General features: G+C 38.5%; 1 long non-coding RNA gene across 1 annotated transcript; it reads right to left on the bottom strand.

Annotated features, from left to right (window-relative positions):
• Positions 1–38986: 38986 nt before the first annotated feature.
• Positions 38987–51392, bottom strand: LOC132022668 (uncharacterized). Its single transcript, XR_009405665.1, has 5 exons — positions 51312–51392; positions 46924–47115; positions 46322–46457; positions 45771–45836; positions 38987–39251 (listed from the first exon to the last, which is right to left on the bottom strand). It is a non-coding gene; the product is annotated as an uncharacterized LOC132022668 (long non-coding RNA).
• Positions 51393–72089: the final 20697 nt, after the last annotated feature.

Raw genomic sequence — 72089 nt, 5'->3', positions numbered from 1 at the left:
AATATGGGCGGTGACTCAAGTAAGACAAGCCTATGTCAGGGACATATGGGAGCCACAGATATTCATGCAAGCAACATAGAATGATGGTGAACTTCTGGTGGTGGCAGTGGATCATCTATAGACTAGGAAGAGATGACTACCAAAGGTTTAGGAGGTATCAGGGACAAACCCTTTACCTCACCTTTGCTTAAGGCAGAACCTGACATTCCACAGCATACTGGGTATCTTCATGTGCCTCTTAGATCCATTGCCCTATTATCCACCTTACTCTGATCCCTGTGGACCTCCTCTGACTAGGTGGGTCTAGTTGGGTTGGTCAGTGGAAGAAATGAGGAAGAAGTGGGAGGACTGGAGGATAATGATGGGATATTTTTTCTCCTGGCTTTCTCCCTGTCCTCAAATCACGGATTTGTTAATCCTACCATGGAAGGCAATGGCCCTTGTCAGGCAGCCCTCTCCTATAGAAATCCTTCAGTATTCCAGTAACTGTCTCCAACTCTTGCCCTTTCTGGTTTAGGAGCCAAAAAACAGGCTCCCTCTTGCCATTTCTTGTTGATCTTCTAAACATCACCCACTTACTGTAAACAGTCCCTTCCTTAAACTCTCCTCAGTTTGTGTATGCCATCTTTTCCTTCTAGGATCCAGTGATAAGCACACCATCAGTAAATTTAACTAAATTTTTGGAATATTCCTATGCCTATAAGGAGATGGTTTCCTGCTAACACTCACTTTTTCCACCTTGGATTGTGAAGTTGAATGTATACAGTGCTCTTCTTAAAGACTGTTCAGATCCAGTAACCTTATCTGAGTTCTCCCTCCATACCACAGACCTGAGCTGTATATGAAAAGATATTTGGAAATGATAATTTATTATATTTTCTCATTTTAAGAAAACTATCTCCTGAGGGTGTAAACAATAGATTTGCTCTGCTAAAATACAGTTAAATCTGATCTATTTTTAATCTCAAAATGACAGAAATGCCTTTGAACTTGGGAATATGGTGCAATGACTCTTTCCCCTTATTATTAGAAATACTTGACTTGAAATTAGACACTTAGACCCATTGAACCTTCTCAATTTTGTCTATGAAAAGGATCAAAGTAGTGGGTATAAGCCTGAGACAGGACACTGAGTATCTCATAAAGGAAAGAGAAAGGAGGCTGGATACTAATTATCCTAGAATTCAGTGGTTTCAAGTTCAAACAGGATAAGGACTGAAAGTTTTTTTTAATTGAACAATTATCATATTCCAACAAAAGATTAGGTAGGATGAACCTGAATTTGAAGACAAAAAGACATGGATATTTCTTTAAAAGGAATAACACTAAGCTAGTCACGTATTATTCTGGTACATCTTTATTAATAGGGAAGAGTTCACTCTGTTTTTGATGACTCAAATTTTCTTCAGCCAGGGTAGGCTTAAAGACTGTCAACAGGGACATTTCAACCAGAAAATTTAATGACAGTTGTTCTCTGTGGTAACTAGATGAAATAGTGTGAACAGATGATCATAAACTCCTTTGTATAGAAATATGAAACAGTCTAGGTTTGTATCAATAACTTCTCTTTGAAAGACTTGTCTTTCTAATCAGAACAATGACTATTTTTCATTTATTGAGTGTAAAATTCGAGTGAATATGGCAATGACTGATGTTATGGGAAATGCAGGTAATTCCTAGACAACCCAATAAATAACAGATTTTGTAACAGTTTTCTCCTTTCAATAATTCCTCAGGTCTTTAGATTATATTAAGGAGTCAGTCTCATTTTGTTGATAACCATGTTACATTGATTGATACTAATACTATTCTTATTCATAAAAGATATATAGATAGATAGTAATATTATATTATTCCTAAGAATATGGGGCACTTGGGTGGCTCAATTGGTTAGGCATCTGCCTTCGGTTTAGATCATGATGTCAGGGTCCTGGGATTGAGCCCCACTTTGGGCTACCCACTTAGCAGAGAGTCTGTTTCTTTTTCTTCCACTGCCCCCCTCCCTGTTTGTGTGCACTCTCTCTCTCACCTTCAAATACCTAAATAAATAATCTTAGGAAAAAAGAATAGACTGGAACTAACCTAATTGTCCTATGGAAGGAAGATGGTTAAATTATTGTGTATTCATATAATCGATGTTCATGCAGTGTTTAAACACAATATAATGGTCTGGGGAGATGCATAGGACAAAATGTTGGTATCAAAAAGAGGATACAAAAACAAATATATTAAAAATAAAATGAAAAATTTTAAAGTGCTTTATAAGTTATACGGGTGAGATACTACTACTAAAACACAAACAATGATAACAAGTGTTACTTCCCATTATAATCTATAAAGCAGGTTCATCTATGTTTTCCCATTTAATTTGCTCATTGAAACTTTTTTTTAAGATTTTATTTATTTATTTGACAGACAGAGATCACAAGTAGGCAGAGAGGCAGGCAGAGAGAGAGGAGGAAGCAGGCTCCCTGCTGAGCAGAGAGCCCGACGTGGGGCTCGATCCCAGGACCCTGGGATCATGACCTGAGCTGAAGGCAGAGGCTTTAACCCACTGAGCCACCCAGGCGCTCCTCATTGAAACTTTTTAAGGTGCCTTATATGCTACCAGTAACTGACCCTCAACCTTGGAGATTTGCTGAACATTTACGATAGTTGTTGTCAGATGTCTCTTCACAGTGATGTATGAGTTCATGTCCAGGTCTGTGGCAAGGGGAAAGGAGCACCTGCAGGGCCAGTTGTCAGAATGCCTTGTTTCTCATTCTAGCTCTGGCCCTGAGGTGCTTGGCCACTGGTCACCTTTGGTTGGAGACAAGTCATTTTGAGTCTGTGGTAAACTGGGCCAGAAAAAGAGGTGAATACACCGTAAGTCTATAGATAAGCGAACCTGACACCATTCAACTTAGGAATCTAGAAATTCCATCCCTTAGTTCAAAAGTCTGGATTGCTTTCTAACTACTCTTCTGCTTCAACTCTCACATCTATCTACTGGGTCACCACTGGTGGTCTCTTCCCCTGTCTCTCATGTCTGTGTTCTCTTCCCCATTGCTACCATTTTAGGACAGGTCTTCATCAACTCACACAGGAAAACTGACAATTCACCTTACCTCCTTCAGACTACTGAAGATATCATCATCCTTAGACTCTGTTCTCAGCGATTTATTTACTTTTCCTGCTTGATTTTTTTTCTGGTAATAGTTTATCAAATCTCAGTGACTATGACTCATATTTTCAAGGCCACCACCCCTCATCACCATAGTAATGGCTCATCACCCTACTCACTCCATTTCCATGAAGTCCCTCTCTTTTTTACCTTAATGGTTGTCCTATGTATTTCCCCACCTTTGGCTTTCTCTCATCTAGAATGTTTTCTCCTCTGTCTGCCACAAGTCCCATCATATACATTCTCCAAATCTATAGAAGCATCAGAATCTTCACTGTCTCCCAGTGCCTTGAGCAAATAAATTCAGCTCTCCCCTAGCTACTTTTCTGTAATAGATAATATTATTTGTGTTTATTTAGTTTAGCCAGAAATAAGTCGTTTTCCTTCTCTGGGTCAAGATCCCTTATTTGCTCTGAATAGATAATAATACTTCCTGTTGTGTCTATCACACAGTGTTACATTGAGGATCAGATGCTGAATGTGTGAGAGAATGTCCTTTGAAAAGTCAAAGCGCTCGATGTTTTATTCCTCAGTGTTGGTTCATAAAAGCACAACAGCTTACAGACTACTAGTAGTGGACTTTGCCAAGGCCCTGAGCAGATCCCCTTGGATCACTTTTGGTGGTTTTATGTGCCATCCCCAGATTCTGTGTGCTTTGATTTTGCACCTCGATCTTCAGAGTCTTGCCCTCTTTCATCTCTCAGTGCAGCCCATACCCCATAACTGATGGGGAAGGGAGGTTGAAAGTTCAGCTCCTTTCTCTGATCTATGCTCAAGTCCCTACAGGATCAGGCTGAGGCCGTATGTCACCTGACATCACACTCCTTCTTGGCGTGTCCTCTTCCTTGCCTGCCGCTCTCATTCAGTGAGCAGTTTCTCTTTGAACTTTAAGGACTTTTGTAATAAATCACTTATAAATACCCTCTCCTCAGAGCTTCTCTTGAGGACTCAACCTAAGATACCAGTCCTCAAAACTTGTTCCAGGATGTGATTTCCAGAGAAAAAATATGTTGACTCATTCCTTCAGGCTCATATTTATATTCACATACTTAAGGAGTATCTATTCACATGGCAGGCACTATCCTAGGCATTGAGCATCAGATGAATGGTGGACGTTTCTCCCTTTGTGGATATGTAGGCACACAATGAAAAAGCAACAGAGGCAGGGTTTGAATAGAGTATCTTGGCTCTGAATCTAGTGGTCTTTACTTTCTACTTTCTGTCCATGGAAGCAAGATGCTTTTGTACACTTCTTTGATGAGTTTAAAGGTGTAGGTCATTTATTGATTGTAAAGATCTTCCCAAGTATTATTAAAGTGAGATAATATTGGTTTTTGTATCTCATAAGCAAAGATGCATTAAAAAAATATTGTATATTTTTAGTTTGATTTTCAGCCCTGCTTCAGTTTTCTGGGAGAAACATGGTGGTTTCATTAGTCAAAACTGCATGTAATCTGTGAGTTGATTTAGAAGCTAGACAAAGGCTTTAGAAAAGCCAGGGCTGGCCTCCTAGCAGCCAGAAGTTCCATTCTACTGATGGTTGAGGCCATATCCATGGACACTGTGATGAACCCTTGACATCAAAGATGATACCTGTGAAGGCGGCCTAGCAAGAGGTATAAGACATATCTTTTAAAATTTGATCCACTAATCACTAAGCCAGATAGTATATTTGCTGGTATTTTGAAGTCCAAGGGCAGGGTGGAGCTGCAGATGGAATGCTAAGGCATTTTCCCATGATGTCAGCTTTGTCACTGTGATTCCTTCTTCAATAAGATAGGCAGACGGTTTGGCCACCTGCGGGACCACCATTGGGATATTGAGTGTCTTCTTGCCCAGTTAATCCAGATTTTTAGTTTCTTGATGCATAGTCAGAAAAGTAGTTCAGTGTTTGGAAAAGTCTAGGAAAAGCATAGGGGAAACATCAAGACTTCTACATTGATCTTAAAATGCTCATGCTTAGTGTAATTTATATTTACCCTGACCAACTTAGCACTCCTCTGGGATGGATCACTTAATTAGAAAGAATAAAAAAAAGCTGTTTGATGTATGTGTCTTCATTATTTCCAAGTGGCAGAATTGATTCCCCCCATTATGAATTTGCTTCCATTTGTAAGACTAATGAAGCACCATTAAAGGGAGTGGAAGGTCAGAGATCACCCTTTCTTTACATTTAATGTCCTCAAGCTGATAGATTATTTATGAGGGTTATTATGCCTTGGGTAGTGTTCCCAGTTTTTTCAGAAGAACTATATCAATATGTAATGATGAGATGGCACCTATTGTGACTTCACTTGAGCTCCAGATGTCACCTGGAAAGAAGTAGACTGGAAATAGGGTTTATTGCCATGAATATGGTAACAATCAGTATGACTTTCATAATTTTGGAAATAGTGATTTGGCCACTGTGGGCTCTAAAAATTTGTTCTTAACCAGGATTGTAGACAGTTTGTTGTATCCTGAATAGAAAAATAGTACTTATTTATCAAGAAAGCTCATAAACTGAATTATGAGGCTGTTTTTTCATTTGACACAAAATGTCAACAAAAACCATGAATCCTCCCAAGAAAATGAGAGCATAGAACATACCTGTACAGAAGGATTGTGAGTTTGTATTCCTAAACTAGACTTCCTAGGTTCAAATGCCAATTTGGTCACTGAGTAATTTCTGTGCTCTTGGACCAGTTATTTAACAACCCTGTGACTCAGTTTTTTCATCTGTAAAATGGACATGAGACAATGTTGAGAGTTAAAGGAATAATTTCATGCAAAATTGCCTAGAATAGTTTCTGACATACACTAAGCACTCAATAAATGTTAGCGGTTATTATTATAAAGATTTTAAAATGACCTTGGGGTTAGATTCTTCATTTGTGCCCTATTTCTGCTCCATGGCTTAATTCTTGGGCCTGTCAGGTAGGTTGGCCTTTTTGGTAGATTACTTGTTTGACTCTGGTTTGTTATACTTTTCCTTCAATTCCATACTCTGTGGGGTTCTTGCCCTGTGCCCAGCTAGGATTCCCATTTTCTCTTTGGGAGAAGGCTGATTTGCCTATCAGTTCACATCAGGAAAGAAATGGAAAGTCCCTGTGTGTGTATTTGTATATGTACAAGGGGCTATGGTTGGTGCAGTGATTAGTCCATAGATTCTGGAGTCAGATAGATCAGGTCTGTAGTTTATAACTAGAGCTTTCTAGCTGTATGACCTGGAACAAATTATTGCCCCTCTGTGAACCTCAAATCCTCACCTATAAAATGTGTATAATTCATAAAGTGGTTATGGGAATTAAATGCAACAAAGTGCTTGGTATAATTCTTGGTACATGGGAGGTCTTTAATACTTGTTAGCTATTCTACATATATATATATTGTGTATATATATATATTGTGTATATATATATATATTGTGTATATATATATATACAAAATACATAGTCACCAACTAATACCAAAGTTCCTACATTGTGGAGAGGTTGTTACGTTTTAGAGACTGATAATTTAAAATTTAAAAATCTGCCATCTAGTTTCCAATCGACACTCTGTTTCATTTCCCCTTGTCAGCTTTTAAATGAGGAATCTCACTGAATTATGCAGATGCATAGTGATAAATTTTACTTCTGCCAGTGTGCTGGGGATCCAGACAGTTCTACTCTTCATTTGATCTTCTGTCTTTTGCAGAACACCCATGGGCTCACTCTCATTTGTTCAGGTGGTTGGTGAAATGGTATTCATCATGACCCATAAAGGGCCTGACAAAGTCCTCAGACAGATGGCAAGGGCTGGGCCCTCATGAATTTGTTATTGCTGTAATTGAAATTACATTTGGGCCTTGTTCTCCATCGCTGGAGGAGAAACATGGGCCTTCACTTTGAAAACATGGAGCTGGGAAAATCCTCCAGAAGGTAAAATTGTGCATAGGGGGCAGGACCAGAATTCCACAGTCATGTGCCTGATGCACAGTCCACAGCTGACCCTGGGTCAGCCACAGACAGGCAAGCGATAGGGAGGAAGAGAAGCAGGGAAGCCTAGCAGACCCCTAGGTTTGATTCCTTTAAAAATCTGAGCACATCTGCAGGGACACCAACTCCCTGTCTTCTGTTCCATGGCACCTAAGGCAAGTTTGACCGTCCTGTTTGACCTTCGAGTTCCTGGTGGCCAATCTTTGAGGGACACCATCATGTGTATCATATTTGTTGCTGAATGTTCTTGTCTGGTATTGTGGGAGCTGTGATGAAATGATTTCTGGGCATTTATTTCAGCGTTTTTTATTTCTGGGCATTTATTTCAGTATTTACCCGAAGTATCTTAAGATGGATGGAGTGATTTGTACTGATGCTCGTTCAACCCCATATGATAAATTTCTTCTCATATGACAGAACTTTAAATAATAATAGTTAAAATTTATCCAGTGTTTACTGTGGAGCAGGTTAAACATTTGAAATCTGTTATCAAACTTAATCCTCATAGCAGTCTTGAGAGGTAGCTGTTAACTATTGTTCTTACTCTACAGATGAGATTTAGAGTTTAGAGGGAGAGAGTTTCATGTAACTCTCTTAGCTGGAAAAGAACAGAGTCATACCTATACCTAGAATGACCTACACCTAGAGTGACTATAGAGTTTATTCTCCAATAAGGAACATTTTTTCCTCTTCTTCAACTTTCTTTCTTTTTTTTTTTTTTTTTAATTGAGGTATCATTGACATATTAGCTTCAGGTGTACAGAATAATGATTCAATATTTATATATTTTTTGAAAAATCATCATCACAATAAGTCTAATTAACATCCATACTACATATTGAAAATTTTTCTTGTGATAAGAACTTTTAAGATGTACTTTCTTAGCAACTTTCAACTATGCAATAGAGTATTATTAGCCACAGTCCCCATGCTGTACATTGTATCCCCATGACTTTTTGGCATGGCAATTTGTATCTTTTCATTTCCTTCACATATTTTACTCACCCCCACCCTGACGACCTCTAATCTGTGCTCTGTAATAATGAGCTTGTTTTGTTTTGTTCAGATTCCACATTTAAGTGAGACTGGATGGTATTTGAAATAAGTTTCACTTATTTTACTTAGCATCATCTTTCAAGATCCATCCATGTCATCATAAATGGCAAGATTTCATTTTTTTATGGTTGAATAATATATGTGTGTGCATGCTCGCATTTTCTTTATCCATGTATTTGTTTGTAGATGCTTAGGTTGTTTCTGTGTCTTGGCGATTGTAAATAATGCTGCAGTGAACATGGGGATACAGCTATATTTTCAAATTAGCATTTTCATTTTCTTTGGAAAAATGCCAAGCTGGGATGTTTTTGAGAGTGAAAAGAGGCACTATTGTTTATGACACCAGGGCAATAAGTTTAATAGGTATTCTCCAGGACATCCATGCAAACTGGGACCCAAGCTCTTAACCACTCAACCACCAACTATGTTAACCACCAACTACACACACACACACACACACACACACACAGCCCTAGTCAGCTGATTAAAGATGAGTCTTCCAGGCACATTTTGCTAAGGTAGAAGATGAATTACTTGGGGGCAGGAAAACTTTTGATGAACATTCTTCAATGGGTGCATAAAACTAGGCATATGGTTTCTAGATCTGATTGGATGTTATCTTTCTTTTTCCTTTTTCTTTTTTAAAAAATATTCTTGCATTCACCACCATTAAATCTAAATTTCAACTCCCAAAGATCTTTCCCACAATCACCACGCACTTCAACTTATAGGTAAGTTGAGCTACTTTACTTGATAGTGAATACCTATTAAAAACACCTTTGTCACTGGTGGTTCTATCATAAGATATATCAGATAAACTTCTCAAGTCCTCACAAGTAAGGATACTTTGAATTTAGTTCTCAGGAAAAAAGATGTGAGGGAATCACCTGAATTCAAAACTGCTTAACAGAATGTTTCAGGCTATGAAGACAAAGTCAGAAACATTCTGATCATCTTCTTTGTAGGGCATGTTCCAGAACACAGAATGATAGGATCAGTCCAAGTTGTGCCAAATACTGATAAGCAAAGCATTTAGTTAAATATTCATGGAAAGGATGTTTGCTTTTGCCAAGCGGCACAATGGTATGCTCTGTTTGGGGTAGGTGATGCCATTCACGCTTTTTTGGAATAAACACAGATGACCCCTAAATGGATATCTGGGACTGGTGTATTGATAATTCAATTGGGCAATGCTGCTCACAAGAAAATTATTAGGACTTCCTTGAAGGGCTTCTTTGTTCAAGGGATACCAACAGATGGGCCTTTGTAGGGACCGACCTGTCACAGAGCTTGGATGTTCTGGTCTGTGAGAGGGGCCTGGATGATTCCATGTCGGTGTATGGTCTAGTCTGTACAATATTTCAATTAGTAAATTATGACCACGACTGGCCTTATAATAGCCTGAATCTCTTGAAGCCTTCATTTTGGAAGGCCAGAGACCATGCCTGATCTCCAAGGAGGAATGAAACCTGTAATTATGTGTTGTTTGACCTATACAGTGCTATCTTATATATTTCAAAAATTTGAACTAGTTAACATGTAATAATTAGAAGATTTTATATAAGTGTTTAGGTTTTTGATTTCTTAGAATTATTCAAATTCTAATTACAGGTGTCTAACCATTATAAGTAGATCCTGTTCACTTGGATGGAAAGTGGCCTCTCTAGTGGAAATTTGAGGCCACCCAATTTAGTAAGTTTTTGAGTCATTTTTGTGGATTTGTTTGTGTTTTCCATTTTCTTCCAATTCCTATGTAGTTCTTTTGACTGAACGTATTTTAGGTATTTTGGATTCAAAATATAGGAAAAAAAAGCACAAGTTTATAAAATCTTGGGTCTTTTGTTTTCAGTGGTGTTTTCTTTTTTCTTTTAAATTATTTTTATTAACATATAATGTATTATTTGCCCCAGGGATACAGGTCTGTGAATCACCAGGCTTACACATTTCACAGCACTCTCAGTGGTGTTTTCTATTATGAATATCTGGAAATAAATTGGCTTCTGTTATCTTATGTGTTACATATCTATAACCATATATCTCCCAATGGTTATATACATATATGTATCATTATCTCTCCCCTCCCCCCCCATAAAACTTCATTTTTCTATTTAGCTTTGGAAGTAAATCAGTGATATTTATTTACATTTCATTCACTGGTATATTTCCCACCCTCTCTGTCTACACACACACACACACACACACACACACAAACCAACCATACCTTACTATTGAACATGATTTTTCACAGAAATTAAGAGCACATAACCAGCTTTCTTCTCATCATATTACAAATTTGGCATTTTAGAGAAGTAAGTAGTGGGTTTTCAGATTCCTTGAGCTGTATCTAAGTTGCTAATTATATGGTTCTTGGGGGAAATGGGGTGGAGGGAACTTGTGATAATATCTCCTATAATGATGAGAGGTAGCCAGTATTTATAAAGAAGTTTAAAGGTAGAAGATTTTGCGTTTGAGAGTTCCAGGGAATATTGAGTCTTTACCCCCCAACTCAAGCTTCTTTTAAGACATAGAAATGTGAAATTTTTGTTCTGTTGGACAGAAAGTAATCTGGTAGGTATTGGTTACATTGATAAGATATATCAAGTCCATCTTACCAACAGACAAATTCTGGTCCCAGAAAGAGGAGAGTCAAATACTCACAAATTCATGCTGCATAATTTTATGAAATATTCATTGTGGACCTAGTATGCTCAAGCACTGTGCTAGGTGCTAGCTCTCCATAGCTTTTCCTACTTCCTAAATTTACCTAAAGGTAAAGGCTTTGAACATCTGCTTCCTGTCTCTTCTTTTCTTTGCCTCCAGGTGGACAAGCATGTACACTCTCGTTAATCATTGGCTTGGGCCTTGAACTCTTAAGAGAAACATTCTAAGCATGGAAAGAATTCTGCTAAGAATTGCCTATTGATCATCTACTCTTTAAAAATTTTAAAAGGCCAGCTTTCTTTGCCCATGTAATCCTCCAAGAAATACAGATATTCTCATCTAAAGTATGAAAGCAGTAGAAGGCTCTGTGGTTCATTTTTGTACTGAAGTAGCAGAGGAGGTTCAGTTCTAGTAAAATGGTGGCGTTGAAGGGTAAGGGCTCCTAGGTATCTGGAGTCAAATTCTGACTCATTCATTTCTTAGCTATGGAGCAATTCCATTCTGTGTTGGGCTCCTGAGGCCCCCACAGTAGGCCCTATCCTCCAGCAAGCCACATCTTGATTCTCCTTGATTGCATTTCTCTCCATGAGCAAGAAGTCCATAGGTCTCAGGTACATGTATACCTGCAACCTACACTTTCCCTTTGAGGTCATGCTCCAAATAACCAGGATTAGAATTCCCTGACAAACTGCTCTGAGCAAGTCCTTTCCAGGACCTCCAGGGGCCTGTTTTCCAAGTTTATCCTCCTGAGGGTGAATGGCTGCTGGTGCATGCAATCGTAGGCCTGAGGAGTGGCAGCTATTTGTAGTGATAGAATGTGCATGAAGCTTGGGCGGGTGGCCTGGGTTTTTCTACATGTTGCATGCTTAGCCCTTTGTGAGGAAGAACAGCCCTTTTGCTGTACAGAGAATATGACAGGTGTTATTAGTGTTCTTGCCCTGGCCCCACAGATATTTGGAACAAACCCGAATCTAACAGTACACGAGTTATACAATATCTCCAAGCTTCAGTATCTCCAACTATGTAAGAGGACTAACAATAGTAATACCAATGCTCTAAAGATGAATGATCACGCATATAAAAGGTACAGTTAGCTTTTATTAAAAGTTCTCATTTTAGCATGATAATTTATTTCAAAGCATAGACTAACTACAGAAATACCATAGTATACTACTAATCAGAGAGAATTTTTAAAGAAAGATTTTCCTTCAAAGATGAGATTATATGAGAGAAGATTAGTATGGCATAGGATATAATGTTTTCTCATCTGCAAAAAGGGTATAAAAAATTGTACCTGGCTCATAAGGTAGTTGTGCTATTTGCATGAGATCATAGATGTAAAGCATTTAGAAGAGTTTTGGCACATAGCAAGTGTTCAGCGAACTTTAGATAGGAGAAGTATGATTGTTACAGTAAAAAATGAGTCAGCCTCCAGGTCATGATCTCAGGGTGGTGAGATTGATCCCCGTGTTGGGCTCCACTTTCAGTAGGGAATCTGCTTCTTTCCTTCTCTATCTCCCTCTGTCTCCCCCTGCCCCGCTTATGTTGTGCTCTCTCTTTCAAATAAATAAATCAATCTTTTAAAAAATGAGCAAAAATCCATAAAAATCTAATTTGTTCATTTCTACATCTGATGAAAAGAGAGAAAAAAGTTCACATGAAATTGAGCCATGGTTGTTGGCTGTTGGTTGTGGTTGTTATTGCACACATGTATTGAATTCCAAGAGACAGACATTCTTCTTAATAGAAGTTTAGCTGTGGCTATCCAGTATGGGCATAATTACTTAGACTTTTCATTTTATTTTATTTTATTTAAAGTTTTTCCATTCCCAGTGTGTCTAAGAGGACTACACCTCCATACAAAGGTAGAAAATAGTATGGCGAAGGAGAAGAAAAGAGTACTGAATGTGCTCTGAAAGCATACGGGGGAAAATGATAAGAGAATATTTGATATATTATGTCCTTCAGGGATAACTTATGAAAAACTGGGTTAGCTTCATCAGTTTCATAAAATGGTCTTGTTATGGGGAAGTTTTCCAGGGCCAGGCAATCCTGTGACAGTTGTCTGTGGATTTCAAGTTTAGGAAAGATTACTGTCTGTTTCTAAAGCATCATTTTTAAAGATTTTATTTTTTCCTGGGAGGGAATAAGTAATTCAATCTCTACATTGTTTTAAAGAGGGAAAATGGACTTTGAGTTTCTATACTAATGTGTCAGGCCCCTCAAACAAAAGGAACTTTTAGCCTATGTGAGTGATGGCTGAGGTGGAGAGAGGAGAGGAAATCTTATCAAGCATGTAGTCAATAGCAAATGCTTTCAAAGTGAAAATATGCAGTGGTAAGTTACTTTCAAAGTTAAAAGTAGGGATAGAACAAGCATCTACTTCAGGGTTCTAGTTTCTGAAAACATTCAAGATCAATGTAATCAAGTACTGAGGTGTCATCTGATGTTGGTTTCCCTAGAAGCAGAGCCTGAGACAGGGATTCAGTGCACCTGACTTACAGAAGAAATGCTCTTAGGAGAAAGGGAGTGAAGGAAGTAGCATGGGCCAGGAAATACATTGAACAAGTGGGTAGTCTCATCTGCAGGTGGGCTGCAGCCTCATCCTGTGGGGGAGCTCTGAAGCATGTACTGCAATACAGTTGGTCTTACCACCCTGAGGCAAGGATATCAATCTTTCTTTTCTTTTTCTTTTTTGAACTCACTGTCAAAAATTGGCTGTCTCTCCATAGTCATCAGGAGCAGGGAGTATAAATTTCCAGGCAAGGTGGATCTGGTTTGCCAGGGGTAATTACCGAAATCAGGGATAATTGTAAAATACCCACACAAGTTGGTAGATGGGTACACCAGTCTGTTAAAGGTAACTGGACTGGGGAGTGCTCCCTAGAATTATGGTGATATATGATTATGTACATGTAAATGTATATGAATACATTGGGATTATGCTTACATAAATGTGTTTCTAAGAATCACAAATATCTAATGCAGATATAATTACATCTTTTTTACATGTGGATATTTTGAGTCCAATTCTAATGAAAAGATTTACTGAAGAACTTAGGTCTTTCAAGAGTATCAAATTCCTACTCTATACAAAACAGGGTATCTTGGTTCAGCATTTGGCCCTTGTTCTGTAAAGTTTATTTTTAATCCATAGGATTTTGCTTTATCTTTATACCAGGGGATGAGTTGAGAGCAATGAGTGTCTTTGGAGTGGACAATGGGAGAAGGTCTGCATTGAATCTTTGGAGGCAGACTGTAGAAGTGGAAATTCCTCCACTGACTTCGTCAGAATTAGATGGAAAGAGGGAAAGAATCCTTTCTCTGATTTTTCTTTTACTTGGTAAGGTGGGATCAGGATGCAGGGAGCTTGGATCCATTCCACTTCTTCCCTTCATATGAGTTTCAGGAGTTTCACTCCCAGGAGTTCTAGTAGCCTATATTTGAGTTTGTGATGATGGATAAGGCCAAAGTAAATAGGATCCTATGTTTCCAGTTTGCCATGATTTCTAATTCTATAGGGAATGAGGTGTTCCTTTGATACTGATACACTGTCTACATCCTTATAGTTTTTAAATCAGCTACTACTGTATTTGTACATCAGATTGAGGCAAATTAGCCGTAGTCTTTCCAATGTACATGACAAGCTCCATGGAATGGATAAACTAAACTGGCAAAATATACATATTGCATTTCGATTCCATTTCGATGCACATCTAACACAATGAAATGATTGTGGAGATTTTTAAAGAGGAAAAACCAAACTTACCTAACAGGTTGTCTTTTACTTTACTTCCAGAAGTAAATTCAATGAAAGAAAATGGGCATGTAATTTTCTATTCCTTGGAACTATTTTGTATCCCCAGAGAAATTTTCTATTTGTCATCTGGGAAGAAAACCCCACAACAATAAAAGAGAACATTTGAGCAATAGTGTGGGAAAATATTAAAAAAAAATCTTTCAGGTATTTGAAAAGTTCTCTATCACAAGACTACCTGAAAAATAGGCCAAAAAGAGACATAGAAGCCACAGAACTTGGTAAAGCAGTGCAACTTTATTTAAATTTATGTAAATTTAAAGTTAATGTAACCACAGTTACATTAACATTCTGCTTTAAAACACACACAGCCTACTTTTATTCTTCCATTATAGACTTCTTAATTTACTGAAGTTATTTAAGCCTTTTTATTATATATTTTTAATAAGCTTAAGGCTTTGGGGGTACCTTGATGGCTCAATTGGTTAAGTGTTTGCCTTCAGCTCAGGTCATGATCCCAGGGACCTGGGATCGAGCCCCCTATTAGGCTCTCTGTTCACTGGGGAGTCTGCTTCTCCCTTCCCTCTGTGTTCTCTCCCTCTTTCTCAAGTAAATAAGTAAAAACTTTAAAAACTAAGGTTAAGTTTTTAAATTCTGTTATGTGTTCTATTATTAATTCTGTTCTTACTTAAGACATGGGTTTGTGGGATGTTTTTGACATGTTCAATTTTTTTAAAAAATTGAAGATGTAAGTAAGGTGTAATTTATCTATTGTTGTCTCCATCCGAGGATACCCTCTCCACCATCATGCAGTGGAGCACTACTTTGCTTACTAATAGTATTGAACAACCTATGCTATTCAAATATCTAGAAGACAAGGACATAGAGGAGACTGCTGGGCAGGACTTGTAGTCTTATAGAACCACCTCTGGCTCTAAGAAGCTGTGTCACTTGCTCTGGCCAATGGGACAATAACAAGTATGATGCAAGCAGAGACTTGAAAAGTGCTTGGCTTTTCCTTACTGCTCTTTGGGGCATTGAGACCACTAAGTGAAGAACCCTGGGCTTGTCTGCTGGAGGAAGAGAGACACGTGGCTCAATCATCTCTGTTGGTCCAGTCAACAGTCAGCCAAATGCCAGATATGTGGTAGCCTTGTGGCTATCCCAGATCAACTATCTACCTGCCAGCTGACTACAGGAACAAGCACATGAGAACCCAAAACATCAGCTAAGCTGGCCCAGACCAGAACTACCAGTCGACCTACAGAATAATGAACAAAATACATGATTGTTGTTGATTACCAGAGGGGACGGGGAAGGTGATGGATGGTAACTAGACTTTTTTTTTTTTTTTTTTAAAGATTTTATTTATTTATTTGACAGAGAGAGAGATCACAAGTAGGTGGAGAGTCAGGCAGAGAGAGAGAGAGAGAGAGAGAAGCAGGCTCCTGCTGAGCAAAGAGCCCGATGCGGGGCTCGATCCCAGGACACTGAGATCATGACCTGAGCCAAAGGCAGCGGCTTAATCCACTGAGCTACCCAGGTGCCCCGGTAACTAGACTTTTAGTGATGATCATTCTGTAAAGCATACAAATGTCAACAGAATGTTGTACACCTGAAACGTACATAATGTTATATATTAATTTCACCTTAGTTTTTTAAAAAAGGCTGTTATTTTAAGCCTGTAAGTTTTGGGCTGGTTTAGAGAAAACTAATTGAGTCTTGAGACAGCAATAGCACAAATTATTTCTAAAGTTATTTTGTGCCCCCAAATTTTCATTTATCCTTAGGTTACTAGAAAGGTGGATGAATTTTTATCTTACAGTGCAATAAATGGGAGGCTCTAGAGCTTTTCATTTAGGTAGTTTTTTCCATAGGACTTAGCAAACCTCCCACCCACTAGAGGTGAGAGCTACTACAAAAGGCTAAGGTACCTGCTATGTATGGTTCTGTGCTCAGCCAGGCTCCTACCCTTCCATTTTCTCACCCTGAAGGGCATCTTAGTGAAGAAAGAGCCTCCCTTGCCAGCATCTTCTGGTACCCACCTTGGAATAAAGGTCATGTAAGGGATTCATGTCAGACTTACTCTGCTCATCAATGTCTGTCACAGAACATTGGGCTCACTTAGCAGTGATGTGACCTCATGAACAGCAAGGTCACTGCAAAGAAGGTACTGATGGGTGGAGCCCAGAGCTCTAGCCTGAGAGTTGGGCCTGGTACAAAGGAAACAGATTACTTAATGAAAGATTCCAGGTTGTTGATCCATCGGATGTGGGCCTTTACCTGCCTCACACGAGTGTTGACTTGTTAGCTTAATACATTCCACCTGGAGGAGTCAGCAGGGAAACCCCAACCCTGGTCTGGCTCTGCCTTGAGAATTCCTGACACACACCAACTGGCGAACAATGGAGCGAAGCTTGCAGATAGAGGTATTTTGATCCTAAGCCATTGGATCTAGATTTTCTTTGTAGGTTATGCAGTGCATAAAGAGGAAAATCCGGACACCGGAGTTCTTCCTTGAGTTCTGCCAACCATGGCTGTGTGACAGTAGCCAAGGTACTTTTGGGGGGCCTCTATTGTAACATTGACAAAATGAAGAAGCTAAATTCTATCATCTCTTGGGCCCTTTAGAGGTTGACAGTATACAATTCAGTGGCCTTCAGTACTGTTGAAGAGTAGTTTTTCAGGGGCGTCCTTGAATAGAGTTGAGCAAGATATCTGAAATCTGAAGCAGCCATAAAAAAATTTTAAGAAGTTTTTAATACTGGCCTAAGGTGACAGCTAGTAGCAATCTTGTGGGCTAGCACACATAGGAATAGAACATATTGGATCATGCAGACTGCTCTTTCCATTTTGAAAAGTTCTATCTTGGCTTTCTGACAGCGCACACTCCTTGTTTTCTACCTACCTCACTGGCCATGTCTTCTCCAACTTTTTCCTCCTCTATCTAACCCTTGAAAACAAGGGGGGGATGCCTGGGTGGCTCCGTTGGTTGGAGGACTGCCTTCGGCTCAGGTCATGATCCCGGAGTTCGGGGATCGAGTCCCACATCGGGCTCCCAGCTCCACAGGGAATCTGTTTCTCTCTCTGACCTTCTCCTCGCTCATGCTCTCTCTCACTGTCTCTCTGTCTCAACTAAATAAAGAAAATATTTATTAAAAAAAAGAAAAGAAAAGAAAAGAAAACAAGGGGCCCAGTCCTGGCTTTTTTGTTTTTCTGTCTACACTATTTTCCTAGATAAGTGGCATCAACCTTGGCTGCACAGTAGAATCACATAAGAAAACTTTAAAAATCCCAGTATCTGGCTCATGCCTAAGATAAATTGCATCAGCACCTCTAGGGATAGGACCCATGCCTCAGTATTTTTAAAAATTCACACTTGATTTCAGTACGCAGCCAAGTCTGAGGACCAATGTCCTGGATCAGTGGTTCTTAAAGTGTGGTCTTTGGATCTGTGGCATCAGCATCATCTGGAAACTTGTTAGAAATACAAATTCTCATGTCCCTCTTCAGACCTACTGAACCAGCAACTCTGGGGTGGGATCCATCAATCTGTAGTTTAACAAGGCTTCCAGGTGATTATGATGTACATTCAAGTTTAAGAACCACCATACATAATATAAGCCGGGGTTTCTCAATCTTGGAAGTCTTGACATTTTTGGCTAGATGCTTCCTTGTTGTAGGGGTAAGTCCTGTACCTTGTCTCCCTGGCCTCTACCTCTGGACACTAGTATCACCCCTTCCCCACTCTCCCCCAACCACCTCCAGGGACGATCTAAAATATCTTCAGATATTGCCAAATACCCTCTGGGGGAGAAACCACTCCCTGTTAAGACCCCTTCCCAGTAAACATTTATGACAATCTTCTCATTTGGCAGCATTTTAAGATCACCTGAGGCACTTCAGAAAACACTGATGCTTGGTTCCACCACAGAGATAATGATGAAACTGGTCTAGGGCATGGCTCGGGCATCAAGATTGTTTTTAAAGTTCACCAGGTGAAGCAATCCAAGGCACACAACACAGACTGAGAACAACCAACCACACCTCATCTGGTGTGGGTGTTCTCATTGGGGCATTGATGAGTTTCCTGTGGGATTTAAGCTTGACCTCTGAGGGCAGAGGAGTGCTGGGAACCCAGCGGTCACTGCGATGCCTCCTGCGGGCCCCTCACTGATAGCGGCAGAGGCTCTTCGTGCCCTTGCGTGCTGCCAGAGCTGCCTCTCTGGACCATCAATCAGCTGTCTGCCCTGTTGGTCTGCCCTTCCATCACAAGATCCCGCGGGCCAGGTCAGCACTGCCACCAAGAGCCCCGGTGGCACCCTGAGGCTCCACCACGAGGCCCCGCACTGTGGTGACACACCACCCTGAGGAGTCCTGGGGGAGGCCAAGAGGCCCTGAGTGGCCGGAAGTCCCCACCATAAGGTCAGTCAGCTCCGCCACCACCAAGACACCCTTTTTAATTTTTTTATTGCTAAGAATGGGAATCAGAAAAATGCACAAAGTGTTTCAGCCTGGAAGCCCCAAGAGAGCGGAGGCGTCTCAAACTCTGATTTGCATGAGCATCACCTGGCCTGGTGGAGGTTGGGGCAACACCTGGGCCGCTGCCCTGTTTCCGCAGAAGGCCATTGTGGTGCTCCTGCGGCCAGTCCAGGGAACACATTTAGAGCGGCAAGACTCTACACAGTGCTTTTCTCATGTTAACCTCTCAGTTCCTTGTGGAACAGTAATGTCTACTCCAGGCTAACATGAGCAAAAGGTTTTGAAAGACGCGAATCCTTTGGACTGGTGGTTTCCCAGTATTCAATAACAGGAGGAACCAAGAGAATTTTCCTCTGGGTTTGTAATTGCTCAAACCTCAGTGCATTTCTGGAGTCCCTTCTTCGGTGAATGCTTCCGGTAAAGACTTTCCTTTCCTACTGCTGTGATTTGGAGTGTACTTCTAAAGGTGAAGGTCTTAAAAATGCCCTTTGATGTCACTTACAGGGAACTACGTATTTCCCAGTTGAAACTTATTTCAGAATGACAAAAATGATCACCAATTCAGGAGATCAGCTAGATATTTACATAGCAGTTACAGAAGATCCAAGATAATTCAGTAGCTTGTAAAAATACAGAGGTGATACAAAAACGATTTTTCATTTTTCAATTTTTATTTATTTTTAAAGGTTTTACTTATTTATTTGAGAGGGAATGAGAGAGAGTGCGAGCGAGCATGCACGAATGAGAGGTGGGGAGGGTCAGAGGGAGAAGCAGAGTCCCCGCCAAGCAGGGAGGCCAATACAGGACTGGCTCCCAGGGACTTCAGGATCATGACCTGAGCTGAAGGCCACTCAGGCTCCCCAAAAGACAAATCTTTGTAAAAGAAATCTCAGGGACGCCTGGGTGGCTCAGTTGGTTGGACAACTGCCTTCGGCTCAGGTCATGGTCCCAGAGTCCTGGGATCGAGTCCCGCATTGGGCTACCAGCTCCATGGGGAGTCTGCTTCTCTCTCTGAACTTCTCCTCGCTCATGTTCTCTCTCACTCTCTCTCTCAAATAAAGAAATAAAATCTTAAAAAAAAAAGAAATTTCATTCTTTTTTGGGAAGTATGCCTCCAATTTTTGAAAGTATTTATTTATAGAGAGTTTAGGTTCATGGTCAAATTGAGAGGAAGGTGCAGAGATTTTTCTTATAACCTCTGCACCCACGCACATTTGAGTGCACATTTGTTACAGTTAAAGAACCTACATTGACACATCATTATCACTTAAAGATCATTAGGATTCACTCGTAGTGTACATTTTATGAGTTTGGATAAATGTATAATGACATGTGTCCACCATTATGGTATACAGAGTAGTTCTATTGCCCTAAAAGGTCCTCTGTGCACCCTCTATTCATATCTCTTTCCCTCCTAACCCTTGGGAACCACTGATCTTTTTCCTTTCTCCATGTTTTGCTTTTTCATACAGTATAGAGTTGTTTAGATTGTCTTTCTTTGCTTTGTAATATGCATTTAAATTTCCTTTGTATCTTTTCATGGCTTGATAGCTCATTTCTTTTTAGTGCTGAGTATTTCATTGTCTGGATGTACCATGGTTTATTTATCCATTCAGTTACCTTAGTATGTCTTTTTCTTTTTTCTCCTGGTTGGGGAAGGTAAGCAGCAGCGGTAAGAAAGTCCAGGAAGTTATCCAAGCACTAGATTAAAATGATTTCTGGACAACTTTTGCTTCTCTGGCGTAACTCTTTCAAAATCATGGGTTAGAGGAATGAGAAAAGACAGTCCTCTTAAGAAAAAAAAGTGTGGGAAGATAGAATTTTGCTTTAGTTTCCAATTTCCCTTTTCCACCATTTTTTATCATTTGCAAAACATTTAGGAGTGTTAATTTCCCATGTCGCCTTTAGTGAATTCTAGACAGGGCTTATAAAACTACAGGGCCAGGTAAGTAACATAAAGGAGTGAAAAAACAGTAAGAAATGGTAGGGACTGTGCTAAAATGGAAAGCTCATATCCTATCAAAACAGTGTAGCCTTTAAGCTGCTCCCATTTTTCTCAAGAAGTAGGAAATTTCTTAAATTTTTAAATGTTGAGGCTTATTTAGTTTTTGAAGGAGAATACTGTGCATACCCCAAACATTCTTGCAAGCTAGATTTATCCCAGAGAAAGGACAGAAGTAGAAGATTCCTGGTTTTAGGTATAGATCTAGTTAGGTAAGTCACATATAGTACTCTGAGCTTCAATATTTTAACTCACAGTATGAAAATCTTGACATTATTTATTCAAATGATGATTAAATATTTTGCAATTTGAAGAATTGTGATCACTAATTGTATTTGTCACATCTCATAGTAATAAGGAATTTGCCAGTATTTAAAAGTTATGATCTCATCAAATATTTTGTTGGTAATTTAGTATTGGAAAAAAAGACATTAAAATTTTCAGACAAAATTGTGTCCTCAGATGATTTTTTATTTTAAAGTATGTATATTTCCTGACTTTTATAACACTGAAAATGTAGATAATTTCAAAATGTAAAAAAAAAGTATTTTTTTTTTTAAAAGAAGGCAGTAACTGAGAAGACACACAGATAGAACCAAACTGATGAGACCTAGAACTCATAGATGACACCTTGATTTTTGTGTAGCAGTGTACAGAATATTTGAGTTTTAACTATAGTTGTTATTAAGTACTTTCTTTTCACAGTCTTCAAACTATTCTAGAGATGAGTTAAGTTTGATTAGCTTCTCTTTAAAATACTGAATACTTCCTGGCTTCTATGCATAATACCGGTTAGGATCTCCTCTGACTTTTCAGGCTCTTTCTTTCTGGCTATTTCTTTCTCCTCAACAAGAACATCCTCAGAAAGTCCCTAAAGTCTGTTCCTTTGTATATTCTTCCTTCTTGATAGAATTCATTCTTTTTCCATGGTTTTGACTAGAACCTGTATGAAGCCAATTTTCACAATTTGTGCTTTATACCCAGTCTTACACCCATGTGTTTGTGGCCTTCCTTCCCATTCCACTCTCATAACCGTAGCCACAGAAACTCATCATGGTGACCTTGACTGTTTGTCACCGAATGAAGGGTCAACCTCACCAAATGCTGGGATTCTTCCTAGTAGCCTACCCACAGCTACCAACCAATGTCAGTTAATGTGTCAAGAGGTTTTCCTTTATTTACTCTTTCTGTTATGGTCTTTGGGCCTCCAGGAGGTAATTTTATGATTTCCCAAGGATAAATACCTTCATTTGTTTTAATGGTTAAAATATATGTGAATGTTTTGGCTGGTCAAGGAGGGGAACCTCAAATGTGTGTCTATGCTCTAGTCCTGCCTTTCCCACTATTAGAACAATAGTTAAAAACACTGTGAAGATTAAGTTAGTCAAACACTCCGATTTTTATATGTCAATGATAGAAAGTAAATAGCTACTTGTGGTTACACATTTCTATAGGTTATTATGCCATCTCATGTATACTGATTCCACTGACACTCTTATCTCTGGAATATATTGTTCCCATCAATCCTTCACATAAGTGGGAATGTGCCTGTAGTTTTTCTACCTTCACACTCTTCCCCACTCTAAACTTTGACAGATTTATTACCTATAACGTACTTGGTACCACTTATACCTACTTAAAAACACTTTCCTGACACCTGGGTGGTACAGCCAGTAAAGTGTCTGACTCTTGGTTTTGGCTCAAGTTGTGATCTCAGGGTGGTGGGATCGAGCCCTGCATCAGGCTCCATGCTCACTGTGTGGAGTCTGCTTAAGACTCCCTCTCCCTCTCTGTCTGCCCCTCCCCTCTGCTCTTTCTCTTTAAACTAAATAAAACTTAAACAAACAAACAAAAAAACAACACTTTCATTGATTCCTTATTTTTCCATGGATAAAGAAACCTAAAAAACAAGACTCATCATAACTTCACCTAAATCACTTTGGCAATTTTACCTTCCAGAAGAGAAACTCAGTGTTATTTCTGACATCTACAGACACATCATGGATCTAGTAAACTTGGTACCCTCCTTGTCCTGAAAGGACATGTTCATTTTCACCATTTCTTCTCTCCAAAGGTGGTGTTCCTGCCTGGAAACTCCTACCTCTCTTTTTGGTCATAATTCTTCATCCTTCAATGTCCAAGTATGGCCCTTTTTTCTCCATGAAGCTTTGACAATTTGCCACCACCACCCCATATCCTCTCCCTCACCTGAAAATAGTATTATTTATTAGTATATCCTCAATTAGTAATAAAAATTAATTTCGGCTACTCTGAATACCTAATATCTCTATGAATTAAAAAAAAATCTCTCAACTAAAATATTAGGTTCTTGAGAGAACCTTGAACAATTGACTTCTTTTTTTTAATTAATTTATTTTCAGAAAAACAATATTCATTATTTTATACGTATGTATGTGTATATCTCCTTATATGTATGTATATGTGATTGCGTGTGGATAATGTTTTCTGAACTGTTTGAGAGTAAGTTGTAGACATAATGCTTTATTTCTAAACACTTTCACTGGGCTATTCCTGAAAACAAGGACTGTCTCATACAGAACAATGATCAAAATCAACATTTAGAGTGATAAAGAGCTATTATCTAATTGGCAAACTTTATTGAGTTTCACCAATTATCCCACTCATTTCCTTTATAACAAAATAAAAAGAAATCTGGTCCAGAATCCAATCTAGTGTCATTTGATGTCTTTAGGTGCCATACCTTCTTACATCTCTTATAATCTGAAGCAGTCCTTCGGCTTTTCTGATTTTTCACACCTGTTGTTTTATTTTTAAAGTTTGGTAATTTTAATTTTGGTATAGTAAACATACAGTGTTATATTACTTTTGGGTGTACGATGTAATGATTCAAAAGTTCTGTATATTACTCAGTGTTTATCATACATATTCTTAATCCCTTTCACCTGTTTCACCCATTGTCCACCCACTTCCCATCTGGTAACCATCAATTCGTTGTCTAAGTTAAGAATCTGTTTCTTCATTTGTCTCTCTTTTTCTCCCTTTGTTTGCTTTGTTTCTTAAATTCCACATATGAGTAAAATTATATGGTATCTGTCTTTCTCTGATTTACTTCACTTAGCATTATACTCTTTGTTCATCCATATCATTGCAAATGGCAAGATTTCATTCTTCTTTTACGGCTGAGTAACATTCCATTGTGTGGGTGCGTGTGTGTGTGTGCATGTGCACATATCAGATCTTCTTTTTCCATTCATCTGTTGATGGATCCATGAGCTGCTTCCATAATTTGACTATTACGAATAATGCTGCGATGAACATAGTGGTGCACATATCCTTCAAATTAGCGTTCTTGTATTCTTTTTTCTTTTTTGGATTTATTTGAGAGAGAGCGTGTGTGTGCACAAGTGGGGGGGGGGCAGAGAAAGAGAACCCTCAAGGAGACTCCCAACTGAGCACAGAGCCTGACATGGGGCTTGATCCCACGACCCACATGATCATGACCAGAGCCAAAACCAAGAGTCAGATGCTCAAATGCCTGAGCCACTCAAGTGCCCACATTTTTGTATTCTTTGGGCAGAAGTACCCAATAGTGCTGTTACTGGAAAGTAGGTTAGTTCTGTTTTTAACTGTTGAGGAACCTCTGTACTGTTTTCCACAGTGACTGCACAGTTTGCATTCCTACCCGCAGAGCTTGAGGGTTTCTTTCTTTCAACATCCTTGCCAACACTTACTGTTTCTTGCATTTTCGATTTTAGCCATTCTGACCAGTGAGAGATGATATCTCATTATAGTTTTGATTTGCATTTCTCTGATGCTGAGAGATGTTGAGCACCTTTTCATGAGTCTGTTGGCCATCTGTATAGTCTTTGCAGAAACGTCCGTTCGGTCTTTTGTCTATTTTTAATTGAATTATTTGTTTTTTGGGTGTTCAGTTTTATAAGTTTCTTTTATGTATTTTGAATACTAACCCTTTATGGGATATGTTGTCAGCAAATATCTTCTCCCACTCAGTAGGTTGTCTTTTAATTTTATTGTTTTCTTTGCCATGCAGAAACTTTTTATTTTGGTGTAGTCCCAATAGTTTATTTTTATTTCCCTTGCATCAGGAGACAGGCCTAGAAAATGTTGCTATGGTCTGTGTCAGAGAAATAACTGCTTGTGCTTTCTTCTAGGATTTTTATGGTTTCAAGTTTCACATTTAGGTCTCTAATCCATTTTGAATTTATTTTTGCATGTGGTATAAGAAAGTAGTCTAGTTTCATTCTCTTACATGTTGGTGTCCAGTTTTCTCAATACCATTTGTTGAAGAGACTATCTTTTTCCTATTGCATAGTCTTGCTTCTATTGTTGAAGATCAATTGACCATGTGGTTGTGGGTTCTGGGTTTTCTATCCTGTTCTGTTGTTCTATGTGTCTATTTTTGTGTCAGTACCATACTGTTTTGAATACTACAGTTTTGTAATATATCTTTAAGTCTCTAATTGTGAAACCTCAAGCTTTGCTTTTCCTTGTCCAGAATCATTTGGTTATTCAGAGTTTTTTGTGATTCTGTACAAATTTTAGGTTTGTCCTTGTTCTGGGAAAAATACTGTTGGTATTTTGATAAGGATTACATTAAATCTTTAGATCGCTTTGGGTAGCATGGACATTTTAACAATATTTGTTCTTCCAATCCATGAGCATGGAATATCTTTCCAGTTGTTTCTGTCATCTTCAATTTCTTTCTCCAGTGTTTTGTAGTTTTCATAGTATAAGTCTTCACTTCCTTTGTTAAATATATTCCTAGGTACTTTATTATTTGGTGCAATTACAAATGGGATTGCTTTCTGTTTTCTTGTTTGTTTGTTTTTAAGATTTATTTATTTATTTTAGAGAGAGAGAATGAGTGAGAAGGGAAGGGCAGAGGGAGAGTCTTAAGCAGACTCTGCACTTGAGAGTGGAGCCCAATGTGAGGCTTGCTCTTATGACCCTGAGATCATGACCTGAGCTGAAATCAAGAGTCAGACAGACACTTAACCAACTGAGCCACCCAGGCAACCTTGAGATTGCTTTCTTAGTTTTTCTTTCTGCTACTTCATTATTAGTATATAGAAATGTAATGGATTTCTATAGCCTATGACCTTACAGAATTCATTCATTGAATGAATTCATTCATCAGTTCCAGTAGTTTTTAGGTGGAGTCTTTGTTCTCTACATATGGTGTATATTCTCTCTCTCTCTCTCTCTCTCTATATATATATATATATATATATATATATATTTTATATATAAAATCATATATATGTATATATATATATACATATATATGATTTTATTTATTTATTTGACAGAGAGAGAGATCACAAGTAGGCAGAGAGGCAGGCAGAGAGAGGGGGAAACAGGCTCACTGCTGAGCAGAGAGCCCGATGCGGGGCTCAATCCCAGGACCTTGAGATCATGACCTGAGTCGAAGACAGAGGCTTAACGCTCTGAGCCACCCAGGCACCCCTATTTTCTATATATGGTGTCCTGTCATCTGCAAATAGTGAAAGTTTTACTTCTTTACCAATTTGGATGCCTCTTATTCCTTTATTCTTGGCCAATTGCTGTGGCAAGGACTTCCAGTAATATGTTGAATAAAACTGCTGAGAGTGGACATCCTTGTATTGTATTTGATCTTAAGGGGGAAGCTCTCAGTTTTTCATCATTGGGTATGAAGTTAACTGTGGGTTATTCATATATTGCCTTTACTAGGTTGAAGTATGTTCCCTACAAACCTATTTTGTTGAGAGTTTTTATCATGATTGGATGTAATACTTTGTCAGATGCTTTTTCTACATCTATTGAAATGATCGTATGATTTTTAATCTTCTTATTGATGTGATATATCACATTAATTGATGTGTAAATATTGAACCACCCCTGCATTCCGGGAATAAGTCCCACTTGATTGTGGTGAATGATTTTTTAATATATTGTTGGATTCAGTTTGCTAATACTTTGTTGAGGATTTTTATATCTGTGTTCATCAGAGTTACTGACCTGATAGTTCTCTTTTTTTTTGTAGTGTCTATCTGGTTTTGGTATCAGGGTAATGTAAGCCTCAGAGAATGTATTTGGAAGTTTTCCTTCCTCCTCTATTCTTTGGAATAATTTGAGAAGAATAGGTATTAACGGTCTTGAGAATTACAATTTGGCATACACAGATTTGAATAGTGACCCAAATATTGTTGTTTAATGAGAACTTTTCCTTTTTTTTTAAGTAGGCTCCACACATGGGCATGGCTCTACACTGGGCATGGGGCTTGAAACTCACAACTTTGAGATCAAGGGCCTGATGCTTAACCAACCAAACCACCAAGATGCTCCTGATATTTATCCTTCTTTAAATGTTTGATAGAATTCACCTGTAAATTCATCTGGTTCTGGACTTGTGTTTGTTGGGAGATTTTTAATTACTGATTTAATTTGATTGTGGGTAACTGGTCTGTTCAAATTTTCTATTTCTTTCAGATTCAGTTCTAGTAGTTTATATATTTCTGGGAATTTTTGTAATATTTTTGTATTATGCACACTTTGACATTTTTAGAGAGTACAGATCAGTCATTTTTTAGAATGTCTATCAATTCTAATTTTCCTTGAGATTTTCTGATGACAAAATTCAACTTATACATTTTTTGACAGTAATATCAAAGAAGCGATGATAAATTTTTCTTCACTGCGTTATGTCAGGAGATTTCTATTTGTCCCATTTGTGGTGATAAGAACATTGGTCACTTGTTTAAGGGTATCTGCTAGGCATCTCCACTGTAAATTTACTATTTTTCCCCTTATATTTAAATAGCTTATAGAGAGATTCTTGAGACTATGTAAATAACTTATTTTTTTCTTTCTTTTTTTTTTTTTAAATAATTTTAGGCTTAAAGAAAAGTTACGAAAATTGTACAGAGTTCCAGTATACCCTGTATTCAGCTTCCCTGTATGCTAGCAGCTTGCAGAAATATAGTGCAATTGTCAGATTAGGAAATTAACATGAGTAGAACACTCTTAACTATAGATCTTACTACAGTTTCACCATTTTTTTCCCTAATGCGAATTTTTCTGTACCAGAATCCAGTATAGGATCCCATATTGCTTTTATTTGTTATAACTTCTTAATCTCCTCTAACCTGCGATTATTTCTCAGTAATGCCTTGTTTTTTGTGACTCTGATTTTTTTAATATGGGTGGTTATTTGTTTTGTAGACTCTGAGAGTTTGTTCTATTTGCCTGATTAGACTGGGTTATACACTGATGCCAAGAATGCCACAGAACTGTTGTGTTTTTGCCAGTATATGATACCAGGAGATCATCATGCTGATAAATTTTACTGATGATGAAGTTAACCTTGACCACTTGGTTAAGGTGGTACCTGCTGAGTTCCTCTACTGTAGAGTACTTTTTCTCCAATTATAAACTGATCAATATTTGGGGAACATACTTAGAGACTATGCAAATGTATTGTTTCTCCTCAAATTTACACCATTGATTTTAGCGCCTATTGGGGGATTTGCCTGCAGCAGTTATTACTATGGCCTTTGCCTAATGGTGATTTTGTCTGAGAGACTGTTTCTCAATAAAATTTTACTCACTAGTTTTAGCATCCTTAATGATCCTTGACTGAACGGTTACTATTATGGTTGCTGTCAAATAGTGATATACTAAATTCTCAATCTTTTTTCTTAATAAAGAGCCCGAGTTTTTCAGGCACATAAACTAGAACTGGTAAATTCCTATTGCCATCTTTGAACCTACTGATTCTATTTCACGTAGTTGTAGTGTTAGACTCCGATGGCTTTATTCGAGTCTAGCATTTCTAGATGGTCACTGAAACAAGGGTTGCTTTAGGAAGACCTCAGAGGAATTACGGTATAGCCCCATAGAATTACCTTATCTTTGGAGCTTTGTAGTTTTCACTGTATTTGGGTGTTAGGCATAACAGTAGACCTTTTGGAGGATTATTCAAGGTTATTCAGGGACCCAGGCTTTTATATGGTGGCTTCCCCTCTTCTAGGTCATATTAGTTTTTGGCTGGATTCTCTGCATTTGGATGGCAGAAGAGAGAAGGAATTTGGAGAATTGCTTGGGAGGTTCTTGTGGCCACGCTGGAAATGGCACATAGTATGTCTGCTTGCATTCCATTGGCCAGGATTTGGTTACATTGTCATTCTAACTACAAGGGAGTCTGGGAAATGTAGTTTATCTGTATGATCAAGAGGTGGAGGGAATGGCTTTGTTGAAACTTAGCAGTTTTGATTCTTGGACATTATCAGATGGCACTATGAAGCCTCAAATTTGCCTCAGAGGTGGTTAATTAGTGTGTTGTGTTAAATGCATTAATTATAAAGGGACATCTGTGAGTTTAGGGCTCTGCCTAATTTACAGAAAGAAGGCTTCATTACTTTTTCATTCCAGGTGGCTTTGCAGCAACCTTCCTATTTCTCTTGATAGCTCTTCTCCCCTCAAATACACTTCAATAAATTACTAAATTACTTCAATAAATTACTAAATTTATTGCTCCTCTACCTAAGCAGTATACCACATCTTTAGAAAAAAAGTCATAAATCACTGTTCAACCCCAAGTCCTCAAAAAATAATCTGGAAGGGCTGAAGGAATCAGAAGATTTCTTTCTTTTTTTCTTTTTTGATTTTTATTTGTTTATTTGACAGACAGAGATCACATGTAGGCAGAGAGGTAGGCAGAGAGAAAAGGAGAAGCAGGCTCCCCACTGAGCAGAGAGCCTGATGCTGAGCTCAATCCCAGGACTCTGGAATCATGGCCTGAGCTAAAGGCAGAGGCTTAACCCACTGAACCACCCAGGCACCCCTTGAATTGGAAGATTTCTTAAGGTGGAACTGCAGAACCAACATAGGGAGTAGAGAGAGCCTCTGCGAGAGAAGCCTCTTTGTTGTCTAACTTCTACCAGGGAAAAAATGGCAAAGTCAAAACACTTTGAATCTTACCGTCAGGGGACAAAATGGATTTTTAGGACACTCCCATTTAAAAGTTCATTTAACATTTTCAGCATGACTAATATATACTATAGTCAAAACCAAAATGCAGTCTTTTAGAATTTGTACCTCTTTCAAGTGAAATATTCCCACTGTCATTCACATACTAAAGAAATACTGGTCACTTCTACCACATATTGAAAGAGGCCCAAACCCCTAGCAGTCTGGGCAATGAACACCTATACCACTCATTAGAGAACATCATTAGAGAAACTTATTGCAAGAGAGGAATGAGGCAAACCAATTGAAAGGAGAGTGGGGAAATTCTTCTAACTCTTGATGCTTCATTTTAAAGGAGTGATGTTCTCACTAGGAACTGCATAAGATTATGCCCTGAGAGCTACTTAAGAAAATTAATAAATCTAACTCAGTATGGAGTTTTAACAGGAAACAATCTTTCAAATCTTATGCGATTGATGAAATTAACTGTTTGTGAATCAGAACGATGTTAAGGTAATGTGGCAGGGAAAATATTTGCAGCTGAACATAATTTCCTATGATTGCTCCTGGCTGCACAGTTTTCTGACAGTAAAAATTTATGGCAAAGTTGGCACTGCCACCATCACTTTGCTGCACTGCTGTTGCCACTGTCTATACAGGCAGAAACATGCTGGAATACTGTGCTTTTCTCTTCTGAGGCATCCCAACGTCATCGTGTGATTAAAAAGAAGAAAGTTGGGCCCCTCTTCTTGTCTAATCTACATCTAGTTCTGTAATTGATGTGAAACGTTAGTTTTACATTTGGGGGTCAACTGCCACATGTCCTCCCAGCTTCCACTGAGTCATGCCATCAAACTGCCCTTTCTCATTATTATTATTTATTGTTCCTTGAACTCAGCAAGGAAAAGTGGCTCATACAATAACTCTGGCAGTGCCAAAACAAACAGACACGCTCCTGCTCTCTGAGTTGCTTAGGGTTTAGAGACACAAATGATACTGTGCAAAAGAAAAATGCAGAATAAATGCAGAATGGAGAATGTATATTTCCCCTTTGTCCCATTTCTTGTGCCATTGACTACACTCTCATTGATTCAATGAAGAAAAGCTTGCTTGAAATATGTATCTCAATTTCTGAATGATAGTTTGAAAAATACTGAGAAGATTTAGATATTTCTTTTTTTTTTAAGATTTTATTTATTTATTTGTAAGAGAGAGAGAGTGAGATTGAGCACAGGCAGACAGAGTGGAAGGCAGAGTCAGAGGGAGAAGCAGGCTCCCTGCGGAGCAAGGAGCCCGATGTGGGACTTGATCCCAGGACGCTGGGATCATGACCTGAGCCGAAGGCAGCTGCTTAACCAACTGAGCCACCCAGGCGTCCCAGATTTAGATATTTCAATGACTATTATGAAAAAGTATTCTATAAATTCCACAGATTTAGGAATTTTAGTTCTTGGCAGAAAAAGAATTCAGATTAATCTGGGAAATGTTTCTTAAAAAGAGAATACTACTTAATATTCCTGTTAATGTAAGTGTAAGTATAGGGAAGAAATTTGGAGGACTGAAATCACTGAGTATCACGTTAGAATACTCTTAACTACTTATTTACAATTTTAATTTAAAATATTAAATGTTATAACATATGAACTTTGTATTGGAAGCTTCCCCTGGAGCTAATTATAAAGGTTAAACATTTTTATGCACAGAGGAAGAAGTCAAGTCTTGCTAGAGACTCAAATGACTATCACATGAATGAATGAATGAACAGATGAATGAATCTTTCATGGTTGTTTTCCTTCAAATCACTTTTCCTACCTTTATTTTTAAAAAAAATATCTGCTATAGTCTCCTCTCTTATCTCTCTCTAAAATACTTTATGTCTATATATTTGCCCATCTGGTGGACCTTTGCTGTTGTTTTTCTGTGCAGTATCTCTTCTCTCTTCTGGTAACAGCATTCATGTTCCCTGAATTTTCCTCCACAATCAGGTCATGTTATTTGGGCAAAGCTGACTCCACCCCCATATCCCAGGGTGTTCACATGACCCAGGCTTATCAGGGATGAACTTGTGACCTATCATAGTGAATCCCAGCACTTCTGCTGCAGATATAGGAAGTATGGAAGGGGGTATGGGGGAAGCTGATATATATATATACACACACATACATTTATATATATAACATTTATATATGTATATTTATTTATATATATAACATTTATATATATATTTTTATATATGTGTGTGTATATGTGTGCGTGTGTGTGTGTGTGTGTGTGTGTATAATCTTGTTTGCTGGCCATACTAAGAAGGTGACAAACTGTTCTAGAGCTGTTAAGTGCCATCTTGGATTATGGTGGTTGAGTCTGTCTTGAAAAGGGTCCATCAAGAACAGATACAATTCCTGAGTATTCCATAGACATTGTTTGAGTTCCTAGACATAATAGTTCCTGAAACCAGTTATGGGTATTGAGTCAATACAATTTTTAATTAGTCTTACAGCAGTTGAGTTGGGTTTGTTGTCAGTTCGTTAGGGTTTGATGGATTGATTAGTCTTCTTCCCAAACACTTCAGCATCTTTATTTGAGAGAATAACATAAACTAGAATTAGAGCATTGTTTCCTAGAAAGCTTTATTTCTTTTAATCACTACTAGATTTTTGGTATCCTCCTTGCTTTTTCTCATACAAAGTAAATGCTGCATAAGAGTCTCGATGCATTATTGTTTACATTAGGAGAATAGAAGAACTTGTCAGCTATACTTTAGGTTATAACACTGTCATTTCTAGGGCTTTGGGTTAATTTGTGTCTCAGTGAAATCTTTCCCTCATGACCGTACTTTGTCTGAATCCTGTCTCCAGGGAGAGGAAATGTTTCTGTCATTCTCCGTCTTCCTGAGGAAGCATGTCTCCAGCCTTGCAAAGTCATCACACCTGAAAAAATCACCACCAGGCTGTGTTAACACAACAGATCCCTCCCATGTTTTTAATTATGTTGCGTGCCCCCACCCCCTTAAAGCCACTTACTTCTGTGGTGTCCCATCACTGACTGATTGCCTTTCCTGAAACAGACACACACAATATGTGATTTAAATGCAAAATCAGGAAAACTTTAGAGGAAAAAGGATAGGTGTTGCTTTATGTTCTCTTATTTATTTCTTTTATTTTTTTAATGTGTCTACTTTTTTTTATTATGTTAGTCACCATATAGTACATCATTAGTTTTTGATGTAGTGTTTCATGATTCATTGTTTGCATATAACACCCAGTGCTCCATGTAACACATGACCTCCTTAATACCTATCACCAGGCTAACCCATACCCCTACCCTGCCCACTCTAAAACAGTTTCCCTGAGTCCATAGTCTCTCACTGTTCGTCTCCCATCAGATTCCCAACCCCTTCATTTTTCCCATTCTTCTCCTAATGTCCTCCATGCTGTTCCTTATGTTCCACAAATAAGTGAAAGCATATGATAATTGATTTCCTCTCCTTAACTTACTTCACTCAGCATATTCTCCTCCAGTTCCATCCATACTGATGTGAAAGTTGGGTATTCATCTTTTCTGATGGCTGAGTAATATTCCATTGTATATATGAACCACATCTTCTTTATCCATTCATCTGTTGAAGGGCATCTCAGCTCTTTTCACAGTTTGGCTATTGCGGTCATTGCTGCTATGAACATTGGGGTTCATGTGCCCCTTCTTTTCACTATGCTTGTATCTTTGGGGTAAATACCCAGTAGTGCATTTGCTGCATTATAAGGTAGCTCTATTTTAAACGTTTTGAAGAATCTCCACACTGTTTTCTGAAGCAGCTGTACCAACAACGTAAGAGGGTTCCCCTTTCTCCATATCTTCTCCAACATTTGTTGTTTCTTGCCTTGTCAATTTTTGCCATTCTAACTGGTGTAAAGTACTTTCTTAATGTGGTTTTGATTTGAATGTCCCTGATGGCTAATGGTGAAGAACATTTTTCCTGTGTCTGTTAGTCATGTGTATGTCTTCTTTGGGGAAGTGTCTGTTCATGTCTTCTGCCCATTTTTTGACTTGATTATTTGTTTTTTGGGTGTGAGTTTAAGAAGTTCTTTATAGATTATGGATATCAGGCTTTTATCTGTAGTGTCATTTGCAAATATCTTCTCCCATTCTGTGGATTACCTCTTTGTTTTGTTGACTATATCCTTTGCTGTGCAGAAGATTTTGATCTTGATGAAGTCCCCCCCAATTTTTTTTTTTTTTTTTTGCTTTTGTTTGCCTTGCCTTGTGAGACATGTCTTGAAAGAAGTTGCCATGACTGATGTTGAAGAGGTTACTGCCTAAAGTACTCCTCTAGGATTTTGATGGATTCCTGTCTCACATTGAGGTCTTTCATCCATTTTGAGTTTATCTTTGTGTATGATGTAAGAGAATGGTTGAGTTTCATTCTTCTGTATATAGCTGTCCAATTTTCCCAGCACCATTTATTGAAGAGCCTGTCCTTTTCCATTGGAATTTTTTTTCCTGCTTTGTTGAAGATTAGCTGACTATAGAGTTGTTTTCTTATTTATAACAGGATAGTTTTATTACCTCTTGACTTTATTTCTCCTTGGTTTGACTCATGTTCAGGAGGTGATGGAACATGAGGACCTATAGTCTTATACTGAATCCTGGCCCCTCTGTTCACCAAGTGTATAATTTGGGGCAAACAACTTAAACTTCTTATTCTGTTTTCTTATAAAAAATGCATTAACCGTACATATCACATGATGTTGTCAGAATTGAGATAATACACATAATGCATTTAGGATAGTGCCTTTTATATAGAAAGCACTCAGTTAAGGTCAGTTCTACTTTAGTCATCTTCTTTACTTATTAGAATAGGCAGCCCCTTCTGAAGTAATTTGAGGTGTCTCAGAAAGGTTTTACTTTTCCTTAAATGTTTATCCCTCTGACTCTGCTGAAATTACCTTTATGCCCCATCTTATGTTTAATGTTGAAGGACCCTATTAAAATGTAACAGCTTTAGCCCTTGTATATTTTTAATTCATTTATTAATTCCCAACAGAGATCAGATTTTGGAGGTATGAGGAATAGGATGAGTTAGTAGAAGAAGACAGGCCAAAACTCAGTGTTGTTTTGTTTCTGATTCCAGGGCTTTGAGAGAGATAAGAATAGGGTGTTCAATGAAGAGGACCTCACCTGGCCAACCAGACAGCCAGAGTCAGCTGGTGAGCAGAGGGTGTCGGATGTCAAAGGTAAAGGCTCTACTGCCTCTTTGTTGGATGTTGCAATCAGGAGCCCACAGTTGATATCCATGCTGGATGGCATAAAGGTACTTTAGGTAGCAGCTGGAAGCCAGTCAGAAGAACAGAAACTGATCTAATTTGAAACGAGAGGAAATTAAAGCAGGGAATTGAACACACAGTTGATGGAAGATCTGAGATGCCAAAAAGAAGCTGGTGAAGAAATGCACCAGCAGAATCAGGGTACCATTACCATCCCTGTTGCGAGAAGTACAAGGAAGCGGATGGTATATCTGTGACTGGGTAACTGGTAGCTGAGGCCACCTAGCAAAAGCTAGAGTCCCAGTGGGCCTCTCTGGCAGGAACCAAAGGCATGGAGAAGGCACAGTTGCTGTCTAAGGCATTGCAGCACTACCTACAAAAAAGAAAGATGAAAGAATACCTTGCCATCTCCCTTTATTCTGTCCTGTAACCTCCTGTAGGGTCTCCCATTGGGTGAAACATGGCTAAAGCTAGTTGGTACAGGAACCAGAAGAACAGAGGTTGCAGGGCTTTCTTCAATGATATACAGAGTAAATCAGGAGATGGGGCCAACAGTGATCTAAGAACAAGGAAATGATGGACACTTTATTGAGTGGAAGAAAGAAAATCCCTTTCCTATGGTCAAATAATGTGACACTGAGAAATTTGAGTTGTCAAAAGGTCTCCTTTATGCATGCACATCAGGGATTTTGGCTTGGTTTTTAGGTCTGGACTTAAATGTAGAATATTAGTCACCTAGTTTTTCTCAAAGGGTAGAATCTTTGCATTAGAAACAACTGTACTGCTTGTTCAACATGCTGATTCCTGGGTTTCATACCAGATCTTCTAAATGTATTTTCCTTATTGTGGTATCCACTGGTTTGCCTACTTCTCCCAATGTTATAAATGAGATTTGTGTTCATATAACTTTTTGAATTTAAAATTAGGAAAGTCACTCCTTGAACAAACTTTGCTTCTTTTCATTTTCCTCCTGGATGATGGGTGATGCTGTCCTTAAGAACTTCTAGTCTACTGGCCTGTTCAATATCCACCCAAAGGTTCTGTGCAGGACTTAGATCACTGATGAGAAATGTCTCTTGTCCAGAGATTGATGGTTTAACTCCAGAGAAGGGCAACAGATTCTCAAGCATTCTCAAGTTAACAAATCTCCCATCCCAGGAACAGGGTTGCATAATTGAAAAGTTAGAAATAGAAACCAGAGGAATTCCTTGGTGCAAGAGGTCAGTGAGATAGATTCCCCAGCTGGATTGCAGAGCACGCTGCTTAGTGGCCTCAGGAAGCCATTTCGTGTGTTTGAAGTCAGTTGCCTTGTATTTTCCTCAGTGTTGCTGTAAATTATTTGGTTTTCACTGCTAGAACTGGTGACATTTCGTTGCACATGTAATGAACACAGATCTGAACACAGTTGGCGTGGGTTAAGTATTTCTTTGGTGCACGAGCTAAGACTTGCATCTTTTCTGACCCTGTTTTCCTTCTTCAAATTGGGAATAGTTGCTGTGCTTCCCTTACAGAGTAGTTGGAAGAATTACCTCTATTAATTTAATAAGTATTTATTTATTGAGTGCCTCCCATGTAATGGGTCTCATGTTAGAACTATAAAGACAGCATTCTTGTTTTAAAGGGCATTATAGCTTCTAAAGGGAATCTGTGTGTGAGAGCAGTCTATATTTTGCAATGTCTCATTGAATTAAAAGCTATTATTTAAAGTGTTTTAGAAAAATTATTTGCTTTAACTTGGTTGAGATAGCTATCAGTTTCCTACTTATGGGATCTGCATAATAGATTTGAAATGTCAGTGACTTAAAATTGAGGACCTCCAGAAAGGGAGTCAATGATGCCTAGGGTGCTATAGACAGGTTTAAATCCTCATTAGCAGGGGGGAGAAGAAAATGTGAGTAATAGGAGGATTATTAAAAGACAACAATTTCAGGGGCACCTGGGTGGCTCAGTCAGTTAAGTGTCTGACTCTTGATCTCAGCTCAAGTCTTGATCTCAGAATTGTGAATTCAAGCCACACATTGGGCTCCATGCTGGGCATGGAGCCTACTTAAAAAATAAATAAATAAAATAAAAAGACAATAAATTCAAAAAGACTGGAATGAAATGCAAAGAGGAACAAAGCATAGCAGCTAATGTCTGCAACAGTTACCCCTCCAGACATCTCTCTGTTGTTCAAAGAGTGATTCCAACAGAATATATATTACTTTTACTTTGGCTCATATGAGAAAGTTTGGCAAGAGAAAGAGAATTGGATGGAAGGTCATTGTGTGGGCTTTGAACCAAGTTTGTGCCACTCTTCAGCTGTGTGACTGGCCAAAGTTATAATCCTGTTCCTCAGTTATGAAATGGGAAAAATGACCATTTCCCAGACCCAGAGTTGCTGGAAGGTTCAAAGCTGCCAAATATGTAAAGTGCTTGTTGATATACCAGCAGCTTCTCATTCAGTCAAGGTTTGTTTTCTTTTCCTACTGTGTCATTCTGGCCCAGGTTGTTTTCTAGTCTAAGTTTTGGAGCTGGAGACCTATTGTTGTACCAAACTGAATGAAAAATGTCCTGCCCAGAGTATCTTTGCAAGGTAAGAAGGAGTTATCATCCTATAAGGAAAATTTACCCACAACACTTGAAGCAGTGTCAAACCTATTTTCATAAGTTAAGGTGATAGCATGGTGGGTGGCCTATCAAAATCTCTTTCATCAAAGGCAGAAATCTTTCAATTTCCATGTAGAAGATGTGGGGAAATAAAAGAAAGGTAATCAAGTTTCTCTCCTACTTTGTAGTTCTTCAGCATTGTACTCATTAGACTTATGTTGGATGGACTTAAAGTTACCAAAGGAGAATTGTAGTAGATTATACTGAATTAGATGCATCCTGGTATTAGAAAGCAATTTTTTAAAAATATAAACTTTTTATAAGAAATAACGAATATTAGCAAGGATGAGGAGAAAAAGGAACCATTGGGCACTGTTGATGGGAATGTAAATTGGTGCAGCCACTCTGGTAAATAGTATGGAGCTTCACAGACCTGCACCCCTGGGGATAAAAATACATTATATGTTTATAAAAAATAAATCAATAAATGGAAAAAAAATAAAAAGAGAAATACCGTATGATCCAGTAATTTTACAACTGTGTATTTACCCAAAGAAAATGAAAACACTAAATTGAAAAGATATATGCATCCTTTATTGTTATCATTTACAATAGCCAAGATATGGAAGCAACCTTAATAATCAACAACAAATGAATGGATAAAGAAGATATATACACATACATATGTGCAATGGAATATTTTTCAGCTATAAAAAGGATGAGATCTTGCCATTTGTGACAACATGGATAGACCTAGAGTGTATTATCCTGAGAGGAATAATTCAGAGAAAGACAAATACCATATAATTTCACTTATATGTAGAATCTAAAAATCGAAACAAACAATAAAAGCAGAAATATACCATAATTACAGCGAACCAACTGGTGCTGACAGAGTGGGGCAATGGGCAAAATGAATGAAGTGTTGTAGGAGATATAGGTTTTCAGTTATAGAATGAATAAGTTATAGCATAGGTACATGAATGATATAGCATAGAAGAAAGAAATATAGGAAGGAAGGTAGGAAGGAAGAAAAGAAACAGTATAAAACAGGGAATATAGTCAATGGTATTATATAGTATTTTATGGTGACAGATGGTACTTACACTTGTGAGCATAGCATAACATATGGACTTGAAGAATCATTATGTACTATGTTGTGTCAACTATACCTCAAATTAAAAAAAGAACTATGTATGGGTGCCTGGATGGCTCCGTCAGTTAAGTTTCTGACTTCAGCTCAGGTGATGATCTCAGGGTCCTGGGATCAAGCCCTGCATTAGGTTCCACACTCAGCAGGGAGTCTGCTTGTCCCTCTGCACCTTCCTCCAGTTGTGCCCACTCTGTCTCTCCAATAAGTAAGTAAAATCTTAAAAAAAAAATAAAAAAGTATAGTTTTTATTAAAGTATAACTCATAGAGAGAAAAAAGTCAACATCGAGTAAGTATACAGCTTGATTGAATTTTCAAAAACTAAATACACTCATGCAACTAGTGCTTAGATTAAGAAACATTACCCCAGATCTTCTATGTGTTCCTCTTCAGTCACTACCATCCTTTTCCCCCCAAAGACAACTGCTACCCTGGCCTCTAGCACTGTAGACAAGTTTTGCCTGTGTATGATATAAACGGAATCACATAGGATGGAGTCTGTTTTTTTTTTTTTTTAAAGATTATTTATTTATTTGACAAACAGAGATCACAAGTAGGCAGAGAGGCAGGCAGAGAGAGAGGAGGAAGCAGGCTCCCCGCTGAGCAGAGACCCCCCCCCCCCCAATGCAGGGCTCGATCCCAGGACCCTGGGATCATGACCTGAGCTGAAGGCAGAGGCTTTAACCCACTGAGCCACCCAGGCGCCCCAGGATGTAGTTTTTTGTGTCTGATTTCACTCAACATGTTTGCGAGGTACGGTCATATCTGTGCTTTGAAATTTATTCATTCTGATGACTCGTTAGTATTCCATTGTATAAATTAACTATAATTTATTGATCCAAATGTTATGGAGATTTTAGTTATTTTTAGTTTTGGTCATTATGAATAGTGCTGCAATGAACATTATTGCATGAATCCCTGGCAGTGAACACTTGCATGTGTCTTGGTAGAGTATAATTACTGGGTTTTCAGGTGTACATGCATTCATCCTTAGCAAATACTGCCAAACAGTTTTCCATAGGGACTATTCCATTTACATGCCAAACAGGAGTGTAGGAGAGGCTCGGTTCCACCACAGCCTTGCCAAAACTTAATTTTGACTGTGGCTTTATTTTAGCCATTTTCATTGATATGCAAACAAAACAAAACAAAACAAAACAAAAACCCTAAACCTTAAAATAGGACATGACTCTCCCCCTGTCTCAATAGTGATGTTGCATTGTACACTAAGGAAACTATTCTTTTATGGAGTTATCTCTACATGATGGCTAGTTTGACCTATATACAGATGACTTGAATCAATTTAGATGAACTCTACTAAGAGTAGCTGCATCTGGATGAATATTGAAAATTTAAGTACTGGAAACATTCTAGGTTTGTTTTTCTCAATACCATAAAATTCCTTTTCAGCGCAGGCTCAGCCTGGAAATTTTTTGCCCATTAAGACTGAACAGTATAAATCTGTTTACCTGCCAGAATGGAGAACACGTGCATATATTTGGAGAGAGAAAGAGCTTGAGACCCATAAAGGCCTTACAACAGAGTCTGTCATGTTGCGGTATCTGAGATGACATTTCTTGACTTCATACTAGTGTTTGGAATTTCATAGCAAATATTGGAAGACCCAAAACCTTAAATTATAGCATTGATTGCATATACAAAGAGCAAAAGCAAGACCCATGGATATTCAATTAGTAGTTTTGTGTGTATGTGTTTATAAAGCATGAATTTCATGAATTGCAGCTATTTCTCTGCAATATTAAAAACTGGATATAAAGAATTGATCATTTAGTGACACAGGTGTGAGAGAAACAGAATGATCAAAAGAAAATAGTATTCAACAGGACAACAATATTTCTCTTAGCTATGGAGGACTAATGATTTCAGGAATTTGTCATTGAGATATTGGGTAGTAAGTAAAATCCACGTTATTATTTTTATCACATTATGTTACACTTAATTTCAACTTTCCTGAAACCTCACTTGTTTGTGAGAACTAAGGAAATATCTAAATTTCACTGTCACTGTATCATTTTCTATTGCCACTGTAATGCTGTGTAACAATAACAAAACCCAGTCACATGCAGCAATAAGCATTTAGTTAGCTTATAGAATTTGTGGGATTCAGATGCTCTGCACTGGACTTGGCAGATTTTGCTGGACTTATTTCTGTGTCTGTGGTCATATTTGGCTTAGCTTGGTTACTCTGGTGGTCTTGGCTGGGCTTATACACATATATGGGGGTTGGCTTATCTAGCATTTATTTAAGTTCATAAAGCTATGGATTAGCTGGATGGTTCTTTTGCAAATACACATTGATTATCTCACAATTTGTGTTGGTTGGGAATCCGATTATGGCTTCGCTGGGTTTCCTGCTTCAGGGTCTCCCTAGACTGCAGTCATAGTGCTGACGAGGCTATGCTTTCATCAGGAGGTTTGATTGGGGAAGGGTATATTTCATTTTCACTAATTTTCTTGGCAGAATTCAATTCTTTTCAGCTGTAAGAGTGAGGCCCTCAGTTTCTAAATATCTCTTTTGTTTTTTCTGCCCCATGGGCTTCTCCACATTTCACATATTTATGTTTCCATCTTCAAGGCCAACAGGAAGGCAAGCGTGACTCCCCAGAGACGGAGTTTTGTATGACTAATATAATCATAGGACTTACATCCTGTCTTCTTTGCCATGTTCTGTTGCTTAGAAGTAAGTCAGAGGTCCACCCACACCCAAGAGGATAGAATTCCATAAAACTATGAATATCAGACAGTGGGAATCATTGGTAGTCACCTTAGGGTCTATCTGCCTCATCTGGCTTTGCCCACATGTCTTGGGATCAGTTGACTGCCAGCAGATCTAAGGTGGCACGTTCAGATGACGAAGGTAAGATACGGGAGTGGGGTGATTTTTAGCTCTCTGCTTGCATCCCATTTGCCAAACTAAGTCATATGGCCCAGTGACAGAGTTGGGGAGGGGGACACTAGAAGGTTACCTGGTAAAGGATGTGGAGACAGAAGGTCTAAAAAATTGGCGCCATGGACATCATACTTATTTCATCTGCATAGGCCAAGGATTCTGCCTTATGTAAATTTCATCCTTCTCTTCCTCAGCCAGCATTTCAGGAAGAACCAACTGTTCCAGTTGGTGTCTCACAAACGCTTATCATCCTGGCTATTTCTCTTGCTGTGCCATATCCTCAAGACTATCTTCTACCTCCAAATTCTCATGTAGATGGAAGTTTACACGACCCCTGCATCACCCTTTATGAGAACAATACCTGTGCAAATCTGCTTTCTCCAGAGCTCTTTAACTGACTTTTCTATTTTCTACCAGAAGAGGGGAAAATATTACCCAATCTTATTCCTTGTCTCCAAGAATCATTCATGAAATTAGTTTCTGACCACTGCCCCTCTCTTTTCAGTGTTGAGGCCACACTTATCAACATGATTTCCCCACTTACCCACCACATGTTCAGATAGTTGTGCAACTTAATTACCACTGTGAGTTCTTTTCTGATTTAAAAAATGTTCCAGGACTTGTTATAGGCTTCTGCCTCTCAGCACTGGCTGCATGTTAGAGTTACCTGGGGAGCTTTTAAAAATACTAATGACCAAGACAGACCCAAGAACAATCTCTGAGAGTTAGTTCCAAACACTGACATTCCTAAACTTCCCCTAAATGATTCTGATGTGTAGACAAGGTGAGAACTCCTATTTAAAGATAAACGTGTAGACCAGGGTGTCTCAAATAATAAATATATTTAAGATTTTGGAGCTCAGAGCAGGTAGAGAAGTATATTCCCTTACTCTTTCAAGGGATTTTTCATGAGAACTTCTTTTTGCCTCTCTCTATAGATTAGGAATCACATATGCTCTGAAATATCTTCTCATCCAGCATCCTGGTACCACAGATGAGATAAACAAAAGTCCAGAGGGATTTATTTGCTTGCTGAAGTTCATATGACTAATTAAAGTGTAGCTAGGACTGGGTCATGAATATTTTTTTTCCTTTTCCAACATCAATTTATTTTCAAAACATGGACTTAAAAGTTTTGGTAGTAACAAGTTAGTTTCTGTAATCTTCCCAATATACATAAAACTATCCAGAGTTTCTGTTATTGACCAAACATAGAAGCGGGTCTTTCAGAAGTTAATGGAAAATTCTAGAAAACAAATTACATGGAGCTTTCTAGGGTGAAACTCAAAAGGCTATCTAATGCCCTTGGCTCCAAAGCTGTCTTTCAGATTATTCTAAAGATTAAACACCTAGTTTTAAAGGGTACAGTGGAGTGTTTCAGTGTGCTATTTATTATTGAAAACTTTGGTTGTCTTTACTCTAATTTAGACACACAGCTGATTCGGGAACATAAAGAAATAGATGGCATTATTAGAAGTCTTTGTGTGTATTTAATGCTTTTAAAGATAGTTTCTTGAAATAGTCTATGGATATACATTTGATATCCATACTTAAATTTGTTAAGTTGTGAGAAAAGGAAAAATTCTGGTCTGTGCTAAGTACTTACTGCTCCTTGTGCTATGTGAAATACAGTTGAGTAAATAGTAAATCTGTGGATCTTAAGCTGTAATGTGCACCAGACTCACCTGGAGGGATGTGAAAACAAGCTTCTAATCCTGCACTCAGTTTTTTTAATCAGTAGGTCTAGAGTGGTGTAGTAACCATGTCTTCTATCTTCTATACTCTAATGCTTTGACATCTGGACTTTTGCTGACCCTGGAGGGACTGTCCTTTCTGGTGCCAGCCCCTTCCTAGAAATAGTAAACAATTCACCCTGGAGCTTTGCTTTTCAAATGCATACCACTCAATCCAGACTTCAAGCCCTATCATTTTATCTACCTTCCCTAATCATCACAGAATTAGGTGCCAGATAATTAGATAGTTCCTATGTTCCAGAGCCTGCTGAAATGATCAAACTAGCAAATAACTTAATCTGTTTGTCTTACCTCTCTAGTTCCTTCCCCCAGAAACCAAAATAAAAGATCTTGCCCTCCCTGCCCAACCCCACTTTGTCTCCCGACTGACTCTGGTGTCTCACAGGTCATCCTGACCCCTCCTCTTATGATCTGAGAGTATAAGAAAGCATCTTTTTAATAGCAATGATCTTCAGATCTGTTGGGTTTATCATGAAGTGATTAATAATCAAACCTACATTAAAAACAAGTGGGGTATAAGAATTTGCATCTCTAACACATTTTCAGGGGATATATTATGAGAACCAGTTTTCCTAAAACCTTTGAAAGTTGTCATGTTTAGTTCTGTTAATGGAGGATAGAGAGTAAGGTGTGGAAGCTGATGGAGGGGTCCTGTGGGGACACATGGAGAATGGAGAGTTTTGTAAAAGCTGTTTCATCTACTTAATCATTACACTTCTATACTTATTAAATCATTTTATTTCTAGTTGAGTCCTCCTATAAGCTGTGTTATTATTTCTATACCCTAATACTATGGTCTTCATTGAATTACTTGTGGAACTAGAATACAGAAAGGTTTAAAGTCCAAAGTGCATTGGTTTAAAGTCCAGCAGTGTTTCTGACACTGTTATATGACCTTAGGAAATTCACTTTATATCCCCGAGCCTTAGTTTCTTCTCTGTAATATGTCAGCAATAATAACACCTACCTCATACAGTTAATGTAGGACTAAATGAGCCAAATGCCAAGAAAGTGCTTAGTTCTTATTATGGCATATAGTTAGATTTCAAAATGCAAGTTGTTATTGAAGTTATTTTGGGGGTAAAACACAGGATTGTAATCAATTTCATTGTCCTGCCCTTTAAATAATACAATTTTATGACTGGAGTGTGAATTAAGAACAATGGTATATGATCAAAGGATTCTGAAAATAAAATTTCACTACATTTGTTGTTCCATAAAGTAGAAAACCAGAATCCCCGGATGAAACTCCCTGAGATTGTTCTGTAAGTGATAAAACTACAATTGGTATGATCTTATCCCAAGATTGTATGTCAGAAGAAAGTTGTTTTCCAGGATATGCTTTAGTCTCACTCCTTCTTTGGCAGGATCAATGGTACAATGATACATGGTGTAATTTCTCCACATGTGGCTACATGGTCAGAATAGTGGCTGTGCAAAAACAGCCACTTCTAACCCAACATGTCTGCTGTGTGCCTCACTTTTGAGTCATGACACTTCCTGTCACAGACAAGCTTTCACTTGTAGGCACTTTGAAGTGTTCTAGCAGGAAGGGGAAGTGACTGTTTCTTCTTTTGTGTCCATCACCAGCATAAATGACAGATATACTTTGATTATAGTATAATTTCATTTTAATTTATGGGGACCAAATCCATAGGAAAAAATATTAAAATTTCCAGATATCCAGCAGTGTAATGACTAAATTTGTTCCTTGTGCATTTATGGTACATCTTTTGTAATACAACATAAGGTACATATGATATTCTCTGAGCTGATGGTACTGACAGTTTGGCTCAGAAAGAAAGATTTTATGTTTTAGTGGGAAAGAAAAGCTGAAAAAGAATATTTTAATAGAGTTGATTGCGTTGAATAAACAGTGATTGGGTAACTGTGAATAGTGTTAGTGTTGGGGATAGGGTTAGGAACATGAAGCATAACCAGTATTTCCCAATGTTTAAGGCAGTGTTTTTAAAACTCTGTGCTATAGGTCACAAATGGCATTTTTTGAAAAATGAAACAGAACAAGAAGTATTAGAGTGCATTATGCTGGGTAAAGGGAAGTATTTACATACCGGTGTGTGTGCATGTGTGTGCACTAACAGTTTGTGACATTAGTCCATTTCTTCAGTGGATCATGGCTGAAAAAAAAAGTTTGAAAAACACTGATGTAGGTATTTGAATTTTTTTTTTTTAAATTGACATAGAGCCAGATAACTTTGGATCCCATGGTGAGTTGCTTTTTTTTTTTTTTCAATCTCTTTCATTTTTTTTCTGATTAGTTAGAAAATCTCCATTTGGCACTAATGCATTTCTGTCATCTCTGTAACTCCCGTGAGTCTTCCTTTTAAAGGAAGAGAAGCAGGCCTCAGGCTCAGGGTCTAGGGTGGGAAGCATTTCTGTTTATGTTCTATTGGAACTTCTCTCATATACTTTTGTCTACTTCAATGTTTTCCACAAGGACTTGTTATTTTTTCAGTGACTTGATTTAAGCAAAACAAAAAAAAAGGGGGGGGGATGTTGAGAAGAAAATATCAAGTGGTTTATCTATGGCAAATAATGCTGAAGGAGTTCTGAGATTGGCTGGGGAGTTTGGGAACCATTTTGGTATCTTGGGCTGCATTACCTTCCCTGGAGTTCAGGGCCATCTGGTAGACTTGCCCTTGGCAGGCACAACTGGAGCCTTCTTCATGAAGCTGATTAGGCTGGTTGCCATGGGCATTCCCAGACTTCCCAGGTGTTGCAGGTGTTACAGGTGACAGCTGCATTTCCCCCATAGAAATGAAGAAAACATAGGCAGCTTTGTCCCAGGAAGTACCCTGTGCTGGCCTCCCGCTTCTAATACCTACCACTATGCTAACATTTTCATCAGAGACAGTGTCTTGGGTCTTAGAACTTTTCACTTTTTCTTAGATTTGCCAAATCATCTCTCTCTCTCTCTCTCTCTCTATATATATATATATCAAGATTTTGTGTGTATGTATGTATATATATACACACACACATACACACATACTTATATATATAAAATATATAAAAATGTTTATGTAAGTTTATGCAAAATATGTAAAAATCTTGATTTTATATATATATATCTACACTACACACATGTACATGCACACATACATATATACATATATATGTGTATTTTTCTTCTACCTAAGCATTGCCTCAGCAGGAAAAAAATACCATCTGGATAGGAAAATCAAATTGGGTGATGATACAGACCCCACTAAGGACAGATAACCAAGTTCACATGCCCATTTTCAGTGGCCACCCTGAGAGTCGGCTCTACTTCCTGGCCAGGTCATGACGGAAAATTATTTTGGGCCTTTGTGTGCAGAGAAACCTGAGAAAACCAAGTGTGGCCTGAGGCCTGAAGTCCAGCTGGCCTTGTTGTCCTTTCTCTGAGTAAAGAGCCTAAAAATAAAACAGAGACAACAAGTGTTAACACAGGCATCAGCTCTCGTTTCTGGTACAGATAACACGCCTTTTATTAGAAGAATAAGTAGGCCGGCAGGTAAATTGAGAGTTGCCTTTGTCATGTCCTAGATTTTTCTGTATCAACACCAGGGCTTATTTTCTCTTTCTTTCAATTAGCTTGGAACAGTCAGTTTTGCAATTCCTTCTCCCACCTCGAGGGGTGAGAGCCAGTAGGGCGGCTAAAACTCCATCTGCATCTTCAGTGAACCGACCTTCCCCTGGGGGCACAAGTTGTACCCTCTGCTGGGGTAGGAATCCTATTGTCCTGTTCTATGTTAAGATTCAACTTGCACCCCCAAACCATTATGAATTTCCTTTCTTCTTTCTTCCGGGATCCCTTTATGAGTGACATCATTTGGGAGGCAACACTTTGGTCCTGATGGAAGTCAGCTTTGTGAAAGGAGGTTGCAGATTTTGAGGAAAAGTCCTTATTTCTGCCCATATGGCTTTGGCTGTACTTGCGTGGCTAAATAGAGTACAGAGGAAATACAGACAGAATGAATTGCCCAGCGATTTATGCCTTTGGCAAGTTGTTCGGGGGGCTTCAGAGAAACAGGGGAGAGGACCAAAGGGCTCTGCATTTCATTTTAAAAATAGCCAGCCTTGGGCTCCTCCTCTTCCTGCTCCTGTCTCCTCTTCTCACAGGGAGAGCTTTTGAAAGGAATTCCCCTCCCCCACCCCCTCCCCCTCCTCCATCCCTTCTTCTTCCCACTGTTTCTCTGACGCCAGTTTATTTGAATGGCGAGATTTTTCTGAGCTGGGATAAGTGAGATACAGGAAATCACTTTTGAAAGACTTCTTTATGCTTGTTGTCATCATCACCTTAGTATGAAGGACAACCAGAGGGTCCGGTGACGAAAGCGGAGGCCTAGGCCAGCAAGGACATTTAAGGAGCCAGAGGTAATAGAGACAGAACTGATCATCCACAGAGGTCAACAGCCATGGCCGAGGTGGTGAACTTCACTTGCTCTGTCCCATTGGTGGAACTTCAGATCACATCCTGAAATCTCAGATTTCTTTAGATGTTTTATTGTGCTGCTAATAACAATCAGGGTCAGGGGGCACTCCAAAGCACTGAAATACTACTCCGCCCCTTTCCACTCCCTGAAGTTCTTGATGCTTCATGCACCTGCATGGCCAGGATGACATGGTGACCAAACGCCCTTCCTTACACTGAAAATTAGGAATCTTTTACCTAATTCTGAGTTGCTTGCACTCTGCTATAGCTGAGCCCAAACCTAGGATGATTTTGTTCACACTGAGAACTGTGTATGTTCAGGTTTTAAGTTTCCAAAGTAGGTAGGTAGAGGCTCCTTTCTTACCCATCCCCCAGTCAAAATGTTTAAGTGGTTTAAACATTTTTAAGAGGCTCTGCAGAACTGGATGAAGTGATTAATAGTTTTCTGTTATTCAAGTGCTTAATGCTGCATATATTTAGGTCCCTGGTTCTCAAAATATGGTCTCTAAACCAGCATCAAGAGTATTAGGATCATCCAGGAACTTGTTAGAAATGCAATTTCTAAGGTTGCAGTCCAGAACTTTGGAATTAGAAATTCTGGAGGTCAGAGCTGTGGTTTAAGTCCCTCTAGGTGATTCCAATGCAGCATTGAGAAACTTTCATTTAACTACCTCAGAAAGCCAGCACTGTCTCCTTGTTTTAAAGTTGATGATAAAACTGCTAAGAATCAAGAAATACCTCCTATCAGATGGCACAAATACTTTTTCTGAAGCTCACAGCTTCTATGGGATGTCTCTCATACAGGAATTAGATGGATTAAGTATAATTATGGCCATGGAACTGCATCCATTCTCAAAGGATTACCTTGAAATAAACGTACAGATGTTGAATTTTTTTTCCTTTCATTAATGTTCATTGTAAAGTTGGAGAAATGTTTTCTGACTGGATAAAAGAACTGGTCTCAGAAGGTCAGAAAGTGGCAATATAAAATTCAGAAAAATTCTTTAAGATATTTTCTTAGAAAAAAAATTATTATCTGGCAACAGTATCGCCAAACTCTTAATAGATATTAAATATAGATGCCATCAGTTTGTGTTTTTATGTTTGCTAATAAATCACAGCTCAGTTAATAGAGCAGCCTGGAATGAGAAAAATTATCTTTCTTCTTTTCAGGGTTTCTCAGAGGAATAATAAGATTATTTTTTCCCCCTTGCCCAGTCACCTTTGCTTAATATTTCACGTCTGGCTCTTAGAAAGGAATAGGTTGATTTGAATGAAAAAAGAAGGGCAGCATTCTAGGACTGAGATCTACCATACCTGTCCCTGTGGAAGATAAAGCAGTCCTGATGCACGTTTGCTGATGTATGGTTCACTAAACTTAAATCATCCCCCTTTTTTTTTTTTCACTAACCTCAAATTTCAAATAAAGCAGAAGTGAAAGAAATCCGGAAAACACCAAGTTGTAGAAAGCGGGACCTCAGAATAAAATGGACTTCAAATTTGTATATCAAGAGCTGCCTTGGGGTACCTGGGTGGCTCAGTGGGTTAAAGCCTCTGCCTTCAGCTCAGGTCATGATCCCAGGGTCTGCTCAGCGGGAAGCCTGCTTCCTCCTCTCTCCCTGCCTGCCTCTCTGCCTACTTGTGATCTCTGCCAAATAAATAAAATCTTTAAAAAAATAAATTAAAAAAAAAAAAAAGAGCTGCCTCCAGGGCATCTTTCTGAAATGGGTCATGTATTTGCAACACCAACACTTGCTAACCTTTCCAGGGAAGAGCCTAAGTGAACGCCTGCTTTGGGTGGTGTTGTAAATCCATCTTTGCCCTGCCAACCCTCCCACTTCAAACTGTTTAATTTCACTAGAAATATACATGTTTTTATAATTTTCAAACATTTTGAGGGAAACAAATTATTTTAGAACTTTCTTGATGTATAAATAAAGGCCATTTGTATCCATTCTTTTCTGTTTTAAGGAAACAAATTCACAAAATATTAAAGAGATTTTTTTTTTTCTTAGTAGAATTATACTGTTGCTAAAACTGTTTTGGAACCTGTTTATTTTCCACATTGCTTCATTTGATAATTGGATTTTCTAAACAAAAAAAGGTTGTTACACTTGTGTTTCCTGTGTTGAGAATTCAATAGAGGCTTAATAAATATGCCATCTCCCGAGTAGTCAAGTCGAATCTAGAACTTGACCTTTTTTTTTTTTTAATTCTCCCATATTTCTGAAGGAGATTTGGTAACATAATCTGAAATTTGCACTTTGAGGCCTGGACGACACCTTAGTTCTCTTTTCATGCAACCCTGTAATTTATAGATGAGGAAACTAAAGGATAGAAATGTTAATTGAAAGTCCCAGGGACTCATGAGAAAAAAAATCCCATAGAACCTGGGACCCACATGTCTCTGTTTTGGTCTATTCCCATTACGGACACTCCTATGAACAATCAACTACCAAATAAAGCAATGTCATTTCTGATTTCTTTTCTATTTACTTAAGCTTCTTTGCCTGCTCCTACCAATACATATACCACAAAAGGATATTTTTAAGACCTGAGTGCCTGAGAACATGACTTTCTCCTTTTTTTGGTTTTATAGATTATTTGACAGTGGCTGGCCTTGAGAAAATCCTTAACAGAAAAGACATTTTCTATGTTACTTAAGAGATAACTTTGCTTTTGGTCTGGCATTATTTCTTTTTCTTTACTGTGCTTTCCCAATTTTATGTTTTATATTTTTATTATGTTTATTTTCAAACATACTTTTACAAGAGGAGAGAATATTCTATTGATCTGCGGTAACCCAACCCAGATCCAACAATTACTGAGGGTTTGCAATTCTTGTTTAATCTTTTCCTTTCCCTCTCATTTTTTTTTCTGTATTGTTTTAAAGCCAATTTCAAACATCATTTCATTCCACCATACATTCCTCTCAGCACACATCTCTAAAGAGTTATGGATATTTTGCTACATAAACCTAATGCTATTATCACCCCTAAAAATTATAATTACAAGGTCATCAAATATCCAGTCACTATTATAATTTCTATTATTTCCTCAAAAAATATTTTTAAGAGCTGTCTTTTTCCATTATTCAAATGTATAGCTATAGGTTCAGGACTCTAGCAAACATTGAAAATTCAAATAAGAAAGAAAACTGAAGAAGAAAACTTACTTAGCGAGAAGGGTTTTCCCAAATTCTCACAGCTCTAATCTGGATACCATTCAGTGTGACAGGCTTCTCACTGGGTTCCCACAGCTGGTTAGTGTTTTGAATTCCAGCTCCATGAACTCATATCAGGCTACATGGGCTAATGCTCAGCGCCCAACCTAGTGCTGATATCTCTGATGACAGAGTAATGGAGCAACCACGGGCATTGTCTGCCTCTTACTAAATGCACTGTCATCTGTGTTATTCTTCCATCTCTGCAGGGAGAAAGTGACTCTAATGCCTCTTGGAAGCATTTAAGCCATTATGGAGGCAAAAGTAATGCCATTCAGGCATCCTTTATTGAATGACCAATAAAATAACCTGCTACCTTGTGAAGGAGCTTCTGGATCTCCAGGGCCATGTGCTGTTTAGATGCACACCTCTTTATGTTCAAGTTTCTGCTTCTGTGTTGAGTTTTGTGAAAGATATATGAAGATAAAATAGAGAAAAAAATACAAAGGCACAATTAGGTAGAGAGAAAGTTAGTTTAGGCACTGAATTTTGATGACTTTCTTATCTCATAACAGATAAAGTTTCTTATAGTGAAGATGGTCTTCTGCTTATGGTAAAAGAAAAAGGAACTACATGCAAATCAGAACTCATCTGTTGGAAAGCATTACAGACCCTTCTTTAGATGCCCAAAGGGTGCTATTTTAGGGAACTCTTTTGACCCTCCCCAGTATCTAAAAGGCACATTGTACTTATTGAATGATGCCTGGAATTTGAATTTTCATTTCTCTTGATGTAAATGCTTTGTCTTCTTTTCCTTTATATGGATTTTTAACTGAGAATATTTAAGAATAGAGTTTTTCATCACCTTTTTAAGGTGTAATTGACAAATAAGAATAGATTTTGGGAAGGGGTGGGAAGAGAGGGCCTACATGCTGCACTTTTTTTGAAGAGTAGGGGGTATATATATATATTAGACATAGTGTATAGTGGGCATAAAGAACTCTTATGGAGTTTTATATTCCACTCTGTGAGAATGGGCCATGAACATAGAAACAAAGTCATAAAGTTATCTCTGATCTTGGAAAGTTGCTACATGGACAATTCTGGATAGTATCTGTTGGCAGATACTTAAAAGGGTGTCTGTGGTAAGGGACTACTTTATGAAAAATGTAGCATTTGAACAGGAAATTGAACTAAGGAGCCAGACATAAGAAGTTTCCAGGCAAAGTCCTCAAAGCAGGAATAAACTGGGCCTAGCAGAGGTATGTATAGCTGGCATTTATGACTGCAGTACATAGGTTGGGCCAGATCATAAGGACCTTATATAATACAGCAGAGAGCTTGAGTCTCAGTCTTGGGTGGCATTTGTATAGCAGGTATATGAGAATCCTTTTATGTGAGGGATTCTCAGACTTTAGTGGTATCAGAGTCACCAGAAGAATTTGCTGTAATTCAGATTGCTAGCCCCACCCCCAAGGGTTTCCTATTGAGCAGGTCTGTAGTGGGGCCAGAGATTCTGCATTTCTGATAAGTTTTCCAAGGGATACCTGGGCCGTTGGTCCAAGGTCACACTTGGAGAAACACTGCTTTAACTTTGGAGGGTAAGTGCTATGGTGATTGCCGTGTATTGTGTAAGACTGATGATTCACACACCTGAACCCCTGAAACAAATAATACATTGTATGTTGATTTAAAAAACAACAACAACAACAACAACAACAAAAAACACTCCAGGCAGGCAGTGTCTTTGTCCATTCTTTGCAGTTGCCCTAGAGAAGCGATTTCTAAGTAGACTAGACTAGATGGCAGGTGTTCTGAGGTGATTACCATCTATCTTTCCCAGAATGCTTTGCCTTTTCTCTTCTTTAGAATGAACCTAAAGTTCCATTAAATATCCATCTCCCAGGGGCACCTGGGTGGATCAGCTAGTTAAGCGTCTGACTCCTGATTTTGGCTAAGGTCATGATCTCAGGGTCGTGGGATTGAACCCCGTGTCTGCTTGGGATTTTTTCGCTCCCTTTGTCCCTCTCCCCAGTCACATGTGCTCTCACTCTCTGTCTCTTTCTAAGAAAAAAAAAAAAAAATTATCCACCAAAGAGGAAAGAGAATTTCCAAATGACATCAGATCATCTTATCGAGTTCAGATTTCCAGATCCTCTGTCTTTGTGAGGGCAGTAGATTGTGGCAGCCACAGCACAGGTTGTAAGCAGAGGTTGCTTTCAACTGCACCCCCATACCCTCATAGTCCTCTCATTGTGGGCCTCCTTGAAAATGTATTCCATCTTCCCAGACATTTATACAAGAGTAAAACAGTTAACAGAGGCCAGTGGCATCCCTGATCTCTAACCAGGAAGTGTTCAAACCGTTAGGAAACATGGGTGAGCAAATGTTTACTGACCGTGTAATTAATCTGATGCCTTGCCCTGTCTATCGGCCCTTAGCACCATATTTCCTGTTCAGGGTAGTGGAAAGCAAAAATATTAGTTGTTGTTTGACCAAAGGAACAAGTGTCTTCCAAATGAACACATGATCTATTAGCAGTCCTGCCGAGTCTTCCCATGGGAACAGGCGTTTTACTTTGTTTTACAGCTAATTTCTTTCTTCAGCAGGTTCCCAGACACATCAAATGCCTCGCATGTGAGCCTGAAGTCAAGATTTATAGTCTGGGTCCATGTAATTCAATGTCAAACAACTCTGATAACATAAGGGCTGGAAGTCAACCATTTTCTCATGAGTTCTCATAAAAAAGTCATTTTAGCCAAATCGAGTTTGAATAGAGGGCGTGTCTGTGATTTGATGGATGCTCCCTACCCAGGAGCCCTTGGGAAGGAGCTAGCTACTTTCTTTTGCTACTGTAGCAACAGAATCTGAAAACAGACTGATTTCTGGTTGATATTTTTGGATTTTGGATTTTATTGCTCTTTTCTCTATTGACTTCAAAGGGAGAAAAAAAAGTGTGCTTTCTTTTCTTGTGGTGCATTGCACATGCCTTTTCTGTCTCTGATTTCTTTTTCCTTGTCCTTTTATTTGCTTGACATTTCTCTGTGACCTACACATCATGAAGGTCTGTTTCCCTAGAGTAAAACTTTCACTTATGCCAAGTTGGAAAGGAGGGTGTTTTCTTTGGTCTTATCTATAGGTTCATGGTTTTGCAGACTCTTAGAGAAGGTAGGATCTTAAGGATCACTTAAAATGGACCCTATTTTGCAGCTGAAGGGAAAGGGAAGTTAAGTGGCTTTCCCAAGAGTGACATAGCTATCTTGGAGCCAAATCAGGGATCTAGTGATTCCATTCATCCCCCCACCCTCCCCTCACCCCATTTAATACCTTGAATTTGTAAACGGGCCATGAGATATTAAGACACAATCAGCATCTTGCTTCCTGTAGCCCAGTGCTTTCTAGATTATGTGATTGACTACTTGATGTAAAGAAGCTGATCATGGCTTAGGTCATGATCTCAGGGTCCTGGGATCGAGCCCTGCATCGGGCTCTTTGCTCAGCAGGGAGCCTGCTTTTCCCTCTCTCTCTCTCTGCCTGACTCTGCCTACTTGTGATCTCTGTCTGCCAAATAAATAAATAAAATCTTAAAAAAGAAAAAAAAAAAGCTGATCATAAGCATCCCTCAACAAAGCTGGTGTCCTACTAAGAATACCTCAGAACTCTTGGGGAGAGACCTGAGCCCAGGATCCATGGAGAGAAACTGCTTTGGGGTTTCTGAAGAAGACTGGAAAACAAGAGAAAAGTTAGAATGACTTCAGGACTCCTTGGTGTCCTTCATCTGCAGTGTAGTATAGTGAGCTTGCTCTCTTTTTAAAATACCCAGATTAGGAAAAACTCAAGACAAAATTAATAAACCACAACCAAATTCTAAGAGATGGCTTTAATCCCTACAGATCTGTAATTTTATTTTATTTTATTTTTTTACCTTTTGCACAAAACAACCTAAAATGTAGCGAATATGCACATCATGTGCATAGTATCCAGTATCTAGTATCCAGCTTGGATACTAGAGAGCTTGCAGTTCACAGGTGAGCAAAGGATAGGCAGAATTCAGGGTTTCAGGAATCTTCCTGGCCAGTAGACAGAGAATGGATGACACTGACACTGATGATGATAAAGGCAAAGGGCCCTGATTATCAAGACAGAGCTTGAGGGTAGCTGTGGGAAGGCCAGCTATCTCTTAAACTATTGCATGGACCTAGCCTGAGATAGTAGCCGTAAATGTTAGTGACAAAGTCGGAACGATCAGTCCCCAAACAAAGCAGTTGTCTGCATTTCTTACATGTTGTCTGCCTTGGCATAAAGCAGTATTAGTTCATAATAAAAAAAAATAATAATAATAATAAAGCAGTACCTCCAAGTGTGGTCTGAGGACCAAAAGCATCCTTATCACCTGAGGGCTTGTAAAGAATGCAAATTCACAGGCTCCCCTCAGAGCTACTGAATCAAAATCTTGGGGTGGATCCCAGAAATCCGCTCAAACAAGCTTTCCAGATGACTCCTGCATACACTAAAGTCTGGAAAGCATTGGCAAGAAAAACTTGTTGTGGATATACGAATGCAAACTTGTCAAGTTAATGTGTTTGTTGGAACTATATAGGAGGATATGTTGCTTGAGTGTTGAAGTCTGTTTTGTTTTGTTTTTGTTTTTCCTTAAATATTTGGAGGATAACTGAGATACTAAAAAGAAATTTACATTTCCTTCTTTCTTCTACCTAGAATTGATTTTAGGAATCATAGATTAATTCCAGGTAACTGAATTAAATCCAGAATTCAGAGGATTGCTTCTTAGCACAAAAGGGTACTGAAATTTGAGGGTTTACCTTACCTTAGGATTCAGAAAGCTAGTTGAAGGAAGAAATTTAAACATCCTCCCTTTGGGATTTACGGTTTCTACCTGCAGATTCAGCATGACCTACTACAGAGAAAAGTGCACCTGCTTTAGAATCAGATCCTGGTTTAAAAATTTGTCTCTGCTACTTAAAAGCTATGTTTACCTCAACAAGCTACGAATCTTCTTTTAGCCTCTGTTTCTTCATCTGTAATGGTAGAAGAATCATAGCTGCCTGGCAGTCTTTTTATGAAAATTAAAAGGTCAAATGAGGTTGTGTGAATAAAATATCCAGAACCTAGGCTAACCCATGACAAATTTTCACATAATGGGGCATATGATTTTTTAAATTTATTTTTTCAGTGTTCCAAGATTCATTGTTTATGCACCACACCTAGTGCTCCATGCAATACGTGCCCTCCATAATACCCACCACTCATGGCTCACCCATTCCCCCACAACTCATACCCACCTCAATGGCTCACCCATTCCCCCACCCCTCCAAAACCCTGAATTTGTTTCTCAGAGTCCAGAGTCTCTCATGGTTCATCTCTCCCTTTGAGTTCCCCCAATTCATTTTCCTTTCTTTCTCCTAATGTCCTCCATGTTAGTCTTTATGGTCCACAAGTAAGTTAAACCATATGATAATTGACTTTCTCTGCTTGACTTATTTCACTCAGCATAATCTCTTCCAGTCCCATCCATGTTGATACAAAAGTTGGGTATTCATCCTTTCTGATGGCTGCATAATACTCCATTGTATATCTGGACCACATCTTCTTTATCCATTCACCTATTGAAGGGCACCTTGGCTCTTTCCACAGTTTGGCGATTGTGGCCATTGCTTCTATGAACATTGGGATACATATGTCCCTTCTTTTCACTACATTGTATCTTTGGGGTAAATACCCAGTAGTGCAATTGCAGGGTTATAGAGTATATGATTATGGCAATGATGGCTCTGATGATAATGATATTGATTTCTTTTATACAAACATGATTGTGGTCAGAGGTTAACAGTCTTTTTCATGGAGACTTCATTCAGAGGTTTTAATACATCCTTTTGAAGTATAACATATTTGGCAAAAGCTGCAGATCATAAGTATATAACTTGAGAACTTTCACAAAGTAATTACAAGCCATTACTAAAATTAAGAAACAGAATGTGGCCAGCCTCTGAAGTCCCCACGCCCCTATCCAGTCACCATCTGTTCAAGGATAAACACTATTATGATATTGCACCAGAGACTATTTTCCTGCTTTTGAAACTTTATCTAATATGTAAATTAATTATAGAGAGTATGTGCTTTTCTGTGTCTGGCTTCTGGAGCTCAAAAAAATTTTTAATGAGACTGATCCATATTGCAGCATGTTATTGTAGATTGTACATTCTCATTGCTAAATAGCAACTTTTTATTTAAATATATTATAATTTGTTATCTATTTGATTCCTGGTAGGTATTTGATAGATACTTCTAGTTGTGGTTATTAGTGCTTTATGAATATTTGTGGAGATGTCTTTGGTGAATAGATGTACATGTGTCTGTTGAGTGTGCACCTAGGAGTAGGATGGCAGGGCCATAGGATATGCATACGTTCAGTTTCAATCATACTGCCAGATGGTTTCCATGGCTGCAGGTTTCTCCTCTCACCCTCAGAGGATGAGGGTCTAGTTATCTAATTTCTTACCAACACTTAATATAATCTGTTCATTCTGATAGTGTACCTGGAATCTCACTGGGATTTTAATTTTCATTTCCCTGATGAATTGTGAAATTGAGCACCTTTTGACCTGGCTACTTACATATCATCCTCTTTTTTTTTTTTTTTTTAAAAGATTTTATTTATTTATTTGACAGAGAGAGATCACAAGCAGGCAGAGAGGCAGGCAGAGAGAGAGGAGGAAGCAGGCTCCCTGCTGAGCAGAGAGCCCGACGTGGGACTCAATCCCAGCACCCTGAGATCATGACCTGAGCCGAAGGCAGCGGCTTAACCCACTGAGCCACCCAGGTGCCCCATATCATCCTCTTTTGAGAAATGTCCATTCCAATCTTTGTTCCTATTTAAAAAATGTGTTTGCTTCTTTCTTATTGATTTGGAGGCATTCTTTATATGTTCTGGATATCAGTCCTTTGCCAGCTGTATTTATTTCAATTTCCTTCTTTTACTCTATTACCTGCTATTTTCATTCCTGGTAAAATTTTAAGATTTTATTTTATTTATTTTTTAAAAAGATTTTATTTATTTATTTGATCACAAGCAGGCAGAGAGAGAGGGGGAGAAGCACGCTCCCTGCTGAGCAGAGAGCCCCGATGCAGGGCTTGATCCCAGGATACTGGGATCATGACCTGAGCTGAAGGCAGAGGCTTAACCCGCTGAGCCACCCAGACACCCCATTCTTAGTAAAATTTTGCAAGGCTTTTAATTTTCAGAAATTACAAGCCAGAAAAATACGAGACTGCTGGTTACATTTGAATTTCAAATAAACAACAAATGATTTTCTAGTATACTATAAAAATTTTCAGTATTTATAGTATATTATTATAAGTACTTAAAAGAATAGGGATATTTTTATAATAAAAATTATTCATTGCTTATTGAAATTAAAATTTTACTTGTTTTTTTAAAATATTAAATTTTTTTTTTTTTTTTGCTATACCTGGAAACTCTACTCATAAAGCTATTTTTCTTTGGGGGATTAAGTATTTTTTTAAGAGAGGAAACAGAGCACTGAGGGAAGAAGGGGAACTTCCTGAACCAATTAGATCTTCTTGGTCAGTTTGGGAATTCAACCAACATATATCAAAGGATTTTAAATCTGGCCCTTTTAAAAAAACTTATACTCTCTGTATCTTTTAATGACAAATCCCTAAATAGTTATATATATATATATATATGTATATACATACATGTATACACATTTTTATAAGTGGGACTCTATTGAACCTTGACTTTTCATCTGGACCATGCTTTAGGTATTTAGTGGCCAGTATTAGCAAAGGTTTGTATGGAGAGGTGCCTGGGTGGCTTAGTTGGTTAAGAGTCCAGTTCTTGGTTTTGGATCAGGTCATGATCTCATGGGTCATGAGATCGAGTCCTGCATCTGGCTCCTCACTCAGCTGGGAGTCTGCTTGAAGATTCTCTTCCTCTGTCCCTCCCCAGACTCACACATGTATGTGCGCACTCCTCTCTCAAATAAACCTTAAAAAGAGAGAGAGAGAGATTTTAAATCTGGCCCTTTTAAAAAAACTTTAAACCTTAAAAAGAGAGAGAGAGAGAGAGAAAGGTCAAATGGACAGTGATTCAGCACCACAGATCTTGCTATCTTGCTTCTCTTTGCTTTCCTCAGACTTCTTAACTACTTTCTTCAAAGTCAAGTTATTTTTTTTTTCCCTCCCTCCACTTACCACTTCATGTTTACTGAGAGACTGAGCAGTTTGGACATAAAGTACAGGAAGAATAGCTGTTAGTGTGGCTGGTACAAAAAGAGAAGCTGAATTGGGAGGAAAAGGAGGCAAAATTGGAGGGTAGATGCTGGAGATCAAGATAGTAGAGCTGATTCTGATGATGGCAATGGCTACCTAGAGTAAGAAGGTCTAAGGAGAGGAGATTATGAGAGAGAAAGAACTAAGAAAGAAGGTTCAATTCAGTAAACAGTATTTGAACAACTTGTTTTAGCCCTCTGCCAGGATTTGAAAAAAAATCAGGATAAAATAAAATGTATGTTTGAAGTAGGTTAAGAAGTTGGAACTGTTAGTTAGAAATTGAAAAGAAGGCTGTAGGTCATAAGTGATAGAGAATATGGAAGTTGTAAAAGTAGAAAAAAAGAGAATCCCTTGGAAAACAATGTCACACCATCAGAAAGTGCTCAGGGAAGGAAACTCAGAGACTGAGATCTGGTCTTTATCTCTACATAATGTTGAGATATTGGACAATTCCTACCCATTCCTACCATTTTCTACAGCTGTGAAATGAAGGCTTTGGTCCTTGCTACACAAAGCTGTTCCTTAGCCAGTAGCATCTGCAACATCTGGGGAATTGTTAAAAATGCAGTACCTTGGGCCTATCCCCAGATCTGCTGAATCAGAATCTTTAAGATAGGGTCCAGAAATCTGTGTCAAGTATCTAGGTGATTATATAGCTTTCTGATATTTGAGAAGTACTAGACTACCCCCAGTGCTTTTCAGATTTTAATGTGTATCAGAATCAGAGGACTTGCTAAAAACCAGATTCTGGTCTTGTAGGTCTGGGGTAGGTCTAAGAGGTTCATGGGTGAGGCTGTTCTACTGATCAGCAGACCACATTTTGAGGAGCAAGGGTCCAGAAGGGTATCTTTTAAGCTTCCTTTGAATGAGAAAAAAAAAGAGAGAATATTATTTATTAGAATATTAAGAATTATTATAATTATTGGGGTGCCTGGGTGGCTCAGTTGGTTAAGTATCTGACTTTGGCTCAGGTGATTATCTCAGGGTTCTGAGATTGAGCCTCCAATAGCCTCCATGCTCAGTGGGGAGTCTGCTTCTCCCTCGCCCTCTGCTCCTCTCCTCGATTGTGTACTCTCTCTCTCTCAAATATATAAAATCCTTTTTATCTCAGATATATAAAATCTTAAAAATATATAGAACTATTAAGAATATTAAAGAGAAAAGTAAGAGATATAAGGTAAAATGTCTATATCAGTATATACATTTATATGGACACTAGTGTTTATGTTGTAGCTATACACATAACTGTATTGTCCTAGAGGAAAGCAAAAGACAAAACTTTGTTTCTATACCCACTCTACCAGAGGTTATTTGATTTTAAGATAAAGTTGTTCTGGAAAAATCTACATAGGGAAGAAGACTTCCTGATTACTATTCCTCCCATAGGAGCATGATGTGTATTGTAGTCTTTCCTCAAATCATGAACTTTTGTGAGCTTGTACTTGTACAAGATCTACCCACTCATAAGTGTTTGTATACAGACACACACACATTCTTAGTAGCAGCAAATCAGGAGAGATTTCTGAGCCAGTGTAGGCCACAAATGTCTTGGCCCCAGCATAACTGCAGGCCTGAGGAATCCCAGCCTATACCACATTTTAACAAGGCAAACCCCAGACTCTTAGAGTTCAGGCTACGGGAAGTAGCAGGAAGCTCTTGGCAGGCGTCCCCCAGGCCTGAAGGTTGGCTTAGAAATTTAAGTGCACAAATGTCTCTGTCCAGAAAATTGTCATCATAGGAGAAGGCTGGCCTATCTTCCACTAATGTGGGAGAGGTGCAGGACAAGAGAAAAGGGTCAACTGGTTGTTGCATGGGAGAAAGTTCTGTGTTCCAGGACTGTGTAATAGAAAGGGATATGAATAGGGATAAAAGGATGGATCAGAATTTTATTTTGTCAATATTGATGATGATGATGATGATATTTTAATCACTTTAAGTGTTGGTCTCCTTTTCAAAGCTTCTTGTATAGTATTTCTTAACAATAGCCTAGTGAGCTAGTCTCAATGATTAAAAGTGAGAAAACATGTCACAGATTGGTTTGGTAATTTCCACAAAGTCATGCAGCAATGAAATGGTGAGAGCTTATAATAAGTCAGAAAGTACAACTCAGAAACAACCATGCTTAGTATTTCTTGATGCCTGTTGGATCAAATATGGACTGGAATGTATATAACTTAGAGTAGGGTAGCAAAAAAAGTCTGGGAGTTTAAAGTAGAACTATTTACTCCTAACATTGCTGATGAGTAGATGGATATGGTAGATTGACTGCAAAAGTGGCTTCAAGTTTGCCTTTTTCTTTAACCCATCCCTTGTAATGACACTTTGTAACAACTCCTATCAAGAGGTGGAGTTTATTTCTCTGCTCCTGGTCTTAACTGGTTTTGGCAGTCAAATCCAGCAAAAGTAAAGCCTGTGCCTCAAGAGGACTTGCATGCTTCTGCTCACTTTTTTGGAACATGGCTAATGCCATGAGATCTAGGGAAGACTAACTTGCTAGAGGACGAAAATGTGTGGCTTAACCACCTTCATTGCCCCAGCCTACAACTTTTCACAGACTGATATAGTTTTAGCCAGCCAGCCTCCAGCTGACTCACCATGAATGAATCCAGCCAAGATCAGCTGAGTTTGGCCCAGATCAGCAAGGCTGCCTACATGACTCATAGTCTTATAAGTAATAATTTAGGTTGTTGTTTTAGGGCCTTTAGTTTGGGGTGGTTTGTTATGCAGCATTAGATAACTGATATTTTGCATGATCCAGGGGAACCCAATAGAATTTTGACAGAACACAGGTGAGACAATCCCCCAAACATTTCATAATTACCTCGTCTTCATTTTGGTAGAGTGTTATCCCATTCAGCTCTGTTAAAAACTTGGAGCCCACTTTCTTCTCCATGTTACAGTTATTTGTTCTCTGGATCCAGGGACTAATTCTTAAAGTCCACCATAATTTGGGACCCACCACGTGAACACATTGGTAGCCCACCATGATAGATCTTATCTCCACTCTTTACCTTGGCCTCTCATTCATAGTGGGGCTCTTCCTTCTCTTCTTAACTTCTGGGGGACGCTCAGCAATCCACCAATGTCGACATGTGGTTTGCCTCTTTGAAGCTTTAATTACTGGCGTCTTGAATCTTGATTGCTTTGGTAATGGCCAGTGAGTCTGACTTCCCCAAATGAATACCCAGAGGGTGTGAAACATGCTCATTCACTAGATTCAAGAAAAGCAAAGAGGTCCTCATTATGAACATAGAGGAAGATACCTTATTTATTTATTTTTTTCTGGAAACTCATTATCATTTTGGTAGGAAGATAAATGATTGATTGATGAGATATAGTTTGCTTTCTACTGAGGATGAACTTTCTGCAGCTATTAATAATGTTAACTTAAATTCTGGGGAGAAGACAATTAAATCTGTTGACTATGATATAGATTCCTTTAACTGCTGGGTGAAGGGATAAGGTTTTCTCTGTTTTCTAAAAAGGGAAGAAAAAGGATCTCAGTTTTGTTGGTAACTGCCTCACTGAAGCTCTCTGAGTGTGCCACATGTGTGTGGTTTAGCTGGCGACCGTGGTGTCTGTATGTATGCGGTCATAGATTTGTTATAACCTCTTGTCTGCCAAGTTAAGACCACCAGTTCCATTTTAATTCTAAGTTAACCTCAGGCTGGAGCCAATCCACACTGCTCAAACATAAACGCTGACACTCAATCCACTCATCCTCTTGGCCCCACAATTTGTTTTTCTTTTTCTTTTTTTTTTTTCCTAAGGGAGTTTGAACATTTGTTAGCAATCCAAAACCAACACTTCGTATACAAGACATAGTGATTACATAATCCTTTATAGGTTCTTATACTTTGACTATATTGCAAACTTTTCAGTGGTTTCATAAAATGTCTCAAACTGAAGTTCAGTTTCTAAATGATATCCTTGGAGCTAAGACATCAGATTTTACTGTGGTGATAATTGCAATTCTTTTGAGAAATGCAGAATCAACACATTAATTGGAGGATTCTCATTTTAGAAAATGGCTTCAGACAGTCTTCTCTTCATTGTATCTTTTGAAATGGGAAAGATGGAGATGTTTGGTGTTACCTGGCATTACTTGGCCTGACAAGGCAAATGTAGGTCATAAGATGACATTGTGTAAGGAAAATTGAATTACCTATTTTCTACCTTGATTTTGATTTCTAATCAAAGGAAAAGTAGAAATGAGTCTGGTAGGCTAATTTTCAGAACTGATAGTCAGTTAGTATGATGCACAGGACTATGACAGGATCTTTGTTTTTAATTTCTAAGTCTGAATTTAAATCTACTAATTTCTAGGCAATCCAAGCAATTGTGAGGTTGACAGAGTTGGGAAGTTTTTTTTCCCTAATAATGTTTTGTGGCAAGCTTACACGGTGGCCTATGTCCATTGGTCCAACAACAAAAGTTACTTGATTTAAATATATTTCTATATTTGGAGTTATACATGTTCTTGGAGACAGCCTGCCCTCTTTCCAGAAACCTCACTCAGTGACTTGTTTGCAGAAGTAACCAGTTAGACACTTTGTGAAATTGCCAAGTGTTCCTCTCTTAGTAACTAACCAAGTTTTGCAAACATCACATTATCGTGAGTTAAAAATAATTCCTATTGGGCTGATTGGAGAAGAATGCCATAGTTAACTGCTAAAAACACTGTGAGTATTATGGATGACGCTAAGAAGAGAGCTGTTTCAGCCAATCGCATCTGAATTCCTACTTGTAGAGAACGAATTTCAGTCCTTACAGGCCTCTTCTGGGATGGAGGATGGGATATCAAGGGCAGAGTGGAAGAAATATTAGCTTTGAACTCATCAGATAACCTGCGTAGAAGCACCAGTTCTATCAACACACTTCTAATGCACCAGGGAGTAGGCATATTATTCAACCCTAACCAAGCCTCAGTTTTCTCATCTGTAAAATAGGGATAATGGTTATTTCAACAGGACTATAGTGAGGATTATATTGAATACTCTATGCCCAATGTTGACGTGACATCCTTGTTACCTATTGACGTTCTTGCCGTCTTGCCTTTTGTCTTCTCATCCCTCACTACAGAAGATAGCCAGAGCTTCTTAACATGGCATGCTAAGCCTTCTCCGTCTTTACTTAGTTTATCTTTCAGCTGAGTCTCTCCCCAACCCTTCAACCTCATGGGCATCTAATTCTGGCCATGCTGTTTAACTTCGTTCCTTATGACTCATGCCATTCCCTTTGCCAGAAATACCCCTCCATTTCCATTTATATGACAATCCCCAACTTTCCTTTAAAATTTAGCTCTAATACCACTTTCTCCTAGAAGCTTTTTCTCAACTGATCTACTTTTTCCCTGGTCTCCTCTAGCCTTTCTTTCTACTGCTTGCTTGGTGTCCCTAGTTTTTGCGTAGTACTCACATACTAAATATAAACATGATGCCATTGTTGCTACCATTATTCCTCCTATAAATTCACCTCTGTATCTTTCTGCTTTCTTGGCTGCATGATTGCCAGGTCCATTTAGGTTTTTTCAATTAGAATTTTAAAAAGTGAATGGATTTGGTCAGTCATATTTAAGTTGGATTGACAAGACATGTACCCATGAAAACCTTTAAATTTTGCTGATAAGAGGAGGCCTGAAATTCCAAGCCCACTTCTCTTCAGTAATAGATGAAGATAATAAAACCAACAGAGAATGATAGGCTTGACAAAGTCAATATAATGTGATAATACAGAGAAAAGGAGACCAGACCAGATGGTCTAACATCCAGCCCAGGAGAGCAGTAGACCTAGTGAAGAATAGTTGATTCAGAAATCAGCATCTGTTTTCCCTTGTTCACTAAAAATTCTTTGATTTTACTTTGGAGAATCAAACTTCTTCAATATCCATCTTTTGGTCCAACTGATGGTCCAGTTTTGCAGCACTAAGGGTAGACATGTGTCCCAGTCCAGATGAATTAGCATGATTGGTTTGTGACCGGCATATGATTCAGCTTAGCTTAGTGAGATTCAGTTCCAGAACTTTTACTTGAACTGTGAAGAGGAGGACTCTGTGGGACTATTTTCCATGAAGATGATGCTAGCTTTGATCCATTGGGGTTCAATCTTAGAAAGGGCTTAGTTGAGAGTGAGGCTACCACAAAGAGACAAGAGCCCAAGAGAGAATGAAGTAGAAGAAGAGGAGGAGGAAGAAAGCAATAGAAAATTAAAGAGAACATGAATCCAGAATAAATGAATCATTTGAACCCCTAGATCCAGCTCTAGTTTAAAAAGTATATCTTAGAATTTTTAGACAAATGAGTTAGTCAATTTAAGGATTTCCTTCTTATTGAGAGTCCTGAATTATACATCATCTCTCTTGTTCACTTTAGAAGAAATTCTGTGTGTGTGTGTTTTCTTCTTCTTCTTTTTTTTTTTAAGAGAAATTCTTTGCACCTTAGTTCTAGAATTTACTCTCAGTTACTCAAATGTCACTACCTTTCTGAGCCTTAGTTTCTTTCTGTTAACTGAGTCCAAAAACACTTCATATTTGGAAAGATAAAATAAGATACACTTCTACAGCATTAGTATGGACTGAACAATCACTTATTGGTACTTATCATGATTATTAATCTGATGTATCATGCTTTGAGATTGGGATGCTATAGTGATTCTTTGTGTTGTATGTTTTAAGATTGTATTTATTTATTTGTCAGAGAGAGAGAGACAGAGAGAGAGAGAGAGAACACAAACAGGGGAGCAGCAGGCAGAGGGAGAAGCAGGCTTCCACTGAGCAGGGATCCTGATGTGGGACTTGATCCCAGGACCCTAGGATCATGACCTGAGGTGAAGGCAGACACTTAACTGACTGAACCACCCAGGCATCCCATGTGTGTTTTGTTTTAATTTTCAAATGTAGAACAAACATTTTAAGTTAGTTGGCAGGAATATTATCAATATGCCTCCATTAAAAGCATAATATGAGAATATATTTAAGTTATTCAGTGCCTCCTCCTACCTGTCTAGTCCTTTTCCAAGCATTTTATTTTTTTTATTTATTTTTTTAATTTTTTATTTTTTATAAACATATATTTTTATCCCCAGGGGTACAGGTCTGTGAATCACCAGGTTTACACACTTCACAGCACTCACCAAATCACATACCCTCCCCAATGTCCATAATCCCACCCCCTTCTCCCAAACCCCCTCCCCCCAGCATTTTATAAGTAAGAACTCATTTAATCCTTATAACAAGTTGAGGAGGTAAATTCTGATATATTTTTTTTTTTCCATTTTACAGATGAAGAAGCTGAGGCACTTAGGGGGTTAAGCATCTCTCCCATTGTCATATCAGTGGCAGAGCTGGATCTTGAACCAGGAAGTCTCATGCTATAGGCCATGCTTTTTTTTTTTTTTTTTTAAATTTATGAACACTTACTTATTTTAAAACTACACACATATGTACACCAAAGAAGGAGGTACAGATTAAATAAAAATTTTAAAATAACTGACTTGCATCTTTAGGTACCACATTTATAGTCTGGCAAGGTCCATTGCTAGCAGTAGTGCTTGTAAATCCATCTTTCAAATAACCTTTTCATTCATTGCTTGCTGGTGTTTTGGCTCAGCTCTTGCCAGATCTGATTTCTGTTTCTGTGTCATGATATTTGACAAAGAACTCGTCCTGGAGTAAAAGTTGTGTCCACCCAGTGCTTCTCTGCCCCTCACCTGGGTTGCACTGTTGGTTGTACCTTCAGGCCAGGGCTTTTGCAGGATTATCTGAAGTTGCTGGGTACTTTGTGCCAGTTAGTTTGGTTGAAGATGGATAATACAATCAGGAAACCTCTTCAACCAGGCAAATTGCAGGTCTCCATACATTGAAAAGAAGCAAAGCAGTCAGCACTTTCCCACCCCCAGAGTTGGGGATGCCTGTCCTTCTTTCCTTGGAGACCTTGTATCTTCACATGTGTCTATGCCTCACGGAGATGTGGACCGACTGAGGGACCTATCTTATCGTATACACTGAACCAGTGAACCTTTCTTTTTTTCTTATTTTTAGGTAAACATAACTATGCGGAAAGGCTTTGCCCACACCCAGTGGGTCATTTCATAAACCCCCGAGGTATAGTATTTGACCTTGGAGACCCCTGGTGAAACCAATGTCTTCTCAATATCAACACTTGCCTGGCCAATAGGCATCTTCAACTCAGCGTGTCACTGTGTTGTACTGCCTCTTAACAAAAGACTGTGGGCCATGATTTTGTGACTAATAGTAGCAGCATCACCTGGGAACTTGTTAGAAATGCAAATTCTCAGGTCTGTTCCCAGAACTACTGAATCAGAAACTCTGGGCGTGAGGTCCAGCAAGTTGTGTGGTAATAAGTCCTTCAGGTGATCCTGATTTGAGCTAAGGTTTAAGAACCCCTCTCCTATGTGCACAATTCTAAGCTGTAATTCACAGACTGGGTACTCTTGGTGCATTAGAGTCATTATAAGGCAACAGATGATTATACTGCAGTAAGTGATTTTTTAAATGCCTACTGTGTGCTAGCTACCATTATACTCTCAGGTGTTGCTATGCAGAGCCAAACCAGAAGTGTTTCCTGGGAAACAAAGACATATATACAAGCTCTCAGCTGTCAGGCCTGATAATTTCCAGGAAGAAAAGGAGAAGTGTGATACTAGGGCATATGACAAGGGGTTGCAGGTGGTAGTGATATCATAAAATTCTTTTCTAAGTTATGTGTGAAGACCTGTGAAACCGATGGTTCATGACTTCGGCGGCACACTGCAGTCACCTGGGAGCCTTAAAAGCACCAATTCTCAGGCTGCATACTTATCAAATCAGAAATTCAGGGGTGGGGTCCAGCATCAGTTTTTTTTAAAGCTTCCAGGTGATTGCAATGTGCAGCCGAGGTTTAGAGTCACCGCATCATAGACTTTATTGGAAATACTTAGGGATGGTGCAAGAGTGGAGAGGGAGCCTGACATTAATGTCAAAACACAAGGATGCTGATAGAGAAATAAATAAATAAATCCCATAAGATTTGTCTATGCATAATGCACTTATTTAATAAGTGACAAGACAGATTAGCTTCTAATCACGAACTATGAATACATATATTTAGATTAGGAGACCTGCTAGGAAGATACAAGTGGAAAATAGAATACGAATATGAAAATAGAATATGAGTTTAGTTTAGCGGGTACTGCCACTTATTTCACATAAAAACTTTCAATAGAAATTCAGTGACTACTAAGTGCTCTGTACTAGAAGCTCTGAAGATAAAAAACAGAATTTGCAAAGCTTTTCCACCTCCAGCGATCTCAGGGTCTGTTACTGTAGTGCTTCTAGGAAAAGCAGTTTTTATTTCAGTATAAATACCTATTAAAATATTCAGCATAAATATATGCATTTATTCAATATAAATAATATATATAATATATAAATTTATTTATATATATTAGGATCTTATTTCTAAGGCTGTAAAGTAACTGGATATAATATGTTGAAGAAAGTACATTGAGACTAAAATGTGAAAGATTGTATTGTTGGCCTCAATTAATAGCTCCTCTGTATCAATACTCTGGGAAATGAGACCTTTGCAGCTGCTCCCCTCAAGAGGTATAATCCGTTTCCCTAGCTCTTGACTCTGGGCTGGCCTTGTGATTTGCTTCCACCAATAGAAAGTGGAGGAATAGACAAATTGCCACTTCAAAGTCTTGGCCTGAAGAAGACTTACATTGATTCTGTTCAGCTAATTCACTGAAGAATGAGAGAGGCCCGTGGCCTAATCAGCCCCATTGCCTCAACCAACATCCAGCCGACACTTCCAGGCTTGGAGCTACCTAGATGACCCATAGAGATCCCAGACCATGATGGAGCCCAGCTGAGGTAAGAGGCAGGGTCCAGCTGAATCCAGCCAAAATTGCTGAACTGCAGAATCATAAGCTAAATAAGTTGTTATTCCTTTAAGTCATTACAGCAATAGGTAACTGATAAAATAAACTTTAGGAAACTTTAAAATAATTTCCTGTCATATGTTTTGTGAAATGAGTCAGGAGACTTGTTTCTGAACAATAACCCCGTGAGAACAATGCTAACTAAAAATAAAAGTTATGAATGCTAACTATATTTTCTTTATTGTAGCTCTTAGCCTCTGCTGTTATACTGTAATATAATTATCAAATTAACTTGGTTTAAACAAGACAGGGAGGTTTCTAAGTAGCAGTGATTTGTTCTTCTTGGTAGAAATGAGAACATTAGAAGAATATGTTGAGTTGGTAATTGTGAGACATGTTATTTACTGGCAACTGTGATTTTAAAGTAAGAGGCTCCAACATGATTTTTTTTTTCATTTAAAAAATAATCACAGAATTCTGACTCTTTACCCTAAGGCCAAATAATTAAAGGATATAAAACAGGACACACAAAGAAGTCCTTCTCTTCTTTCTCTGACTCTGCCACGTGTGTATGTGTATGTGAGAAAAGGAGATAGTCACAGACTTAGACAGACTGCATTTGCTTTATTATCAGTCTTGATAAATCTGGAGGAGAAAGCCACTTGATCTTGTTGTGAAATCTCTAACACATTGTCCAGAGTGTGGGATCTTCTTTCAGGCCTCCATGTTTGAGTGCCACTTGCCAGGGGGCCTTTCCCTTTGAGTCAGGAAGCTGGGTTGCTTGTTGGACGTGTTTCAGGAGGTGTAAAGAGCATGGAAAATATGCTCGCAACTATAGTTAGCTGAGGGCTATGTGGTTATATACTCTGGGTTATACCATTTTACTCATATTCATATATGTTTTCTATCTTTTAAGATACTCATATATACATCCAGCATCAGAATCCCAAGCTGAGAAGTGGAAATTAAAAAAAGATATATTAAACTGTTTTGATTTTTAAAAACCAGTTCTTAGCTACATTCCCGAAACAGCCATCTTCAGTAAATAAAGAGGTCTGTGCTTCAGAGAAGCATATTTGTTTGCTGCCTGGAGGTGTAGTGGCTCTCCCTCTGTCCAGTTCTGGCAGTATTGGTCTCTATTTTCCCTTGAGTAGAGTCTGAGGGGGCCACCTGCCTTGGACTCCTGGTCTTTTGAAGGGGTTCAGAGGCTCACAGGAGAGACAGTGTCCTGCAGCTGAGTTGAGACTAACTGGAGGGTGGGAGACTCAGCTCTGATTCTTGCCACTCTTTACTAAGTGATCTTAGTTAGTAAGTTATTCAGCCAACTAGTTCCCATTTCACCTAGAAAACAAGAAAGTTGGAGTTGACATCCTCTTAAGTTCCTTTGCAACTATTTCGTTCTTTCCTTCCTTCCTCCCTTCCTTCCTCCCTTCCTTCCTTTCGAGGGAGAGGGCAAAGAGAGAGAGAGAGAGAATCTTGAGCAGGGTCCATGCCCAATGCAGAGCCCAACGTGGAGCTTGATCTCACAGCCCTGAGATCATAACCTGAGCTGAAATCAAGAGTCTGATGTTTAACTGACCGAGCCACCCAAGTACCCCTTTAGCTATTCCCTAGGACAGTAACTGGGCAGTATTGGAAGAGAGTATTCACTGACATGGACTCTGTATATATGATTCGCATTTGTTTTGCCTTGATCAAGAGCTAAAATATTAAAGAATTTTACGATGTTCCCTCCACCAATCTTCCCCCATCTAACTCTAAGAACTACCCTTTGAACTAAAAAGTCCTTAATGTCTTAGTGCCTATATCCAGGTAGTCTTTAAGGTTGAATGTTGATTATGAAATAATTTAGAGGTTTTTCCATTTAACATGTTTAAAGTGAAAATATTTCACTTTGCATAAAAGGATATGTTTCAGTTTTTAAGTGGTTTTAGTCATATGAACTTAGAAAAATGTATGCGATTCACTGTTTCTGAAACTCCTTATCAGAGGAGTTATTAGCCTTTTAGCAATTCCATTAGCTATCTCTTCAGAAACATACTCCAGTACAAATGTTCAGTGATGGAATTCTATTGTTATCCAGAGGATGCTGCACTTTTAAGAAAAGAAATCTTTCCTTTTTGGGAAAAGATTTCTGATCAATTTTGGCTAAGACTTAAGTAGTGATTTATGGGTTTCAGTTGACCCATTTGTTATGGGTTTAGGGAAAATGAGTTTTCTATTGATAGGATGTCTCTTCTGATTATGTTTTATCTTTGGAATGGGATCTAAGGGTGGACGAAAGAGAGACGATAAGAAATGTATTTTCTCTTTCTTGGGAAAGCCTGGGAGAAATGCCTTCTATACCACATAGTCTGTTCCTCATTTCATGAATGTGTCTGATGCATATCCTGAATTTGTGTGATCAGATGTACCTTCACTGGTGTCATACACTTAAGGACAATAATGTGGGGGACTAACCCTTTATGCTACATGACATTTTGTTCTATTAGACTGATATAACAATTGGGGCAGGCTGATTTATGTGGTGAATTCTTACAGTATTTTTTATTTTCACTGTTCACTACATTCCTATTCTAAAGTTTACAAATC

The sequence above is a fragment of the Mustela nigripes genome, chromosome 7, assembly GCF_022355385.1.
Source record: "Mustela nigripes isolate SB6536 chromosome 7, MUSNIG.SB6536, whole genome shotgun sequence".
NCBI lineage: Eukaryota > Metazoa > Chordata > Mammalia > Carnivora > Mustelidae > Mustela > Mustela nigripes.
This window is presented reverse-complemented; position numbering and strand designations above follow the sequence as displayed.